The sequence below is a fragment of the Gopherus evgoodei genome, chromosome 8 (assembly GCF_007399415.2).
Source record: "Gopherus evgoodei ecotype Sinaloan lineage chromosome 8, rGopEvg1_v1.p, whole genome shotgun sequence".
NCBI lineage: Eukaryota > Metazoa > Chordata > Testudines > Testudinidae > Gopherus > Gopherus evgoodei.
In genome coordinates, this window is record NC_044329.1 from 73,507,320 (window position 1) to 73,579,408 (window position 72,089).

The window sequence follows — 72,089 nt, forward strand, 5'->3', positions numbered from 1 at the left end:
CTCCATTTTGTTTTTGTTCTCCTCCTGTGGCCGCCCCTCCCTGGCTGTTAAGTTGTTTACCAGGGCCACTGCCCTTCTCAAAGGGAGGGCCCCTTAAGTTGTTTACCAAGAGCCATTGCCCTTCTCAAAGGGATGGCCACTTGTGCTGCATGCTAAGTGAGATCACTGCCCTGTTCGAAGGGTTAGTCCTGTTATCATCTTGTTGAACCTGGGCTTGGTGTAGGGCAGGCAATGTCCAGAGCTGCAAGACCTAATGTGTTTTAAGATCCTGGGCATGAGTCATAGGCCTCATGTGCTTTTGAGTCACCTATTGCACAGGACTCTGCCCAGGCATGTCTCTGTGCTCACCTGTAGTTTTTCCCTGTGCCTCCTCCGCTGTGACAGAGGGAACCTATTAGGATCACTGGCGGGAAACTGCCTAAGTTTGCCTTTAAAAACAGACATTTTTGAAACAAACATAAGAAAGGTTTCTGCATTGCTGCCTGGTCTGATCAGCCAGGGGTTTTGGGGGGTCCTTTCTCCGCTCTCATTTTATTTTTGAGTGTACCCCCAGTTTTCAACCCCCCCCCACGAAGAACGAATTGCTGCCTGAGAGATCTCCTGATTATCGAGACCTTACCGAGCCCTCCTTGCTTCTTCTGATGTTGCTGCTGCTGCTGCTGCTGCTGCCTTGGGGACTGGTAAGAATCCCTCTGTGAAACTTTCCATACTTTTATTTTATTACTTTAGCTGCTGGCTCTGTTTCCCTAGCACACAGACTCAAGCTAAACCTTGGTCTGTGTCTTAAAATTTCTCTTAAACTCTGCGGCGCTTTGCTGCTAAAAATAAGCTTGTGCTGCTGCTAAGCTCTGCTCCCTGCTTTCAGCTGTATCTACTGCTGCAGCCACCATCCCTTGGCTTCCTTGGGAGCTGTATCCTGGGCACATACCACTCTGCCCTCTGTAACTTCCCCATAGCATAAGGTGCACCGTAGGTTTTGCTTTTTAGTTTAATAAGTCATAGTTTGCTAAGATTGTAGAGCTTGTAAGTTTCACCCGCCTTGTTATAGTTTGCTGTTTTGTTGCTCTGTATAGTTGCTTGTTATAGTTTGCTTAGAATTGTAATATTTGTTGTTTTGCCTAGTCATTGATTAAGATAGATTTAAAAAAGCCATTGCCTGGTTGTATTCTGTATCTGTTTTATTACTTTGTATAAGCTGCTTGTAATTTATATAAGTTTGATTAAGTTAGAGGATAGATAAGATTTTTACTGCTTGAATTCATCTTCCCGCTGTCCCAATATCTCCCTGAACTTTCCCGTGTCTGTTTTTCCCCTGCTCCAATCTCCCCCTCTGTGTATTTCTCCGTGTCTCCTTGTTGTAACCCCTTGCTGCTTTCCGCCCCACCCCCATGTAACTTCCCAAACCCTTTGCCGCTTCTCTCCTTTTTTTTGGGTGACCCTCTAGCCCTTCTTTACACCTCTCTGCTGCCTCTCCCTGTATCCCCTGTGTTCGTGCCCCCGCTCCTCCGCTGCCCCTCCCCTACCGAAGATCACCATCACACTGCTCCGTTTGTCTTCACCCCGCTGCTCCGCAACTTCCCTGAAGTGCTCTCCGCTGCTGCAGCCTGTTTCTTCCCTCAGCCGTCTCCCCCATTCTCCACGTGCCTTCCCATCGCTTACACGTTCAGCACCCTCCTCTCTTGCTGCTCCCAGATTCCCCTTAAGTGCGCTCCAGCTGCTCTTGTCTCCCGTACCTCTAGCCCGCAGGCTCCTGAAGACTGCTGCTCTGGGCTTCAGAGCCTCTCGCTGCTTGCAGCTGCACTCTCCTCTCGTCAGATACCACTAATCACTCACTCCCCTCCTCCCTCCTGTTTCTTGACCCAGCTTTTAGTCACAGCCTCACAAATTAAGTCAGTAATTTTCTACATTGCATAATTTCACTTATCACCCATATTCTATTATTGCACTGTGACTCACATTTTACTTGTGGTTATAACACCCCATTAGTTGCCTCCATTTTTCTAATATACTTTGTATACCATTTTTATATAGAAGCTACCATTTTATTTTGCATTTTCTTTTGGGTACGTTTTGCATTCCACACTGTATCTAGAGTTGTTCCTATATAAGGTTAAGTTGCTTATTGACTGTACTGTATCCCATTGTGCTGAACCCCACTTACTGTACCCCACTGTTAAAACTCCCTACACTGTTCAGTAAGAAGAACCCCCCCATCATTGTCTATTGTAAAGACCTTATACACCCCATTGCATTTCATTGTTAAATTCCCACCACTTCCTTTTCCCTTTAATAAAGAAATTAATTGGCACCCCACCTGTGTGATAATTGCTCCCGAAGATCCCATATACCTGCAGGCAGGGACAGTGTTTTGCCCGCCAGTCCTATTATTATAGGTTACAACCAGAGAAGGCAGAGTATCTTTCATTCTTGAAAGTTGCATGCAGTGTTGTTGTAGCTGTATTGGTTACAGAATATTAGATAGACGTGGGTGAAATATCTTTTATTGGACCAACTTCTGTTGGTGAGAGAGACATACTTCAAAGAGACGTCTCTCTCACCAACAGAAGTTGGTCCAATAAAAGATATTGCCTCATCCACCGTTTCATTCTTAGAAGTTTACTTTCTTGGATTTAAGTATCTACACATGCAAATCACCCTCCAAACACTGATACTGCTTCGTGCCAACTGAGGAAAACATTTAAGCATGTGTTAAAATCCATTTAAGTTTAGGACTGGACTTAAGCATGTTTAACTTTAAGCATGCCCTTTAATCACATTGATTTCAATATTAACAGCATTTCTACACTAAGTTATTTATTAGAGCTAGTTCAAATTTCCAGAAATTTCCATTTACAATGATTTTTTTTTGACCAGCTCAATTATTTATGTTTAACAAACCAAGGGTATCTGCACATTTTAGTTCCCTTATAGTGCTCAGGATTTCTGTTGCTATACTGAGAAAGATCTAGATTAGTTTCATTTGTGGTTTTTGTACTTTCTTTATCACAAACCAAGTGGGGAATGGCAGTGACAATTAAACAGTCAGTTGTCCATATTGTAACCACCTATTCATGCTTACATTAATCTATGCAGTCATATGTAGATTATGAGCATGCTTTCACTAATCTACACATGGAGGGATCAAAATACAAGATTGGAAACCTGAAAATCTGACCCGAAAGGAGAATTTTGCTCCAACTAAAACAGAAAATTCTAGAGTGAAGTTTTCAAAGCCACTTGTGTGATGTAAGAGTTCAAATCTAACTTTTAACAGTTACTTGGGCACGGGGTGACCAGACAGCAACTGTGAAAAAATGGGATTGGGGGGGAATAAGCACCTATATAAGAAGAAGTCCCCAAAAATGTGACTGTCCCTTTAAAAATGGGACATCTGGTCACCCTGCTTGGGCACTTGGAGCCTAAGTTTCATACAATTTCAATGGGGATCAGGGTGCATTTCTCAAAAGCGCTCATCTAGACCGTTTTCAGTATAACAACTGAAATCCTGCTCAAGTGCTGTCCTAAAGGTTTCCTTCCCACAGCAAAGGCAGCAGTTGCAATGAAGCTGAGGTCCTAACATACAGTGGAATAGACAGCAACTGCAGAAGCCAAAGGAACGCAAAATTAAAACTGCACCTGCAGCCACTGGGACTGTGAGTAACTTGCTTATATAGAAAGAGAGTTAAAAATGTCTGTCTGGAAAAAAATTGACTTGTTTAATAGCTCAGTAGAGGACTGGGCCCTCTATATTGAGAGACTGTAATAACTAATAAGATCAGTGATAAGGAAAAGGTGGCAGTTTTACTGAGTGTATTGAAGGCTAAATCTAAAACTCGCTTTACAATCTACCAGCTTCTTCTAAACCAGGAGTCAAAATATTTCCTGAGTTTGTGGAAATTCTAAAATCATCATTCCTGAAACTACTGGTGATTGCACTACATTACACTTTTACAGACGGAATGGAAAAGAAAAATCGAAACAATTCCTTCACATGTAACTGGATTAAAGAAATTAATGGGACATAATCAGTTTGGATATTATGCAAAATGAAGCTACCCACAATTAGCTAATCAACTGAAGTACATTTGACCTTAAATATGCACTAGCAAATGCTGCTTCAATAGGGACTGCTAACTAAAGATGTCAAAGAGTAGCAATCTGTGCACCAAATAAATTGGGGGTTAAGCAGAACGTACAACATGCAGAACACTCAAAGACTGTGTGCTTTCATAGTGGGAAATAGTTTCACAACACAAATTATTGTTGGCAAATGAGTGATCTACTGAGAGCCAGTAGCCCACTAATCATCACAATCACTGAAATATCTGTACAAATAATATTTAAGGAGTTATGTGTCTGTACTGAAAATTCTGTTTTTATGGCAGGCAGGCAAAGATGAAGTCTTGACCTAAATATATTTAAAAGTTACTGAGGCTTTTGTCAATATGATACAGGAGGTGCCGTGGTCTCAGATAGGTTCCTTTCAAGCAAGAGATAACAGATGCTTCTCTCTCTCTGCTCCTGAGTGTACTGGGCATTGTATGTCTCCCAGAGGATGCCTGTTTACATACTGATGCACATGCTTATCAAGACATTGTAAAGTCTTCAAGACTGGAAATTCACAGGAAGAAAAACAGCAGAAGGGTTTATGAATAACGACAATGTGTAGAAAGCAACATTAACAATTTTTATGTATTGCACCCCCTGATATCATTCCTTAGTGCCCAATTCCCATGAAGAGCAAGTTAGTGGAGCAAAGTCACAAACTCAGCCCTGGGAAAGGGAGTGGGTGATCTTGTTAGTGCAGTGCCTAGTATACTTCCCTCTCAAGGTGTGGGGCAGCTTCAGCTGTTCCAAATCCATCAGTTCACAGACCTCATGAGCAGCAAAGAATCCTGTGGCACCTTATAGACTAACAGACGTTTTGGAGCATGAGCTTTCGTGGGTGAATACCCACTTCTTCAGATGCATGTGGTGGAAATTTCCAGGGGCAGGTATATATATGCTAGCAAGCAAGCTAGAGATAACGAGGTCAGTTCAATCAGGGAGGATGAGGCCCTGTTCTAGCAGTTGAGGTGTGAAAACCAAGAGAGGAGAAACTGGTTCTGTAGTTGCAAGCCATTCACAGTCTTTGTTCAATCCTGAGCTGATGGTGTCAAATTTGAACAAAGACTGTGAATGGCTTGCCAACTACAGAACCAGTTTCTCCTCTCTTGGTTTTCACACCTCAACTGCTAGAACAGGGCCTCATCCTCCCTGATTGAACTGACCTCGTTATCTCTAGCTTGCTTGCTAGCATATATATATACCTGCCCTTGGAAATTTCCACCACATGCATCTGAGGAAGTGGGTATTCACCCAAGAAAGCTCATGCTCCAAAACGTCTGTTAGTCTATAAGGTGCCACAGGATTCTTTGCTGCTTTTACAGATCCAGACTAACACGGCTACCCCTCTGATACTAGACCTCATGAGAACTCTGTGCTACAGAAGGTGCTCTTCTGTCACCTAATACAGAGAAATATATAGTTTAGCTTTGCTGAGATATTGAGCTCAGTAGTGTTAGCGCAGCAATAGGATCCATTACTAGAAAGTATTAGCACTGCTCGTGAAGAGCAATGCTATCAAGTTTCTTCCTAATGTAGAGGAAGAAGAGGCACCATATACACTTTCAAAGTGACTAATGTATTTTGTATTGTTTTTAAAATGGAATAAAAGCTCAACATCTTGGGTGCATTTGAAAGACAGATGTTTGCGTGTGAATTATTTTGTTTTCTCATAGTAGTTTAGAAACAAACTCTTCATGCAGCTGTAACTCCTCCTTCTCTCTTTGTTTGCTACATTTATGAAGTAATGTCTTCTACAGCTAACTGAAATAAACATAAGCTTACTGACATCAAGGATATTTCATTCAACTGTCTGGAGTTTCAGAAGATGAGAGCATGCTACACTTTCCATAATTTCTATAAAAATATTATGCCCATGATTGCCACCTGTTGTATTCTATGCAGATCTGTTAATAGGCATAAATAACAGATTTTAAATAATTTCATTTTGATTCTCTGGCATAAGAGTAAAATAATTGGCAAGAGACACTATGGTTTATCTCCCCCCACCCCTCCCAAGAGTGTAACAAATTGCAATGGATTTGCATACCCAATAATTAGCCCATTCTGGTCACAGAGAGGTAATATTACATGGTTGCATCTATAATTCCACTGAAAAATTACAAGTAATTTCTATGGACTTCTTTATGGATTATTTTATTGTTTTAACACTATTAAATCCTGAGCTACTGGACCCCTGCAGAGTTATCTGTAGATCAGTTTTTGAATAAATATGAAAAAAATTGCTTCAGAAAATGAAGGGAAACTACACAGAGTGGAAAAAAATTGTGCCTTTGCTATGGGCTAGTGGATGCTGGTCCTTGTGTAAATGAGGTGAGATGACAAGGGCAAAGGGAGCTTCTCCTGGCATGTAGACAGACAATTGTGGCATCAACACATCTGGCTACATGTTGCTTCAAAGAGGCTTAGAGCAGACTGACCACATATAGGCAGACAAGTTTATCCTTCCCCCCAAATAAGCACTAAGAGCTTGTGGAGACTCAGTAGGTAGGATTTTGAAAAGTAGCTAAGTGACTTAGGAAAAAAGTCACAACCACATTGACTTTCAATGTGACTTCTAAGTCATGCAGGCATTTTAGAAAGCTCCACTGAATCTTTCCCTGAACTCTTTATGTGTTGTATGGATCTACACTACTCTCTTGTCACCAAGCTATTGCCTGGTGGGCCAAGATGACCTGACCACCTCAGAAACAATAGGGCTGAGGAGAAAAATATAGCCAGAGAGAACCTAAGTATGTATAAAAGGTGTATCATCTACACTCAAAGTCTTTAGTCCCATTTCCCCCAGAAGTTCTCTTACCTCTCAGTCAAGCCCCAAGTTTGCTATCAAGGCAGCCCCACACTCCCAAAACACAGTATCCTTTCCCTAAGGCAATTACCTCACCTCCTGCCTCTTTCAGGAGGTATTGTTACTTAGCTACTCCTTCAGTCTTCCTAAGAATTATCTCCTCTCCCAACAGGATGGGCTGGCATTGGCTTATATTGACCCAGACCTCTCCCACTCTCAGCAGACTGAGAGAATTGGTTAATTGAAGTCAGATGTTTGGAGGTTTTTCTTTTTTATTCCCCTCCTCCATGTGACAGTTAACTCAGTCACCCCTGTCTGGGCTGGCCAGAGTCAAGCCCTAAATAATGTATTGAATAATACAAACTATTTGTTTTCATGGAATAAAACAGTGATCATATTCCTTTATACAGATTAACTGGGCTAGTTTCTGTCATGGTGTTTCATACCATCATGCACTAGTAACCATGAATGAGGTCACATTTTCTCCCTCAGCTCTACCTCCCCAAAAACCTTGCAGAAAGGTCAGTCTTCAGCTTTCTATAACAGAAGTCATAAGGGCAGGATCTTGGAGTCAAGTGAAATGTCATCTGTTCTCCTTGCTGTTGCATGGATTTTTCTATGGAGTCAGTTTTAAAAAGATTTTCATACAGAAAGCAAATTTGATGTAAGAAAATTGTCTTATTTTTATTTTCTTTGATAAGATGGTGCAATGTTGGCGGATTAGCCATTGGGCCAACAGGGCCCACGACCAGGGGCCCAGCCAAATGGGGGGCCAAGGAAAAATGGGCACCACTGTGCCCCAGTCCCTTTCCTCCCAGTGCTCCTGCCTGGGAGCGAGGCTGAGGTGCGGGGGCTTGCCTCACTCCACTCCACCTACCTAGCACTCCTGCCAGGAAGTAGGGTTGGGGCATGGGGACTTGCCTTTGTCTGCCTGCCTGATGCTCCTGCCAGAGAGCAGGAGAAGCCTGCAGAAGTGCCGGGCTGGCATGGCAAGGCCCCTGTGACCCGACCCCATTTCCCCAGCAGGAGTGCTGGAATGGGGGGAGTAGGGACTGCAGACAGAAGGGGTGGGGAGGAGTCCCCACTTGCTCTGGCCCAGGGCCCCACAATTTGCCTTTGTGTTTAGCCTGTAAGAATTTAAAGGCAAACAAAGGAAAAAGATACTTGAGTTACACTGATTGCACTGGGGAGGTAAGAGAATACATTACAGTGGCAAAGATGAAGTTTTGACCTAAATATATTTAAAAGTTACTGAGGCTTTTGTCAATGTGACACAGGCAATCTAGAAAAGATCCATGGTTTAGAGAAGCAGAGTTAATCCAGCTTTGAGGTTTATTTGTTTTTTAAAAATACTGTAGCATCCATGCTTTCAATTTATGGCCTTTTGATTTTGTCCAAAAGCACTATGCATGGAGAATCTAATTTTAAATTAAATTTTCAATCCCAATCTGTAGTAAGCACCTGCAAATGCAATTCAATTGTCCAGCCAGAGTTACTACTGAGTCGTGTGAGAAAACGAAATCTGTACAAGTCTCTGGCAGTCACAGGCTTTCCAGCTCAAAAGCCAAAGTCTAGTGTCTGCTGAAAAGTGCATCAGGAAATAAATGTCATTATATTTTTAAAATAATCTGTTTGCAGGAAAATGTTTTGAATGAAATATAATTCAAAGAGGACATAAGAAGTTATTTGGTTATCAAATATTAGTAAAAGAAAATACGCTAACTGATCATTTAAAAATATTATTCCAATATTTACAGATTTGCATGATTGGTCTTTCAATTGAAGCCAAATATAGTGTTTTTATTCTGATTTTTTGAGTTATTAATTTTTAATTGTTAAATATTATTGGAATAGTCAGAGATCACACATCAATATTGTATTTATCAGTCAGAGCATGCCATCTATTTTTTAAGCAGAACACCCCTCTGATTTCAAATAGGGGCATCCCCAATAATTTTTCATATGGTATGCGCAACTGAACCACTCATTTTAGGGGTGGAAGCGTCACCCTCTGTCAGGAGTGAGGGGTCACTGGGCCAGATTTCAGTGTGTGGCACTGTGATGCCATGTGCCAGGTTGCAACATCACTTGCAAATAGAGGGCCCATAGCAAAGTGATTCCTCTGCCCTATCTCTTCCCTTGGCAGCCCCATCCCTGCTTACAGTATGCACCATCTGTAATGTTTTATGGCTGCAGGCTCCACTGCTTTGAAGCTAAACATGGATGCCACAAAGTGAACACAGATGCCAAAGATACTTAAAATCCTGGCACTATTTCTGAAATAACCTAAGTATTGGAATTTTTGTATATTTCCTCTACTTTTAATCATAATTGAAGTGGTACCTCTGTAGGTGAACAGTCCTAGCATTCACAATTTTAGGACCGAGTAATTTGTTTTCTACAATCTGCAGACACTGCTACACGAATAGGAAAAATAACAAGAGTTATCATTCCTGCTGGTTGCTTGAGAAAGTAGAATAAAAGTGATTTTTCAATTAGTCTTTAAGTTCAAATTTGTATTATATCTAGTGGTTTCTTCTGATATTGAATGACTTTTTTTAAGGCATTTCTAGAATACAGATAAATGCCTTAACATGATAGCTAGCTTCAGTCTCCTGTCTTCCCCTCTCACGCCTTCCCCTCTCACGCCAACCTAAACAATTAGTACTAATAATGCTACTGTCAATAGAAAAAGGTAAAATATGCTGCAGAATACAAATCTTAGTCCCTTTTAATAAAATGGTATAGACCCCTTATGTTTAAGAATTTTTGTTTAAAAATCTAGTCATTTGCTTACTAAAGAGAATGCTGAACCTTAACATTTACAGAGAACCTATATACAGTATCTGCTTATATATCATACTTATATGGCTTGCACAATCTTTTATGTATTTGTCCTAACAACACCCCTGTGAGGCAGGGAAGTATTACCATTCCCATTTTACAGATGGACATTTGAGGTGCAGAGAGACTACGTGATTTTTCCAAAGTCACACAGGAAGTTTGGGGTAAAGCTGGGAACTGAACCCAGGCTAGTGCCGCCCTAACCACTGTTCCATCCTTCCTCTCATAAAAAGATACAACTAAGCACCTGGAATATTTCAGAAATCCTTATAAATTTTATTGGAACCTACAAACGAACCCTGTACTTCCAGCCTCTTTGCCTAGGCAACATCAGCAGAAATATTTATATATTAATGAGAAAAAAAGAGAATTACAATGTGAAAAGAAGCAGGAAACTACCTCTTAGTTTTGCCTTTGTTCTGCCTAGATAGGGAGCTGCTTTCACTGAGAAACTATGCTGGATTCAAAATAGCTTATTTATTTTAAAAAAGAGGTTAGCATTGTATTCCCTGCTGTTGAAACATCCAGCCTCATTACACAACCGATAAGGGAATGCATCTTCTTTATTCAAAGGCACTAAGAGTTGATATGAAAGCCCGTTGCTACAACTCTTACTTGTCAATGAGTGGTCAACATTAATATGGCTGTAGTAAGACAAAATGGTCTGTAAAAGGCAAGTGTTTCCTCCTTCAAGACATATGGTAGATGGAAATGTGCAGTAAATTCCTAGCAAAGACACACCTCCCCTAATAACCATGGTACAGCACTATAGCTATGACTTACCTCCGTGTTTTAACCTCATGGTACATATTGAGAAAGTACAAATACATGGAACAATGATAAACAAACAGGACTATCTTCTTGTCATGTACTCTCTCACATCACCAATATCTTACCAGAAAACCTGTGCAATGGAAAATATGTTAAGTTGGCACGCAAAGTCTGCTGCCAATTTAGCCACACTTTGTGAAGGATAAAAAAGTTTTGTATAAGGTACTGCAGGCCAGCAGTTTGCCAAAATATCAGTTGAAACAGCAGATTTCAAGTAATTAAATCTCAGCTTATGCTATACTCCACAGATCCATGAAATAGCAAAATGGTATGCATGAGTATGTAGGCAAAGTAAGAAAGACAGATGTTGTAGTGACTTCCTCTCATTGGAAACTGGTCCACTATCGTAATAGTGACATTAAAGTGGCTCCAAAGCTTTACTTTGGACTCCAAAATAACTGAAATGACAGAATAATATTTATGATGGTAATATTATCTGATACATATTTTGCCAGAAGCTGAGAATGGGTGACAGGGAATGGATCACTTGATTACCTGCTCTGTTCATTCTCTCTGGGGCACTTGGCATTGGCCACTATTGGAAGATAGGATGCTGGGCTAGATGGACCTTTGGTCTGGCCCAGTATGGCCATTCTTATGTTACATGTTTCAAAGAGAAAATTAATGTCATAATTCCACTGATATCAGACATTTGTCACTGGGAACATTTTCATGGAAACCAATAAATATTGATCAAACCACTTTCCTGTACAACCAAATGATTCCTAAGCATTCCTAAAAGTGGGGCATTGGTATTCTCAGCCAGAAATTCATATGTTATCTCAAACATATGTATTATCTCAAAAATACATATGTTATCTCAAACAAGGAAGTAGCTACAATAGTGAGAGAGTTCAAGCAACATCAGAAATGGGTGGCTCCTCTGTTCCTATTAATATAAGCAAGAAAAAGTGATGTACAATTAACACAATTTGAAACTTGTAGTATCTGAAAAACTTGGAGGAGTTGCAGCAGAAATGTGGATTACTTTGGAATGGTTCATATTACATTCTCCAAGAATTACTTGGACATATTTTTAAACACTGATTTTTTAACTGAATTAAACCTTCAGAAAGTATTGTGTAGGAAAAAAAAACATGAACTGCCACATCTGTCCACAATTTATTGGAATAAAGCAGTTAGTGCTCTTTATTGAGAACTGTTTATAACATCTTGTCAATCACCTCCTCTAAATTTTATTTCATTTTAAATGAACTTTCCATGTCTCCTGCTTTTTGTTCTTCCTTCTCTCACCCCTCACTCTCCCCACATTTTGTCTCTTTTTTTCCCACCACATTAATTCATGGCACATTTATCTTTATGTTCTCTGTCTCTTCCCCTATATATAATGTTTTCTGTACTTTTATTTTTCTAACTTATCCTATCAGTTACCTTCTCTCTCCCTCCCATGTGCTCTCTTAGGTCCACATAACCCCAAATCAATATTTCCATCTCAACTCCACTACACAGAGGACTGTCTGATAAAGTCACAACAGTTTCCAAAACTCTGTCTGGGTTCTGAAAGAGGGAAGGAGAATTCTACTATTTTTGTAGTGCACTCTCACTCTACAGCATCTTCACTGCTGCAAGGAGGGTGTTGGGGTTTTCCTCTGCTCTACCCTTTCATCAGCCTCCTACCTGCTGTGATCTCTGTGTATGTGTGTGTCTGCGTCTCTGCACCTCCCAGCAGCTTTCTGGCTGATGCAAGAAGATGAGTGTCTCTGCTAGTCTAATGCCAGTTCTTGTTTTAGAATTATCCTCTCCATTGCCTCTACTGCTGCTCAGAACTCCCCACCCCCTGCCAAGCAGTAACAGAGATGACCTGCTGCTGTTACCCCAAAATCTCTGTGTGGAATAATAAGAAGATGACATATACAACAGTTTTGACTCCTACCAGCATCTGTCAACTGGGAGAATTAGAAATCTATGTGCCTCCCACCCATGTTGCATTGAAATAAAGGATAGAGAGAATATAACATTGAACAGAAAGAAGATTCATTAAGGTATAGATACAACCGGGGAAGACTTAATATGGGGAACACTACAAATGCCCATGAATAGATTCCAGCAAGGGGCATAACGCCCAGACCCTGAAACTGTCCCTTGGTTAAACTATTAAGTGCCTGAAAAATAATTACTCTCTCTCTTCTACTGCAGATGGAGGTCACTGATAACTGATCATCTGTCTCAGGATCTCTGGAACATCAAAGGATCTGGCTCTCTACTGCCAAAGCAGGAGATAACAGATCTGGGCTGATAGCAAAGCCTTTTCTGGATCCCTTGGTGGAACACAGGAGTCAGGTAAGTATCAGAGTCCTTGGCAGAGTGTTAGTAGCCAAAATCTTGATCTGATGATCTTGATCCGAAGCCGCACAAAGAAACTGGATGTGGCTGCCTCAATGATGGACAGCAGCAGCAGCGTCACCAGTGACAGTACCTTATATGCTCTCTGTGGTGCGAATTCATGAGGCACACACTGACAGGCACTGCCCCCAAACAGTTTCAACCAGTTTTCAGTCCCTCACATTCTGGTGGGAAACAGCGTTTTGGTGGGAAAATGCCATGAAGAAAGGGTACCAAGATGGAGTTCAAACCCTTCCTATCATATGCGCCATCTTGAATTTCTAAACTCCATTTTGAATTGCAGCAACATTCATTACAATACATAACAGAATATCACCATGTACCAAAAACACCTTATACTGTCCTCAAAGTTCTGATCATCATCAGTTAAAACTGAGAAGACTTGGGTCAGTTTATCTCTACTACAGAGTGATGAAAATTCTGAGCAACAGCAGAGGCACAGAAACTACCTGCTGACTCAGGAAGGTGACATTGCATCTGTTTATGTGCATTTGGGAAGTTTTCTTCACACCATAAAGGGTAGAAATTTACCTTTAAAAAAAAACATGAAAATTGAAATTCTGCAGAAGCTGATAGCACTTGCCCTGAAAGATTCCGACTCACCACAGCAAAGCAGATTATAAAGTCTTATTAGCCTTCTCATTTTCCTTTAATAATCTATCACTATTTCTAATACCAGGTTAGCTCCCTTTAAGAACAAAATTGGGAGCATTCATATTAGTGACATGCTAGTGCTGTGGGAGCCTTTTCTACACCAGAGCTCCTGCTGATGCTTTCAGAACTCCACCGATAGCAATAGTGGGAAATTAAAGATGAAAAGGCTAGCCACTGAGACAACAGAGATCAGATACAAAAAAGTATTGAGAGACTCCCAAGTGGAAGTGTTCTGAGCATGAATCCCAATCTAGACTTTCACAAAGTTTGGGCATGTTAAGATCCAGAATTCTGGCTTGGGACCATCTATATAAAATGTGTAGACCACAGGACCAAATATTCCTTTTCCACCATTATTGCCAAAAAATAAATGTTGTTTTTATAGAGTAGGGATGAATTTTTGTATTCAGCTTAAATGTCAGAATATGAAGCACTTATTTTGTATATCCTACATGGATTTTTTGCATGATATGACAGTGACTTAGTAACTTTATAATAAACGCTAACTCATCTGAGCTTTAGAGATGCCTAAACTTTTATTTTTCATTCCCTTTGCATTTGGATGGAAATAATTTATTTTAAGCAGTTGAGGTTTCAATGAAAAATTCAGCAGAGTGAAAAATTTCTTGTGGTGGTGAGCTCTTAGTGCCATTTTCTCTGCACTTATTCATGAAAAAATAAGGATTTTCTTTTTTAAAAAATCAGCATCTTATTCAATATCTTCTATACAGGGTGTAAATTTTCACTAAATCTTGCACTTTAGACTATACGTTTTTGCAATAAATTAAACTGACTTCATCTAAGTAACAATTGTGTTTGGTGTCATCAGTGGAAACATTGAGTAACCAAAGATGCTTGAACTTTGGGTTCTCCTGTTGATGTTATTGCTACTTTGTAATGAGTCTCCAATTACTTTTAGTACTTTTGTGTGTTATGTTCTTTGCACATATAGATTTGGTTCAAATTTCCATATTAATGTAGTCCAGAACAGTAGACGTGGGTCTTTGAAAGGTTTTCTTTCATGAGGCCCTGAAAAATCTGCTATAGATTAAGCAGTCCAAGACCCCAGTTCAGTGAGGTTAAGAGCATGTGCTTAAAGTTACTTATGTGCTTATCTTGCTATTCAGAACCTCAGTACCCTGCTACTTCTGTAAGGAAAGCCAGAAAAGTTGTTATAAAATTTATTTTTAAACCAGTATTATTATAGTCAACATTGGTTCTGATGAGGGATGGTCTATAATTCCAAGGCTGCCTCTGATATTTCAGTCTAGATCAAGTATCTATCACTGTGGTTGTACTGTCTGAGGAACACCATCTGGAGTACATAGTCTGCAATGGTAGATGATCATTAGCCTTCACTGAACCAATTTTACCTACTTCACAGGGATGTTATGAATGATAAATTATAGTAGCAATGTGGGTTGCTTGAGTATACAGTATACATAGGCTCCCTCATGGGATGTGCAAGGCATTTTGGGAGTTCCTCAGATGAGAGGTGCTCCGACAAGGCGAAGTAATAGCTGTATGCCAACATTGCCTTTGTCTTCTCATCTTTCCCCCTTTCTCTCCTGTTCTTTTCATCTCTCAGTTTCTGTATAACGATAATTTACAAAACCCACGATAAGTCTGTGTATACTGCATATGCAAACAAAAGCACAATTATAAATATAGAGTTCACTGTGAATGGGCGTCTGCTAACACTGAAACAAACATAAATAAGAAGAAAACAAAGAAAGAAGAAGTGGGGCCGCTATACACTGAGGATGGAATGGAGATCAAGGATAACCTAGGCATGGCCCAACATCTAAACAAGTACTTTGCTTCAGTTTTTAATAAGACTAGTGAACCTTGGGATGATGGAGGGATGATAAACGGGAATGTGGATATGGAAGTGGATATTACCGCAACTGAGGTAGAGGCCGTACTTGAACAGCTCGATGGGACGAAGTCGGAGGGCCCGGACAATCTCCATCCGAGGATATTAAAGGAACTGGCGCGTGAAATTGCGAGCCCATTAGCGAAAATTTTTAAGCAGTCGGTAAACTCGGGGGTTGTGCCGTATGATTGGAGGATTGCTAATGTAGTTCCTATTTTTAAGAAAGGGAATAAAAGTGATCCGGGTAATTATAGGCCTGTTAGCTTGACGTCTGTAGTATGCAAGGTCTTGGAAAAAATTTTAAGGGAGAAAGTAGTCAAGGACATAGAGGTCAATGGTAATTGGGACGAATTGCAACACGGATTTACTAAAGGTAGATCGTGCCAAACCAATCTGATCTCCTTCTTTGAGAAGGTGACGGATTACTTAGATAAAGGAAATGCGGTAGATATAATTTACCTAGATTTCAGTAAGGCGTTCGACACGGTTCCGCACGGGGAACTGTTAGTCAAATTGCAAAAGATGGGAATGAATACGAAAGTTGTTAGTTGGATAAGGAACTGGTTAAAGGGGAGACTCCAGAGGGTCGTATTGAAAGGTGAATTGTCAGGCTGGAAGGAGGTCACTAGTGGAGTCCCTCAAGGATCGGTTTTGGGACCGATCTTATTTAACCTTTTTATTACTGACCTTGGCACAAAGAGCGGGAATGTGCTAATAAAGTTTGCGGATGACACGAAGCTGGGGGGTATTGCTAACACGGAGAAGGACAGGGATACTATTCAGGAAGATCTGAACCACCTTGTTAACTGGAGTAATAGGAACAGGATGAAATACAATAGTGAAAAGTGCAAGGTTATTCATTTAGGAACTAATAATAAGAATTTTGGATATACGTTGGGGGCGCATCAGTTGGAAGCGACGGAGGAGGAGAAGGACCTTGGGGTGCTGGTTGATAGCAGGATGACTATGAGTCGCCAATGTGATACGGCTGTTAAAAAAGCGAATGCGATTTTGGGATGCATTAGGCGGGGTATTTCCTGCAAGGATAAGGAGGTGTTAGTACCGTTATACAAGGCGTTGGTGAGACCCCATCTGGAATACTGTGTGCAGTTCTGGTGTCCCATGTACAAGAAGGATGAATTCAAACTGGAACAGGTTCAGAGACGGGCTACAAGGATGATCCGAGGAATGGAAAAACTGCCTTATGAAAGGAGACTCAAAGAGCTTGGCTTGTTTAGCCTGGCCAAAAGAAGGCTGCGGGGGGATATGCTTGCTCTATATAAATATATCAGGGGGGTTAACGTTAGGGAGGGAGAGGAATTATTTAAGTTTAGTACTAATGTAGGCACGAGGACGAATGGGTATAAACTGGACATTAGGAAGTTTAGACTTGAAATTAGACGAAGGTTTCTAACCATTAGGGGAGTGAAGTTCTGGAACAGCCTTCCGAGGGAAGTAGTCGGGGCAAAAGACTTTTCTGGCTTTAAGACAAAGCTTGATAAGTATATGGAGGGGATGTTATGATAGGATTGTTAATTTGGGCAATTGATCTTGGATTACCACCAGATAGGTCTGCTCAATGATCTGCGGGGAGATGTTGGATGACATGGGAACTGAGTTACTGCAGAGAATTCCTTCTTGGGCGCTGGCTGGTGAGTCTTGCCCACATGCTCAGGGTTTAGCTGATCGCCATATTTGGGGTCGGGAAGGAATTTTCCTCCAGGGCGGATTGGCAGGGGCCCTGGAGGTTTTTCGCCTTCCCCTGCAGCGTGGGGCACGGGTTGCTGCTAGTGGTTTCTCTGCAGCTTGAGGTCTTCAAACCAGTTTTGAAGATTTCAATAACTCGATCCTGGGATAGGGGTTGTTATAAAATTGGATGGGTGGGGTTCTGTGGCCTGCCTTGTGCAGGGGGTCGGACTGGATGATCAGATTGGTCCCTTCTGACCTATTAGTCTATGAGTCTATGAGTCTATAAACACACACTGGGGCCTTCAAACAACGTAACAGGAAAGCATAAAGTATTTAAAATCCAGCTACTTACAGATTAATTGCCAACGGCTATAAATTAACATAAGGAAAAAGGGTAAAATGAGGCTATACAAAATCATTTGAATTGTTTATAACTTGTATGAACGAGATTTCCTATAAACCAGATTGAAAGTGACAAAAAATGAATATGTAACTGGAGTCAGATTTAACCATCTGATATCAACAGATTATGTTTCACTTATTTGAGAAAACCTAGAAGCACTGATGCCTAATGGAAAAAGTCTAAAGGGGGGTGGAGGTGGGGAGCATGTAGATTGTTGACAAGCCTAAAGAAGGTAAAACTGAAATATCCCATAACTGATCCACATGGGAGGAAAGTAAAAGATGCAGCATGTGCAGATATGTATTCAGGGATGCTAGTGAAATGATTAAAAGCCACAGGAAATAAATCATAGAATAAAAATATGGTGCAGAACATCTGGTAAATCTAAAATATCATCTATGTCTCAATTTTTTCTCCCAACAGTTATCTATGGAGCAAAGGTCTGACTGCCTACAAAGATAAGTTAACAGAAGCTATCAAATGCATAAAGAAATATGAATGCTCAATGTCCAGTATTTCAAGGAAATACAAGACAAAAGGATTTATATAATCAAAATGAATCACAGATGTTGAGATTATAAGAGCTAACTTACACTGGGTAAAATATGAGACTAGAAAACCAGACTCTTAATAGATAATGATGACTGCTATTCAGTGAATAGGCTTTATGAGGAGGGGCTGGAAGAGAAGAATATGAAAATTCTAAAGAGAGGGAGGATGCTAAGTATCAGTGTGACATAGATTATGAATTTTGTGCAAGACAATGAGAGGCAAAAAATTCCAAAGGCATTTGTTTAGTGTTAAGCAGGCTATCATTGCTAAATATATTTTTTAAATTAAGGGCTGAATTCTCCCTGGCATCTATGGTCTCAGTTACAGCTCTCTGATTCAGCACCAGCCCAATCCCAATATTAATTAGAGCAGTTGAAGAGTCCGGGTGGGACCTTTATGCCAGAAGAGAATTAATATACCAGCCTATCCCCACCTTGCAACATCCCTGGGCTGTACCAAAGAAGCCAGACTGAAATTCTAACTTAAGTTAATTTTCCAAAGGCTTTCACCTTTTTTATTTGTTAATAAATCATGCAACACATGTTTTCCCAATTCTTTTTCTCTGATTTCTGTTAGTTGGCTTCATTCTCTGAAATCTTTGAGATCATGAAAGGGAAGCTGCTATAAGTTCTCTAAGCTGCTTTTGACAATAAAACACAGAACACGTGTTTATAAACAACACCTTATCTGAAGCAGTAATTTCCCCAAGATATATAATTTCATCATACAATTCTTACTCACAAAAAAAAAATCCCTTTGCTGACAAGACACGATGAAAAGGAGAAAATATAGCTAGGATTATCAGATGTTGGCTCCATTTGTCTAAGGTACTATGGCTCAGAACAGCCTGTATTTTGAGGATGGCTATCTGATTCTGATTGACTGTTTCTGAGCTTCAAATGTATACTGAAGTTTAATGGATATTGATTGCACAAAAGAAAAGAGCATCTCCTAATAATGTTATCCACATTTTTGGAGGGCAAATATGCAAGGTGCTGTAGGTCTAGTCAAAGAATTTAAAACCCTGGCCAATTATTTTCCTGCATTATTTTTATTTCATTTTAGTATTTGCGGTTTTTTACCCTTGCCACAGTTGTTCATTACATGGTGCAATCTAGCATGTCTAAGATTTAGACTTCAAACAAGGCAGCTCAACTGAACTTGAAGAGAAAAGAGAAGTGGTTTCCGTGGCAATGGTTACCACGTGAAACAGCTGCTAGATCATTGCTCAGGCTCTCCTTTCCTTTAGCATTGAACAAACATTACTGAGACCTGATTCAGTGATGTCTTAATTATCATCTAAGCAGTCATTTTTACATTGCCTTTTTATTCTTTACAAAAAAAAATTCTTTCACTTTTGACTTGCTAATATGTGATTATACTTAGCCTGAAAGCATAATACACCTGCTGCAAACATAACAATTTAATCATTCATTTCTTTGCTTCTTTGTATGAACAACCTCTCAAAAACCATGTGACCATTCAAACAAGCACATTAAAAACCCTGAGGAAACAATAGTGCCCATCCACTAGAAGCTGTGCAAAGCATTTCAACTTGAACATAAAATGCAGTCACTCAAAACAAACTTGGTTGAAGTTTCATCTGGGTTTGTGAACAAGCAAGAATTTGATTGAATATTGTCAAAGCTGGATGTGAATGTTTTTGCTGGATATTTGTAAACATTTTAAGGCTGCCTCTTGGCTAGTGAATTTCAGAGTCATAGCCGGGAAAGGTCATGTTGTATTTTCAAATACAGCAACTGTCTGGCAAACTTGTGTAAACATGCATGAACTTCAACCTTGCCTACGGGTTCACAATATGTTTAACAATGGGAAAACCAGAATCATTAGGAGTCAAACATCTCCAATTTCAGGTTTTGTGAACCCATGTATGTAACTTCTGAGCCAGGGCCGGCTCTAGCCATTTCGCCTCTCCAAGCACGGCGGCATGCCGCGGGGGGCGCTCTGCCGCTCGCCGGTCCAGCGGCTCCTGTGGATCTCCCACAGACTTGGCTGTGGAGGGTCCGCTGGTCCCGCCGCTCCAGTGCGGATGCTCCACCGAAGCCACGGGACCAGCGGACCCTCTGTAGGGATGCCTGTAGGAGATCCACCGGAACCACCTGTCACCCTCCCGGCAACCGGCAGAGCGCTCCCCGCAACGTGCCGCCCCAAGCACACGCTTGGCCTGCTGGGGCCTGGAGCCAGCCCTGTTCTGAGCACAAGAAAATATTTTCAAACATTTATTAAACCAAACTCGGAAGGGTTTGAACTCAAGGTGTACACTGCTTGCATTTCTCTTTTAAACACTATACTCAGACAATTTAAATATTTTTTCTTTGCTTATTTTCATATAGCCAATCCTCTGGAATCCAAAATTTACATTTACTTAGTGCCCAAATCCTATTCAGAAGCAGCACATGAAAACTATTTATTACTTTGGTTTGGAATTAAATTTAACGTATTCAAAGAAGGCCTCCAATTTTCAAAGAGGCACATTGTTCTACATTAATCAAAGCTTTTGTTAGTTGATAATATAAAGTTAATATACAGTGATCATGCCATGTACTAATAAAAATATACCATCATTCATAATATCCTAAATACATCCATGTTAACATTTAATATTTATGAAGTCATATATATGCAGCAAATATTCATTACACAAGAGATATATAACTTGTCCCCAAAAAGCTTACAGTCCAATTCAGACAAATATAATCTAATTTAGATAAAACAGGATAGCAATTCTACCACAGTAAGATGAGGGGACAAGGTCAGCATAAAAATCAGTTTTGGAAGGCTACAGGAAAGAAGTGGGCTAGTGTAATATTCTGTGGAACTCAGTGGATATACAGACCAATTCCCAATGGATCAGTGGTCATTGAAAGAGTTGTGTATAACAAATATATCTAAATAGAAGTGGAGTATTTTCTATTGTATATACACATCTCTATATTTGTGTCTATCTAATGCTTTATAGTCAAATTTTCTGAGTGAAATCCTGGCCCATTAAAGTCATTGGGCATTTTACCACTGAATTTGCTGAAGCCAGGATTTCACTTTCCCTACATGGAAAGTTAATACAAAATACTCATTAAAACTAACACCTAAATAATAGATTCAGATCTATTCTCTCATCATATGACATAACCTGAAACATTGCAACAAACATAAGGCATGCACAGGAGGATTGTAAGGGGTGAAATGACAGTTCTGTGTCCACAGTCCCATTCTAAGGTGCATATATACAGGACACAATACTATGCACTCGACTTGTTTTTAGCACTGGCTTTTGAAACATTTAAAGCAGGCTTATCTATTAAGATGCTAATAAGAGTACCATTAGCTAAGGTCTCTGAGAGGCAACAGTACAACAAAGCTACTGAAATTTGTTTACTAAAAGTAAAAGAGGTGAATCATCTCGGAGTATCGGATGAAAGCCTCTAGCACCAGATATGATCAGTTTCAACTCGGAGAGTATTGGCTTGTACAGATTTCAGAATTCAAAGGATTTTGCTTTCCCATCTGAGATTTAATACCTCCAAATGGGAAAGCTAACACATCACTGCTACGTATAAATATGTCCTGGCTGATTATTGTTGATTATTGTTCCACCAGAAGTAGAAGTAACACAACAACTCCATTGCAAGAAAGAATGGTAAGTGAAAAATTTACTCACAGAATCCTCAAAAGTTATATTTCTAGCAGTTACATCAATTGATCAGCCAGTTTTGAATTGTACAAGCACTTTGATAAAAATGACATTTTGTCACCACATTACTCTATGAATGGCATTAAAATATGGATATCCTAGAATGGAGAATAACAACATAGCTACTTTGAATATGAGGTCATTTAGCTGTGTCAGTTATTGGCATTTTAGTTCATTTGTAATTGATATGCTTAAAATGTGAATTCCATCCCCCAGTCTTGTCACCCTTTATGGGAAAACTGAAGTAAAAATGGTAATCCCTACAAGAACAGTATTCATACCATTATTTGATCATCATTATTAGGAAGTGTATGGGTATTTTGGCACTCATTGCATGCAATATGCCAGAGAATTTGAAAGCCTTAAGTTAATTGCTAGCTCTATAATTTCATATTGAAATTCTGTATCATCAGATATTGCACACATCTGGCTGAATTGTAAGAAAAAGAGTAGTTGGCTTTAGTCATTTTTATGTCTTATTTTAAAGAGGAGTCCTGTACAATATATATTGCTACATATGTTACAAACCTTTAAAGAGGACCAATTCTCTTTGTAACTGTTCATAACCTAAAATCAAACACCCACAAAAGCAAGAACTATTTTTTCAGATACTAATGGTCGGATCAATGCAGACTGTTTCCTGGAATACAAGAATCTGCACAACCACATTAAGCATCAGCATAGAGTTAAGGTGTTTTTAAGGCAGTATGCAAATGTTAATATTTCTATTTTGCATATGCAATTAAGGTGATCAGGCAGCAAGTGTGAAAAATCGGGACCTGGGGGTGGGGAGTACATAGGAGCCTATATAAGAAAAAGACCCAAAATCGGGACTGTCCCTATAAAATCAGGACATCTGGTCACTCTATCCACAATGCTATAAAAAGTGTGGAAGAGGATTAGAACTTCTTTTTGTTCAGAATAAAATGTTGGCACAAGTGAAGGAGAACAGCCGTCTGGCCTCCAAATACACTCTTGCAGCTCTCTTCCTACTTCCACAGCAAAATCTTGGTCCCATGCAATACAAGGAGAGCTTTGCCATTCACTTCAGTGGAACTAAGATTTCACCCTGGTGTATTTCTTTCCTTCTTCTATTCACTGGTTCTACCTTCTAGGGAATCAGGTTCTTGCTGATAATTGTCATGTTGTGATGCAGGCAGGAGCAAGCAGCACAGAGAGGCTCACTAGAGAGAAGTGCTTTATTAGAAACTACTGGAAAGTAACAGAGAGAGTCAACAATGCTTCCAGGTATACTGAATGTCACAACACTAGCTCTAAGTGCTTTCAGCAAATCTCCCCTATTTCAGCATCTAACACTTAATCATACTAAAAGTCCAACAAAACCTAACTTTAACAGGAGGACAGGGTAGACTACCTGAACCTCCAGATCAGCTGTGTGAGTTATTTTGTCTTGTATTACTAGAAAGTCAGCTTAATATATGTGCCTCTCTCTTCTCTTTGACTTTAGGCTTGCCTTTTTTCTTCACATTGACCTTATGACATTTGGCCTCTCTCTTCTTTTTGGTTTTAGGTTTTACTTTTTCCCTTTCAGCTCTAACCTGTGCCCCCTCCCCTTTTTTTTTTTTTTTTTTGCTTCCTTTACCTTCACTTCCGCTAGCTGAAGGAATAAGTCACAATTCTTAGTTTATTCACCAATGTGACCAGGCAGAGCATCCTCTTCCCTCACAAGATTTGTCAGTGGAAACTCTAAAGCTCTCTTGACAGCCTGGCCCAGGCACCATATGAGCCAAGGCTTTTTGGAAAAAGGAAGCTCATGGGTCTTGACTTTTAAAACAGCAGTCTGCAACCTCTCCAGTGAGGTGAACTTATTTAAATCCCCAAAAGGACCAAAATATTTGGTGGAAAACTTCAATTTTCTCACTCAAGGAGCTGACGTCTCAACTTTCCTCTGCTACAAATTCCATGCTCTTTGAAGCTTTCAGATCCAGTTTGTGTATCTATGTGTATTTATCTGCTGATCTGTTACATTTGCTGTTGAATCTGCTATTGAGCTGCGATTACAAGTTTCCATAAATTTCTTCTTGCTACTGTAGGGTAGGAGAAGAAATGGCACTTCTTTCTAAGCACTCTCTCACTCATATATTAGCAGTCCCATTAGTAATTTCTATTGCTGTGGCCATCTCCTCTTTCTCTGGGTCTTTTTTTACCACCTTCACCTCCTTCTGCATTGAAATCTGCATAACGCCATTTAGCATCCACTTTATGACATTTGTAGCATTCTGTTTCTCAAGCTAGGTACATTTTCCAGGAGATTTTCTACCACATCTTCAAACACTTAGTTTTCTCTTCTTTCTTACTTATTTCCACACACTGTTTGAATTGATCAGATTTTTTTCTTTGTGTTTCTCAGTAAACTTTTCTATTGTACCTCACTACTCTGAAATCTGCATCTTCTAATCCTGCCTTCAGTATTTTATAGATCTTCCTCAAGCTTCTGTGTTCATAAAGTCACAGATTTTAAGGCAACAAGCAGCCACCAGATTACCTAGTTTTACCTCCTGTGTATCACAGATCACCACCCAGCACTCACACACTAAACCCAAAGACCAAAATTAGACCAAAGTATTAACAGCCCACAGGCTGTTAGACAATGTGCCAAAGGCAGAGAATGGGAGGAATTGAGGTACACTAGTGCTAATAATTGTCATAATTATTCCTCCCACAATAGCAGGGAAATGATTGAGATATACCCAGGCAATCCTGGCAAGTGACCCATACACTGCAGAGGAAGGTGTAAACCCCCACCAATTTCCCAGCCAATCTGACCTGGGGGAAATTCCTTCCCAGCCCAACACATGGTGAATATTTACACCCTGAACAAAAGCCAGTCAATCAAGCACCAGAGAGAGAAAACGCTCAGAGCCCTGATCTACCCCATCCAGTGTCCCATCTCTAGCTGTGGCCATCCTGGATGCTTCAGAGGAAGGAGATGGTGGAGGAGGGGAAGACACTAGTGCGGAAGGATTGAGGGTGAGGGTGGGGGTGAGAAATCCATTCCTGACCCCTGCAGCTGAATGTGAGCTTTTAGGAACACAATACATACAAGTGAGCCCCATGGCTGCTGAGTCCTGTCCCCTAGCATCACATAATTAGAACTTGTACACTTTTCAAAAATGTGACCAAAAAACAACTTTTTTTTTAATGAAAATCAATCACCAACCCTGCCTTAACATTAAAAGTGTTTTCACTTTTTCATACACATCATTCCGATGAGGAGTTAGACCTGAAGTCATGAGTATGACCATGATGTATTTGAGGGAATTTACTTTTAGGTTGCATGCAGCATGACACTGCTCAGAATGAGGCCCAAATGGAATAAACAATGACTTTATCAGCAATATGAGAACTTTTTGGAGGAATAATGGGAAATATGAACTCCACTATGCTGGTTTTGAGTTGGGGAGGGTGGACTTTGGTTCTTTTACAAACATTGTTTTATTGTTTCCCCTTCAATTGCTCCTACAGAAATGGCCTCCTTCCTTTGTGTTGCTCTGGGCTCATGGCCTCCTTGCTGAAGCTGCTGTGTTTTGGGCCTGCTGCCCAGTTTTTCAGCAAAGCCTCCTCTTCACTTTCCTCTCTGAAGAATGGAGTTTATTGTTCTCTGTCCTGCTTTTTTCCTTTGTCTTTCCTGCTACCACAGCCCTTCTAAGAGCATTTAGCACTCTCATTTTCCCTTTCAGTTTTGTCCAGGCAGCACATCCTGTTCTGGGGGCATGTTCCCAAGTCAGGAAAAGCCCTCCCTTCACTGCCAAGGAGTTTTATTTACTCTCCTATTTTCTTCTTCTCCCTGTGTGTCTGGAGGTGGAATCCAGCCAGTTCTGATGCTGTGGACCTTGTTTTTTCCCCTCAGATCTTGATTTCAGTGATGTTAGTTCTCATTGGAGCAAGTCAGGGGAGGTTCAAGCCCCAGGTGGTGTTATGGTGCAGGCAGGAGCAGAGCGACAGGAGTGTTTACAACAGAGGTACAGTAAATGCTTAATTTATGATAACCTGGAAGTGACAATGGAGAATCAACACTACATTCCAGGTATACTGAGACCTGCTGTACTAGCCTGTAAATACTCTCCACAACAGTAATTAGAAGTGAGAGCAGGAGTTTGGGGAAAATGTTGGCAAGCCTAATTTGTGGCAATAGTTGTAGGGGTTCTAGCTGGGGCAGAATATTAACCTCCAGTGCACCACAATCTGTCTAACATTCATCTCTTCTGTTACCATCCTTCTGAATTTTGCAGCACCAAATGCATTGTAAAGTAGTCATATAATACATGCAAATGTTTATAAGTTGTCTGTCTCAATTGATCCAAAGGGATAAGAACACCATATCCAATAAGTGCTGGAGTTTGGGGTTATGCAATTTAAGTTTCTGTAACAGCAATACCCTAGGTGTTTTGTTATTGTTGTTCTTGCTACTGAGAGACAAAACTATGTTCTTATAAAACCTATCTTGCAAGCAGATTATTTTCAAATTGCAGAAATGTGCCCTGCTAGATCATTTCACATACAATTAGATGAGTAACAAAAAGTTTGATATGTATCACTGTGGAAGAGCATCTACCAGAGCAAAATATTAACAATAAAACACCATTTACAAAATTGTCAATCTTTTCTTTTCTCCTCTATTTACTTTCTCCTCATGTTCTCTATTTGCTTTTTATTTCTCCTTTCTTTTCCCACTGCACCCACATAGTTCCCAAGACTACAATCTTGCAAACCAGGCACCATCTGTAGAAAGGTGGCTGACCAGAATCAAATAATTCAGGATGAAAGATAGATACCCAGGGTAGTTAGGTGAAAGCATGAAATACAATCACTGAATACAATAGGCCATGAAGCTCCAAATGTAAATCCATAGAAAACAACAAGAAATTAAATCTGAGGTTTCTGAGATTCCCAGATTACATATTTCTGCTAAAATGATTTGGGATTGACCCCACATAAAATCTGTTGACTCCAGTAGATGTATGAAATGTATGTTAACACTTTAGATTAAAAGCTAACAAAGAGGTGGCATAGGCTCTGAAGTGCATGATATATCCACCATGAGTATTTATATCATTGATACCTGGTTAATGGCTAGATAACGTCTACAATGAAGACAATTAGAGACCCAATCCCGCAATGTTTAACTCACTATTTACAAGCATAGGCAAGCTCAGAAAGACAGCACTAAGAAAGTAATTTTTTAAGGGCTAAAGGCATGTTTATTTACAGAATTGGCCAGAGCTATTTGCCTACATACATGTGATAGAAATAGCTGCAGTGAGGAGGGTGATGGATTCCATTCTATAGGCTGACAAACAGAGTCCAAATCAATGTATTTTTAAAATGTTCAGGACGCAGCACACAGTATGCAGAGAACATTATAAAGTACAAATTTCCTGCACAGCAGATAACTTGTGTTCTACTTTCAGATTAATTTGCACTTACTAATTTTCATGAAGATCATCCCATGGAACTAGAAGTATCTAAATAATTCATGTAAATGAAATACGGCTTCTTTTACAAATCAGAGAAATTGCCAAATATAATCAACAGTCATTTTTTGGAGTTTTACAGCAGTGTTTCAGAGATAGCGGAGGAGTGTCTTTCAGATGATCATGGTCTGTCTAGTCCACCAGAGAATGTGCAAGTTATGGAAAATGCTAACTAAAAAGTTGTAAAATATATAGACATATTGTCAAAAATTGTTAGTGTTTTTTTATTAAAATATGAATTTTTCAGAAAAAAATTGGCCATTCCGTAACCTGGTTGAAAAATACTGAACAATTTTCCTGAAAGTTATCCTCCCAGATTGCATAATTTGAAAACTTTCAATAATTTCTTACCAATTTATCCAAGAATTCATAAATTCATTGAATTAGATTTATGAGGAGGATTATATCACATGGACACTACTCTTTTCATGCTGAAGAATTATAAAGAATGTATTAACTAAGCAAACCAGTAAATCAAAGCAATAGAAAAGTTCCTTTCCACATCTACCACCACCCACTCATCCATACTCACACCACCTTTAGCCCCAAACTTTCCCCAAAATCCAATTTTTCAATTTTCTGACCAAAATTTCAGGGTTGCAGATAAGCACCAAAGAATTTGTGGAAAAATTATTCAGATTCTCTGAACCTAATAAATTCAGCTGCAAATCTTCTGACTGTACAGCAACATGTCATAGGGCCTTGGCAGGTAGTAAGAAGTGAACAAAAATGGAATAAAATCCTTGAGACTCCTATTGAATTCAATGTGAATTTCCCCTGAATAAAAGGCCAAGCTTTGGACACTTAAAAGAAGGTTAATTGAACTTTTTCTGCCTTCCTAATGGTTTGTTTTTACCTCAAGAAAAATAATTAGAGCATAGCACAAAAGATATTTGTGTGACAATAGATGCAGATGGGCACCTAATAGTATTTTCAGAAGTGCCTATGTGCCTAACTCCCATTGATTTAAATGGAACAGTTGTGAAATTCAACTTATCTTCTTTATTCACCTAATACCTTTGAAGATCTAACCCCAAGGTTGACTATTTTAATGCAATCCTCTTTTGCCCATTTCCAGTAGATGTAGCAATTTATTATAAAAGGGATAATATAAATCACCATTTCTTCTAGTAATTTTGAAATTCATATATTATAGTTATCTCAGATGGGAAGCAGTTCCCTTGCTTTGCACTGTAAAAGGCAATGACAATATGACTCATTCTGCATTTGTGAGTTAATATCACACCAAGCATTTGGTTTTCACACTAAAAGCTTTGTAGGTAATGAGATAGGAAAGTCAGTGGTTACATGCATTTATTCCTAGAATGGTATAAAGAGTTTACTGTGCTGGAGAACATACCACTTTATGGTATGAAAAAAAAACACAATAAAAATGAAAATTATTTTAAAGCTGAGGCAGCGAACAGAACAAGAGAACTCAAACTTGTGGGTTTCTTTTTAAACACACTTATTTACATTCTTTCTAGCTTCCCCCACTCCTCCCCCCCACAAAAAAATTGGTTGTCCCTGGTGTTAACACTAATGAGTTCATGAATTTTTCAACAAAAACTGCAATTATAAAATTTCAAAGTTTTTGTTTTAGTGCTTCTAGTATTTGTTCTTTTCATTTGTCCTCATATTCATGGAGGAGCCCAACAAATGCATTTCCCATCTGCTAGGTATTCTTTGATCTTTTGGAACTGTAGTTATAAGATTTTTTTTCCTTTGGGAACCACTCCAGACTACTGTACACCTTTCAAGAGTCTGATTTGTCTTGTGTACTCCGAAGTTTCACCTCACTTAAAAACTTACAAAATCAATCATAAAAATACAAAAGAGTCACAGTACACTATTATTGAAAAATTGCTTATGTTTAATTTTTACCATATAATTATAAAGTAAATCAATTGGAATATAAATACTGTACTTATATTTCAATGCTGCATAGTACATAGAGCAGCATAAACAAATCATTGTCTATGAAAATTTAGTTTGTACTGACTTCACTAGTGCTTTTTATCTAGCCTGTTTTAAAACTAGGCAAATATCTAGATGAGTTGATGTACTCCCTTGGAAGACCTCTGAGTATCCCCAACAGTACACTCGCCACTGGTTGAGAACCATTATGCTATAGGCAGGTGCCATTACCTAGTCATTGCTAATAAAACCTTCTCCCTGATATCACTAACCCCTCCATTGCTGTGTTACATTTTCATTTCCTTGTGCCAGTTAAATTAATAGCAGTTAAGAAAATCTCTTAAAGGCATTTAACAAAAATAATTTTAGCTCATATTTTTCACTTGCTTTTTGAGTTGCCATTTATACTCTGATCTAAGAGTTGCTCCTGTTTTTATGAAAGGCAATTGAGCATTTTTAAACAAACATTTAAACATACACTTTAGCAGGAGTCAAAGGTGCTTGAAAACTCCCAGGATCAGGCCCTTGTAAGCACGAATACCCTCACTCGATGCTGATTTTGTCCTTTTGTATTTGGAAATCACTAAGGTCTTTCCATGTTTTGACTGGAATTGAAATTGATGTGGCTCTTCTTGGTTCCCAACAAAATAAACCCTTTCACCTTACATATAGCAATCTATCATGTCAAAAGCACTGCTGCACACAAGTATCATCAATTGATGTCACCAGAGCTCCAGGAACAGCGTTTGTTAGTTAACTACAGCTGCAGAGTCAACAAAAGGAACATAACACATTTTTATCTACCTCAACAATGTACCAAATCTGTACAAGTTTTCTTGCTCTTCTGAAATAAAAGGAGGATGGGCCCATTTAAACTACAATTATTGTAAATTTTACAAGGTCTCTGAAAAGATGTTGCACCCACATTATTTCCGAGGCTCACGGTCCAGTCACGCAGTGTAGGAAACAAACAAGAAATCATTTAAAAAATGCAAGTTCCGGAGAAGAGGAGAGAATATGACAGAGTCTTGCAGAAGAGAAAACAAACAGGGAAGAAGAGACATGTGGCCTGATATTATTTATTTATATTGTAGTAGCACATAGGGGCCCCAAAGAGACCAAGGCCCCACTGTACAAGTTTAGGCACATAATACAAAGTTAGTTCCTGCCCTGAGGAGCTTACAATCTAAGTCGTATTAGTGATCAATTCATAGCTTTTCACACTTATCTTATTTAAAAACAAACTACGTAGTCTCTAAATTGTAAACTAAGCTAATAAGAATAATAATATGCAACCCTGAGACAGATTTTCTAACATGCTCCTACTGAAGTTGATGGGAGTTTTACTACTGACTTCAGCAGAAATAGAGTTAAGCCAATACTGAGCACTTTGGAAATCCCATCCTTTTTGTTTCTGTTACTCTCACCCTCAATTATTTCCAAATTTTTGAAGTAGTTCATGAAAAAATATTTACTATTTTTCAACCATCTCTACTATTTGACTATACACATGATGTATACAAATAAGCTGCTGTGGAAGTAAGCTTTTGAGAGAAAGCTAATTTGTAGGGTGGAGGAAAGTTTGGTGTTGGGTGGGTGGTTTAATTTTGGGTTTTTTTTTAAAATAATTTATGGCAGGGGGCTTTAGACCCCTGGATAGGTACCTTTTTTAATTCTTTGTATAAACCTAAATAAGTACATACTAATCTATTATGGGAGTTTTACAACCACTCTGTAGCATCTGATGCTAGCCACAACAAAACACAGAATGTTAGACTATGTATTTATCTTGCTATCTTAAGTATTTCTAGGGTTGGGGAGAGGAAGGGGACATCATCAGTCGATTCAATAGCAGTATCTGCTTTTAGACCATTGGCTAATCTGGAATGGCCATGCCTATGCTGTTCAGAGACATATAGAGTAATGTATTTTGGTATTAGCCATGCATCTTTCAGCTATATTGTTTTTACCAGCAGTACGAAATATTGTGCTTTTGTCTATCAAATTACAGTATCTATGTTAAAATTAATTTTAAACAATTTCTATAACTATATATAGATTTGTATGTGAAAAATAATAGTGGTGCTATTGCAACTGCGCTCCTTGAGAGCTTAATAGAGACAGAATATTAATTTTGCCTTTAAATCCATGAACAAAACCTTCTAGCTAGTGATATTGTTCCAGCAGAATTAATTATCTACTCAGCAGAATTACTTATTTTTTTTCTGAATTTCATTTTAACAACAAAACCCCACAATTGTTAATTCTTTCAAATGACTTGTAAAATAGAAAGAGCAATATATTAACTGCAAGGAGAAAGTTATCTATTAGACTGTGTGATCTGGCATGAATAATTACCACTAGCACAATGAATATTGCAATTACAGAACATCACGTGCATCCTTTCTCCTGTTCTAGTTATTTCTTTCATTTATATTGAGGCTTTAAAAATAAACATCCGAAAAGACAAGCCAGGAATACATAAAAGAGAATCAAAAGTAAACAGAAAGCTTTTGTAAGAATGAACCATGCCAAGAATAGCACATAGGTGCTTTGCATAAAGAGAAGACATCACTTACCTGTGTCTGCCAAACAAGATTAGTCCAAAGACACACAACATTTCTGGGGGAGAGGACAGTTAACCTAAAATGTGCAGAATTTCTTCAGTAGATGATGACTGGGTGGAGGATTAGTTTTGTTTTCAATTAAATGGGAGAACTAAATATTTATATTGTAATACAGTAGGGGATGGGGCACACGGCCCCCGCCAAGCCAAGACGCTGCAGGCCCCCACTGCAGCCCCTGGTGGAAGCCGCAGGGCTGAAGCTGCAGGATCCTGGTACCAACCAGTCCCAGTTGCAGAGCAGGGGCGCACAGTCCCTCCCCCATCCTCCTGAAGCCCTAGAAGTCACAGAGGTCTGGCAAAGTCATAGAGTCAATGACTGTCATGACCTTTGTGACTAAATCGTAGCCTTACTTATGGTCTAGAGTGGACTATTATGAGTTCTAATAATGTGAGGCGCAAACACACTACTTACAGGAGACCTCATGCCTTGAGACTGAGGTAAGGAAAGAGGCTGTTATGTAGTGGGGAAAATATGCCACATACCTGCTTTCACTCTTTGAATATCCCTTTGAAGAATGAGCGCTGCTCTGTTCCCCTCTGCATTCAATACACAGAATAAAGAATATAGCTCATAGTATTTTAGTGAACGTTATTTCTCAGCTTCAAAATAATCCGCAAACTCTAAGGAAAAAACATCGGGGAATTATTTTGATTATAAATATTTAAGTTTTCACATTATTATTATTATAATATATGTGAATATGATGTACATGAAAGTCGAAGTAGAGCTGTCTGGAACCACGAAACATTGTGTCAGAATTTAAAATTGCCATAGTGATTTTCGACAAAAGAGAATTCATCATCATGCTGTACTATTGTAAAGTGTGAAAAAATACTGACTTGGTTGTTGTAAATCAGCTATTATGATGAGTTTGTCCCATGACCATCAAGATGACAATACCTGATAGGCAGATCTCCAGGATGTTAGACTGTTTGGACATTCCATTGTTTTTATTCTCAGTTAATTACATGCCCCGAATGATGGGAAAAAAAGTCACCTTGGTCATGGAACAAATTGCAGTTCAATCTAAACTGGCAAATCCATTTACTATTACATTCAGAAAATGAAGAGTGAGGAACATCCTGTTGAAAAATGTGCTACACTGATTCATCTTAAGGTCAGAATTGCTGTACTAAGAATTCAACCTTCAGAAGAGGTAAGTAAGTATAATAATAATAATAATAATAAATATGTGTAATGGAAGTAATAAGCAGTTGAACACCAGCCTTAAACAAAAATTCAGTGTATTATCAATTAGAAACTAGGAAGCAGATTGTGAAACTGAATAATAAAGTGGTGGAAGTGATTATGACATTTGTAATTATCTGCCACCATGTTAAAAGGGAAGATCCTAAGGGGAAACATTTTGCAAGGTTTTCTTTACAGTTTCAGTGTCAAATTCATGGTTGCCGCAAATTATCTTAAATAGAGTTTCTCTGGGCATGAGTTTGGTCCTTAAGTCAGTGGGAAATATAACGTAGAATAAAGCTGTTATGAGATTCATTTATCTTTCTTAACTTCACAAGAAATGAAGCTCCAAAACAGAAACATACTAATACCGTCTGTGTGCAATATATTGTATATATGGTAGAGGTGTGTTTCCTCAAAAAATGTTCCCATTGAAAGAAATCCTACAGAAAAGTGACCTAGAGAAGCCATTTCTAGAGTGTACTTTTGATGTAACCAGTAATTAGTATATTGTCAAACAAACAGCTATTAGACAATTCAGGATAATTCTGAGCATAAGCAGAACCAAAATTTTTGCTGTAGAATTAGTGTTAAACCACTGTAAGCTGTTCAACTAATTCACATTATTCAGGTTCTAGTCTAATGCACAACTATGACTGTTTAGGGGACTAGGCTAATGTATTTTACAGAGTTCTAACCCACCAAGCTGCAAACTGATGCTAATATTATTTAAAAACTAGAAGGGAGGAGGGATTGGGTTTTTTGTTTTGGTTTGACTTGGTTATTAAAGATACTGTGTCATTCTCAAAGCTAGTAAATTTAGGGTTGAAACTGCAGTTCAATCTGTTATGCATTGATATTGCAGGGTTCTCAAAGAGATAGATAATGTGACACAATGTGGGCCAAAATCAATTCTGTAGGTGTAACTCCACTGAGGTCACCAGGAAATTAACCTCTTGATATAGGGGCAGAATTTGGGCCTTTATGTGTCATAAGAGATGATTCAGGATTAAAATGATTACTAGAATTTTCACTTTTAAACTGAATTTTTGGGTTTTTTTTTTCGGAGTATAAATGACAAAATATTTAAGTTACTTTTCAGTGTATAAAATAATCTGAAATGGCTCAGTCATTGGTTATTGCCACTTCAATTGTCAATAAAAATCAAAGGCCCAAGTTATGAATTACATAGCTTTTATATAAAGCTTGACCTTCTCTCATCTCATCCCATCCTAACATAAGAGAAGGAACTTGTACCAGAAATGTAGTTATGCTGTTCATTTGCACGTCTAAAGCCTAGCTAACAGTGATATCAAAGGAAGACAATAGAGCACAGAGCAACAGTGAGCAATGTCTTATTCTTCAACTAAAGCTTCAGATCTTAAATATCTAAAATCTTTACTCTGATAGGACCAGAGCTGATGCATACCCAAAAGAAAACTCTTTGAAAATATTATTCACCTACTTAAGGACTATAGTGCTTTCCAGAGCAAGTAAAATTCTATGTGAAGCACCTGAGACAACAAAACACACCCACTGAAAAATTAGTCATGGATCAGAATCTCGCTCCTCCAACTGAGGGAAATACCAGTGTCTTTAATCTTTTTATTATATATATTCTCTCATAAAATAGTAAAAAGACTGGATGGGAAAAGATCCAACACCCCATTAACATCTATTCTCAATTAAATCAGCTTCACAAAAATGGAACATATAAACACAATATCAGAAGAAAAGAGGAAAACAAGATAAACTAAAAACCCATGTTTGTGAAGCAAAGCTTTTAGGGTCAAAATCTTGAGCCCTGTGCATTCAAGTATAGTTGTTGATTTCAGTGTTTGACCATTATTTCATTAATATATATAGGAAAGATGTTTAGATCATAAGTTTGTTGGGGCAGGAATGTAATTTATGTGTTTGTTCATTATTTAGCACAATGAGACTCAATTTGGTCGTGGACTTTAGGCAGTACTACAATATAAATAATCACACACACACACACACACACACACACACACACACACACACACACACACACACACACACACACACAAAATGAACACCCCCCCGCAATATTACAATAATATTAAGTTGCAGAGTCAAACACTCAAAAATTAGGCAATAAAATTAGGATTCCAAGGCTAGACGGGACCATTTGATTTCCCGTATAACACAGACCATAGAGCTTTCCCAAAGGATGCCCAGGCAACCTTAATTTGGCCCTCTTGTGCGTATGCATTATAATACAGTCTTCAATTACATATTCACATACTGACTTTTTTCCCCATCTCACTGTAATTTGTGTTGTAATTTATATCTTATGCTGTACTTCGGATAAATGTGTTAGTTTTAAAATTAGCATAATACAAAAAAAAACCCTGCTAAATTGCTACAAAGCTGCAAAAATAAACAATCTTGAGAATGTTAGTGTATCATGCATTACCAAGTGGTGGCATTGAGTGGAGTGGCCCCACTCAGCACTGTTGATGGATTTAAGTTTCAAATTAAAGGGGACATACGCTTGTATTAGAACTGATTCTCCTGAAAGATACTGAAAAGTAGGTCAGAGCATGAGACCTTTTTGATTTGTGGCTATACAAACCTGCTGTCTGAACTCTTGTTTTTGTTTGGGGTGGGCAGGGAAAGAAGAAAGTTCCTTTCTTAGATAACATCATTGGATCTTCAGCAAGGACTGACAAGGACTGCAAGTTTGCCTTGTGACAGTAAGCTTTTAACGGGTCACCAAAGCTGTTGAGAGAGAGAGAGATGTGAGAGGGAGACAGTTTATTAAGGAAAGAAAAAACCTTTAACATTATATGGTATGTTGTTAAAAGAGTGCATATCATGCCAAGACGGTCTCTAAAAATGCTGCAGACTGATATGAACATCATGTATTAATAGTAGCATAACATATTTTGCAGTGACCCTGGATAGTCACAAGACAACACTGAAGAAATCAGAAAATGATAACAAAAGCTGAGATAAAATGTTATGTCTTTCAGACAAAGCATATTTACCTAATAGAAGGATACTCAGTTCCCTTCTGGGCATTCAAATAACAGTATTTGAAGAGCTAGTTGGTCTAAACTGTGAGTCATAAGTCAGAAAACAATTATATCTGACCCAAGCAACTGCCTCCATGGAAGGTGTTACAGAGCCACTGAAAAATGCTGGTGTCCTTTGAGTGTATCAATACTATACATGTGACAGGTTTGGAGAGATAAGCCAGAAAACATAGTATGTAATCTGTTTCTTTTTAGACATTCCTTTTTCTGCTGCATGCTCTAGAGATGCACATTATGACAGACTTGTTTTGATCATTTTTGTTACTCCTTATATGAGATCAAACAGATCATTCAAATGATAACTTCAAGAATGAAACTAGCAAGCGAATTGAAAGATAATCCTATGTAAATGTTTTTGCTTCATTGGATGCTGCTTGTAACACTCCAGATTGTTTTAAAAGGTCAGCACACACCCCTCCACTTTCTCCCTCCTTCACATAGCAACAGGATTCTTTCCTGGCATATGCTTTATATATTGTATCTCCTAATAAAGTTATTAAAACATTATTTGAAAGAAAAACTTAAAATCTATTGAAACAACAGAAGAAGGTGCCCACCATTATCTTTGATGACAGAGGAATTACAGCTGTGTGTTTTGATTTTCTGCGACCCAGCTGCTAATCCTGGCTGGGCTGGGGAGGATAGGAATTCCTCTTCCCCTGCAGGGCACCTGAGACCACCTCAGACCCACCTCCAAATTTCTCCCCCAACTGTAGGAAGCTCTGCAAACTCTCTCACACTTCCTGCACCCATTGCTCCTCTGCTGTAGGGGGAAGGGTCACTGTACCGGGAGCTGCTTCCCCATCCACCCAATCCCTGTGTCCAACCTTCATACCCAGACCCTCCCACCAAACCTCCACCCTCCCCCACACTCAGAACTCCTGATAAGCCCCACTCTCCCTGCACTTGTACCACTCCGATGAGTCATCTGCACCCGGATCCCAACCTTACCGAGATCCAACCAACTGCACCTGGATCCCCACACCACTAAGCCTCACTTTCCCAGCATCCGAGCCCCACACACCCAGACCCCCCCAGCTGAGCCCCAACTATGTTCACCTGGAGAGTCCCGTTACCATTGCACCCAGAACCCCCCCCCTACAAGCCCCTGTGCATCCAGATCCCCCACTGATCCCCCACTGAACTGCCCACACCCTCATTGCCCCACACAGAACCCTCTCAATCCACACCTGGATCCCCCCACACTAAGCCCCTCCACCCTTGGATCCTCCTTGCTGAGCCTGCCTGCCCACACCTTTTGTGCCTGACATAGAGGGGCAGGCCTCATCCTTGCGCTGTGTCAGGGTTGGGTGCAGCCCCTCACCACTGAGTCTGTGTCCTAGGTGGGAGCTGCACAGTGCTCTCCCACCTCTGTGCTCCCCAATGCCATGGTGGAGTCTCCAAATTTATTTGAATAATAAAATTTGCAGAATTTTGTAGAATATTAAAATATTATGCACAGATTTTTTTTTCCACAGAATTCCCTCAGGAGTAAATCTTCTTGAAAACATTCACACTGGAAACCTGATTCTATGACTTATGCTTCTCCAGTGAGAGAACAAAAACATCCACATGAACTAGATGATCAGTCATACAGCTTCAGTTTTAAATCTTGTAACTAATGTCTCATAAATGAGCTACAGGTCTAGACCTATTTGCACAAAGCATTCAGCTAATAATTTCAAACTATGATTGTATTTGAAAAAGAAACCCTTGATCTATTTGCAGATAGGTAGCAAACAGAAAAGCAATGCAATGTTATACCATTTTGTGGTATTTCAATCCTCCACTTTTAGCCCCAGTGAGAATTATGAAGTATACAGGAGGGTGAAAATAAAATCAGATGTAAAAATAAGTTGTACATTTAAAAATAAATATTTGATTAAAGAAAGCTTTGTGTGGGTTCTTATTTTATCCCAACCAGGGATGGCTATTCCTAATTCCCCTTTCCATAATTTTCTAGAAAATGTGTGTATGTTCTATGTGAAACAAGAAAACATTATTGATCCAACTAGCACTCTTCACCATGGTTGCTGGACTAGCATTATGTTGATCTGGGTTGGGAACATATCCCTCCCTTTCACTAAAATCATTGATTTTCATCTCTCATAAACAAAACAAAATCACAAGTCGATCCTTCTGCTACTCTTTCTTAGACCTGCTTTTGCTGTTTCATCTGAAACTTTGATCACCTTAATTTAGGAGAGATTGAAAGACACTTTAATGAGGAATTTTGCCATGGCTGCTTGCCAAGAAATCAGTCAACTGATCTCCTTCAAAGTCTAGTACTAACCTCATTAAGCGAGTGAGAAATGGAACTGTGACTCTCTCACCCTCATTCCTAACAGGCTTCTGACATAATGAAGGGCTAATTGCGGAAAATATTAACTGAATCTCTCAGGCCATTAACAACAGGCTACTGGCTGGGGTCAGAGGTATCGTGGAACTGATGAAGCCACAAATACGCAAATAACCTAAGGGTAGTACCCCTTCCAAGATTCCAGTTAGTTCCATGTGGTCTGCCATGGAGTTAGTTTGGGGAAAAGCCTTCTGCTTTCTGGCCAGTTACTGCCATCGTGATTCATCCCAATGACTGGCAAGAGACACTGCTAGTAGAGGTTTTGAATCAGTATAGGAAGAGGCAAAGGGAGGGGCACGATCCTTTGTATAAGGCACAAGCACTCCAGTGGATAAGATGGAGCACAAAGCAAGGGCTACAAAAAAAAACTGTATATATCTGATTCATTGTAAAGATAACCTTTTGGCCCAGTTGCCATAAGTGGTTATAGATAATACATGCTTACTAAATTCTCTTCTGCTTGACATACCATTGTTTATTCCCCTCCTCCACTCTCCAAGGTGATCACATAGATGCCACTTCTCATTATAGCTTCACATACAGTGTTACAATACATACTGTAAATACAAAAATATATTTTATAATCGATAGTAAAAATGTAGACTAAAAATGAATAAAATATTAGTCATAATAGCTGCAAGATTTTAAAGATTTACTTTCGCAAAGTCAAAATCACTATAGCATTGCATTATTGATAAAACAATCATTAGCAGCCCTTTGATTTAGAAAGAATATTTTTCAGTATGTATTATATTAAACATTTTTTAACCCACAAACCTACACATTTCCAGAAAAGTTCTCCAGCTTCAGAAGCCATTCGTAATTTATTTTCTATTAAGTGAAGCAACAATAAATTATGATTTAGTAATTTGGCTGAAGACTTCATGAAATGAAAAGGGGTTTTCTCTTTTTCTTTTTGAATATCATTTTTATGTTCATTCAGTGTGAAATTCATTCCTGTGCGAAGGTCCAGCACAAGCCTATGCTCCACTTAATCCCTTCGAGCTCTGTTAGCACAGCGCAGCTTCTTCTCTACATGATGCAGCACTGGATCCTGAGTAAACTTTCACTAAGAATTGGACTGAGACAACTAATTCATTTCACGTAGGCAACAGGATAGCAGTCAGATGGTGAAAAGGGATGTTACTGATCTGAGCCTGATCTAGATTATGACTGAGGTGACTGGTCCATATCCTTTAAGTCAGTCGGGCCCTGGAAAATTTAAAAGTGTTTCAAATACTGTAGAAGTAGTCAAAGCCATGAGCTCCTAGCTTTGCTCTTATCCTGAAATAAATGTGCTGGTTGCAGTGGATATAGAGAAACATAGCTCATATACACCTCTACAGAGATCCAACATCAAGCATATGCCCCACTTAAGGATGTAATTAAATGGCTTTTGCTATAATAAGGAGTTGCTGAAATGGGCCTTGCTCACAGTTATCACCAATAACTAGAGTTGGTCAAAAATGGGGGAGGAGGGTGGGAAGGAAGAGTGTGTAATTCATGAAAATTTTCAAAGTAATTCTAATTCCATTTGTTTTGCAAAGAAATACATTTTGTTGTGAACATTTTTATTGAAAATGTTCAGTTTATGAACATTTTCATTTGTTTTTCTTATTTTCCCCCTTTTTTCCCCCTCTCCCTTTTCTTCTTACCTTTCCTTTTTTCCATTTTGTCATGGAACTGTTGGGTTGGTGGGTTGAAGATGGGAAATACAGGGGAAATGAAAGCTGAAAACATAGCTACAAATTTTAATTTTTCCAATTTTGTCAAAAAAACACAATTTTGGAAAAACAAAAAATGGAAAAAATTCTAATTTTGAAAAAAAAGTGTTAAAAAATGTCAACCAGCTGTAGCGTAGACTCGCATATTTATTGACAGTCTCACTAGACAGGACAAAGATTGACTGGACATGAAGAATGGAATACATTGCTTTACTGCCTTGTGTCCTTGCTGACCTCAGCCACAGAGTTTGCAACCAGCCAACAGGAGTGAAAGTGACATACACAATAATTTATAAATCAAGCCAAAGGCCACTGAGGCCATCAGGAACATATTTCCAAGCATGACACACCAGGCAAAGATGAAGCAAGCTCATTTTTAACTTAGAATACTATACAGGCTCATTTTTTCTTACTATGGTGCAAATGAGTCCTGAAAGGTGATAATAAATAATCTGATCTCTCCATAGGAATAGTTCCTTTTTAGGAGATTTTTATTAAAGTGAGTGGAATGTATAAAAGTTCTTTTCATCCACATTCAGAGATGCAAACAGGACATACTACATAAGAGATTTTTTAGTGTTTGTACAATGCATGAACATTCAAATACTAAATATTAATATTAATAGCTTTAACAAAAAACCCTATACAATAGAAGAGACACTCACTTCCCTATCATTCCCTATCTACCATTGGATCAATTGATGAGGGCATAGCTTTTCACTTTCAGGTTGTGATGCTCCACACCAGGAGAGGAGGGTGTGAACATCAGTGTCAGGGGAGGAGGGGCCACCTTACCCTTCCTGTGTTACTGGGTAGCTGGGATGGAGGGGACATCAGAGAGAGGTTCTGGAGTGGTAGTGGGAGGGAAGCAGTATGGAAAAGGGCTGGAAGTGTTGGCCAGAAAAAGGATGAGAACCACTGTATTAAGTTATGGATCTAGCATAAATACAGTAAGTTATTAGTAGACATTACTATTCCCAACTTTCCCATTGACAATGTTAGCATTGTATTTGCTGACCCCATGTATACCAAGTAAACGTTGATGAGTGACTTAAAATAGGTATAGGGCTTGCATTTTAAATGTCAGTGATCTTGAAATTCTCTCTTTCATTTCTGTCAATTAGTTAATAAATAACCAGCATGCTTTGTTGTCTTAATCAAAAGCCAATACCACAATACTATTAGCATTATTCTTTATCAGCTCATTGTTGAGGTTTTAAAAAATAAAAATAAAAGGAGTGATTTAAGGGAGGAAAGTGATAACTTCTAATTCTAACTAATGTTCACATAAACACCAAGCACACAGCAATGACAAAATAAGAATGATATATGTACATCACACCTGCAGAGATTATTGAAATGTACGTGTCTCTAAAATAGCTGTAGTAAGTGTTTTTGTGCTTTTTTCTGTCCCCACTGAAGTTAAAGGCAAAACTCTGATTTCAGTGGCATCAAGATCAAGTCCTACATGTTGTTTTGAATATCATAGGAACATATTGCCCCCAATATTTTTGTTGTTGTTGTTGACGTTGATGATAGCATCCATGAGCCCCAGTCACAGATTGTACTAGGAGTTGTACAAACACAAAACCAAAAAGACAATCCCTGACTCAGAGAGCTTACAATCTACATCTAGTATGAGAAATGACAGCTGGAAACTGACAGAAGGGGGAGTGCCAGGAAACAAAGAGACAATATTGTCAACACACTAAGACAATAGTTTCTGCACACCAGCTGTCTAGCCATTGTCACATTTTTTTTAGGCATCACAACAAAGGAAAATTTTAACCTGTGACAGAACTCACAATAACATCAGCTGGTGGTGTATACACAGACAGGGGGAATCTATCTGCCCTTAATGTATTAAAATATTTATCAAATAATTTAAAAGATTAGCATGTAAAGGTATTTGACATCAGACAAAACCTCTACTTTTTTTAAAGACAGTCTTTTTAAGTCAATTAAAGGTCTAGCTCAACATAACTATGTTATTACCTTTCCTCATGTTGTACATGATTGTATGTATTCTTGTTCATTTGTCTGTATGTCCTAAACACTTACAGATACTGAGAATCTTTCATATGATTTCAGATTACTTCCTTTCTGACATAAGCTTTATTTCCTAAAATAAACACAGCTCGACTGACAGGTGGTTTAGGAAAACAAATCAGAGCCAGTGCAATTACTGCAGGACTGGACTTGCCTTAGGATTTCTCTGAACTATCTGCAAAACAGATTCTAATTTAAATCCTAGAGGGAAACTGAGAATTAGAAATGGTTATCACTGACATGCTGGTAGTGTCTGTTATTTCATTTGGAATTGGACAATGCTCAGCTTTAGGGGATAAGCAAGCATGAGAATATAAAAGCATTTGCACCATGCCTACATTTTCATACCTCGATCTTGCAAGCACTTATGCATGTGCTTAGTTTTATTCATGTGAATAAATTGAAATCCATGGGACTACTCATTTGATTAAAGTTAACCAAACGCTTAAGTGATTTGCTGAACTGAGATCTTAAAAAGAAGAAAGCTTCACTTCAGAATGGAATAAAAGCAGTAGTCCCTAACTTCTCTCTCTCTCTCAGTTCTTTCTTTTTCATCTATGTATGTATCAACCTATATTGTATGTACTGCATACTACTAGGACTAACTGCTATAAAAATACCCATTCTGAAAAAAACTACTGTTAAAATTAGGCCAGTATAATTGTGCACAGACATTTGTATGTGCCTAACTTACGTATATGTGCAAATCAGCAATTAGTGCATAGTTCCTCTTATGGTTAGCAGGCATCTGACTGGTCATGTCATGTGCACATTTCTAATTTGCACAGGCACATTGGTTATTTATATATATTAGGCACTCACAATTGCATATGTATAATCATTGAAAAAATCAAGTCCTGTGCAGGAGGCCTTTGCACCACATAAGTCCCACTTAAGCACTGTTTTGATAGAACTTAAGTGGTGCAGAGGCCTCCTGCTAGCCCTCTGAAGAAGTGTGAATTTAAGGTGCACCTAACTTTGAACGTGCACGACTAAATACTTTTAAAAGCCACTAAATGTTTTCTGCTGAAGCCCATTTTTATGAAACTTTTACTTTGTAAAAAGTAACAAAATAAGCTTCTGTTTTGGATACAGAATTATATTCTATGACAGAGAAAATGAAATTCTCTTTCAGCTCCATCTCGGCTCCTTAGAGGCACACAAAATGTTGACAAATTGCTCTGCCACTTCCAAAGGAAAAAAAAATAGCAAGGTATGTCTACATTTTCTTTCAGTTCATTTTCTTTGTAAGAAAATACACAGTTGCACTCAGGGGGCATGCAGGACTTAGTATTTGCTAGACTATCTCTGACAGGCGTTTGTCTAACCTGCTCTTAAAAATATCAAATGATGGAGATTCCACAGCCTCTCTAGGCAATTTATTCCAGTACGTAACTCTTCTGATAGAACGTTTTTCCTAATGTCCAACCTAAACTGTCCTTGCTGCAATTTAAGCCCATAGTTTCTTTTCCTATCCTCAGGGGTTAAGGAGAACAATTTTCCTCTAGTCCTTGTACCAGCCTTTTACATATTTGAAAACCATTATGTCCCCTCTCAGCCTTCTCTATTCCAGACAAAACAAACCCATTTTTTTCCAACCTTCCCACACAGGTCACGTTTTCTAGACCTTTAATCATTTTGTTGCTTTTTTTTTTTTTTGGACTTTCTCCAATTTGTCCTTATCTTTTCTGAAATGTGGTGCCCAGAACTGGACACAATACTCCAGTTGAGGCCTAATCAACATGGAATGTAGTGGAAGAATTATTTCTTGTGTCTCGCTTACAACACTTCTGCTAATACATCCCAGAATGATGTTTGGTTTTTTTGCAACAGTGTTACGCTGCTGACTCATATTTAGCTTGTGATCCACTTATGACTCCCAGATCGTTTTCTGCAGTTCTCCTTCCTGGGAAGTCATTTCCCATTTTCTATGTGTGTGTACTTGCATTTGTCCTTATTGAATTTCATCTTATTTACTTCAGACCATTTCAAAAATTAATCTTATGCTCCAAAGCCGTTGCAACTCCTCCTAGCTTGGTATTATCTGCAAACTTTAGAAGTATACTCTCTGAGTCATTATCTAAATAACTGATTATATTGAACAGAACCAGACCCAGAATAGATCCCTGAAGGACCCCACTCAATATATCCTTCCAGCTTGATGACTACTCTCTGGGAATGGTTCCCAGCCAGTTATGCACCCCCTTTACAGTAGTTCTAGGTTGTATTTCCCTAGTTTGTTTATAAGAAAGTCATGCGAGACAGTATCAAAAGCTTTACTAAAGTCAAGATGTACCACATCTAGCAGTTCCCCTCATCTACAAAGCTTGTTACCCTGTCAAAGAAAGCTATTAGGTTGGTTTGACTTGATTTGTTATTGACAAATCCATGCTGACTGTTATTTATTACCTTATTATCTCCTAGGTGTTTGCAAATTGATTGCTTAAGTATTTGCTCCATTATCTTTCTGGGTATTGAAATTAAGTTGACTGGTCTGTAATTCCCCAGATTGTCCTTATTTCCCTTTTTATAGATTGGCCCTATATTTGCCCCTTTCTAGTTGCCTGGAGTGTCTCTCCCATCTTTCATAACTTTTTGAAGATAATAGCTAATGGGTCAGATATATCCTTAATCAGCTACTTGAATATTCTAGGATGTATTTCATCAGGCCTTGGTGACTTGAAGACATCCACATTGTCTAAGAAAATTTTTAACTTGTTCTTTCCCTATTTTAGCCTCTGATCATACTTCATTTTCACTGGCTTTCACTATGTTAGATGTCCAATTGCTACTAACCTTTTTTCTGAAAACCAAAACAAAAAAGTCATTTAGCACTTCTTCCATTCCTACATTTTTAGTTATTGTCACCTCCTCACTTGAGTAACTGGCCTACACTGTCCTTGGTTTTCATCCTGCTTCTAATGTAGTTGTAGAGTGTTTTCCTGTTGCCCTTAATGTCTCTAGGTAGTTTAATCTCATTTTGTGCCTTGGCCTTTCTAATTTTGTCACTATATTCTTGCATTATTTGTTCATATTAATCCTTTATCATTTGACCTAGTTTCCACATTTTGTAAGACTCTTTTTTGAGGTTCAGATCTCCTTGTTAAACCAGGGTGGTCTCCTGCCATACTTTCTAGCTTTCCTATGCAGGGGGATAGCTTACTCTTGTGCCCTTAATAATGGCTCTTTGAAAAACTGCCAGCTCTCTTAAACTGTTTTTCTTCTTAGATCTGCTTCCCAGGCACCTTACCTACCAACTCCCTGAGCTTGTTAAAGTCTGCATTCTTGAAATGCATTGTCTTTACTCTGCTGTTTTCTCTCCTACCATTCCTTAGAATTATGAACTTTACCATTTCATGATCTCATTCACCTAAGCTGCCTTCCACTTCCAAATTCTCAACTAGTTCCTCCCTATTTTTCAAAATCAAATCTAGAACAGCCTCTCCCCTAGTAGCTTTCTCCAGTTTCTGAAATAAAAAAAAATAGTATTTACATTTACAACAAGAATTTGTTGGATATCTGTGCCCTTCTGTATTATTTTCCCAGCAGATGTCTGGGTAGTTGAAGTCCCCATCATCATGTACTGTGCTTGGATGATTTTGTTAGTTATTTAAAAAAAACCCTCTTCCTGGTTAAGTAGTCTGTGCTACACCCTTACCATGACATCATTTTTTTTTTTTTCACCCTGGAATGGCAGCCAGCACATCCCCTGGCCCATGCCACTTACTGCAGCCCCCCTTGGCCTAGAGCGGTGAACCACGGCCAGTGGGAGCCGCGATCGGCCAAACCCGCAGACGCAGCTGGTAAACAAACTGGCCTGGCCTGCCAGGAGCTTTCCCTGAACAAGTGGTGGCCCCAGTTTGAGAATCACATCATGAGAATAATCATGAGAATCAACAAAGAGCCAGGGACTCCCCTTCTTTCTATTCACATCTCTCCCACTAACATTATCTGGCTTTAACCAAGTTAATCATCCTTTCTGCATTAGTTTCCCTACGTGTAAAATGGAAATAAAAATAGATCTTTATCTGTTATTTGTTGAGGCGGTTAATTTTTAAAGAATCAGAAGAGTGCTAAGTATGGGACTCATGCTGCAAATGTTTTGTCACACATACAGTAAGGAGATGGAGTAATAGTTTTCAAGACTGGGCCAGGCTGCAACTTTACTGCATTAGTCATCATGTCAGCAATAAAGACAGGGGTCCATCATGGGAGATATAGTCTAACTAGGGAGCCTAGCCTGTAGTGAAGAATGGAATCATGAGATACCCAAACTAAAACTCGTATGACGCACCAGCATTTCAGACTTAAACAAAATATTTTGGCCAAACAACTAAATACTTTTTCACCAAAAGCTCTAATTTTTGTCATGGAAAAAGTCTCCATTTTCTGACAAACTAATAATAACACACTTGAACTATGTGGGGAAGGGTTTGTGGGAAGGGAAGTTCTTTGCTAGCTAAAGGAGGAAAGAGGAAGGTCTCATACATATACATTCAGCAGCCTTTATGGGTAGCGAGTTCTTAAGTCAGCAAATTATGTGGCCTGATGTAAACAACTCCCTTTGACCAATGGAACTCCATTTTCAGGAAAGGAGAGAGTTATTGACTGGCAGCACAATAGAGAAGTGAAGGTATGCAAATATTGCAGTTCTGATAATGTTATCATTAATTTAAAGGAATTTGATCTATATTCACACAAAGAAATATGGTTTACAATGTTATGACTTCATGATTCATCACATAGAACATAACATAGAAAACATTTCAAAAATAAGGATTTAAAATACATTTGTAACTATGAGTATAACCTGCATGATCTATACACTAGGCTAAAACCTCAGGCTGTTACACAAAGCTTTATGCAAAATATAATTTAATAATGTTTGGTGCTAAGACACATAACTGATAAGCAAAGCATAAAATGAAATGAGTTAAAATGAAATTCTCTTATAGAGTATTTATGTCTTTTCTGATTAATATGTTATAAAATGTGAAGATTTTGACTAGACAGTGCTTTCAGAATGTCAAACTCTGAATTATAAATGACCCTATTATATATATATATATATTCATGTAAACATAAGGACAGCAGGTCTGAGATTTTTCAGCTCCAGATATTCTCAAGTATGCTTCAGAGTCAGAATAAATGCAAACTCAGAGGCTTCTTGAACCTTAAGATCAAGGTCATTAACAATTCACTAGGAAGTTACATTCAATGCCTAATACACATTCACTGTTGTCATCTCAGCACATTTTTGATGAGGCTGTGGAATTGCCTGCTATAAATGACATTTCTGCTTGCTCTCTAAAGGCTTGTCTGTCTCTATTAATAGTCTATCAAATTTCAGAGTATAACAGAGTCTGAAATGAAACCATCGCAGTAAAAAATAAGTTTTGTTCTCATACACTTAATTTCAAATACTAAGTAGAAGTATTTGTTTTACATTTTAAAATGGCTAGACAAGCTCTTTTGAATGTGTTAATTTCAAATGACATAATTTTATTTGATCAGGAATGGAATTACATCATCCTAGTCGCTGTGCAGTTTGTTTGCACACCTTTAGGCACTTCTGAAAATTCCAACCTAAGCCCTTATTCAGGGTCCTAAATAAAAGGTCTGTTTTTCAAAAATGCTAGGCCATGGTGGTGGAAGTTGCTGGGTACTCCATACTTTCAACAGTCCACTTATTTAGGGACTTAACTTCAGTTTACGTTCTTGAAAATCTTGGATTTATGGCCCAATTCTCTCAGAAGCCCCAAACTGGCTTCCATTTGTGTGAACAAAACTTTGTCCAGTTGGGTTTTGCATGTGTAAATTCTATTATCACTTACATGTGAAAGAGAAATGCCATCACCTCTAAACACTGACCGTGCCATGAAGCTCAAGAAAATGTATGTACAATTGGCTTCTCCAAATGGAGGCTGTGTTTGGAAAATGTGGTCCTCTCTTTGCATCATCTGTGAGATAGGCATAGTAATAATACTTACAGGGCTGCTGTGAAACTTAAAGTAGTGTTTTAAAAGTTCATTGGGACACTGGGCAGAAGACACTATTTAGAGCAGCGTGAACATATGTTCATTTGAACTCAAGTCTGCAGAGAGGCATAACAACAAGGTCCTCCCTACTTTTTTTGATCTATAACTGTACCATAATTCATTTTTGGAAACAAACTCCTTTTCCTGATCACTTTTAATCTCTAGTTATTAAGTTCCTACAGTGATATTTACTCCACATAAATGGGTCACAGAATTTTCCATGCTTTGTTGACCTATCCAGATGAAGGTTGGTCTTGATGTTTGTTTGAAACTTATTTCAAGAATTAATCAAGAGGTAGTAGTCTGAAACAGGCGCAGACTGCCTTATGACGTCTTGATTGACTCACTTTAAGGTAGAACTAACATATTTCCAAGAGTAACTATGGAAGCTATTTTCCCCTTTAAAAATAGACCTCTAGTTGATTATTAAAATGTTAAATATGGCATTCAACAGGAGCAGTACTAAAATCATATACAGAGTGGTATAAATGACAACATTGAAACATTGTTCTCCCATACAAAAATCTTTTCTGTTTGTGGCTGGAAAGAGGAAGAAAATATGGAGAACACCAGGAGGTCTGTCACCATCTCTGTAATTTGGCTTTGCTGTAACATGACAAAATTATATACAAAAAGTCCTAGAAAAGGACACTAATTTGAAGCATATAGATATATGCAATACATTAAAATACAAAAATAAAGTATGATCCCTAATTCTTCAGTGAGCTCAATTTCAGTGGGGCTCCGCATGAGCGCAGCGATCTGCCTGTACTGATTTCTTTGCAGGAGCATGATCTATGCAATTATTGTGACATCACATCTGACTTGGCTTGGTTTAGGAATCTAATACATTGCTAATAGTCCTAAAACTCATTTCCGGAAACATTTTTCCAAGTAAACTAAACATGAATCCTAAAGACCCTCTCAGGAGGGTTCCCACAAGTAACATCCAAATCATATCACAGTTCTGAATTACATTCTAAATGTTAATAAAGTACAATCAGGCTTATTCTCTCATCATAAACAGAAACTCAGGGCAGATAGCTTACCTATTTCTCACTGAAAATTGTGTCTCTATCAAATGTAGTTAATATCCATACTTTACAAGGTCTCTCAGCTCTCAGTAATCATGTCCATCTGTTAGCTGGCAATATGTTCAGTAAAAAGTTGCTTGAACCTATGCGCACCAGTGCCAAGCAAATATGAAGACCTCTTGATCAGTTAATTTGAATGTATTAGAAAAGTACTGGTTACAAACATTCTGTGTGCAAACATCATGACATCAGGGGGAAATGATCTACAGAGGAATGAATTCAATAAAGCATGATAAATGTCATGCATTTACTTGCAGCAAACACTGCAAGGGGCATAATTAGTCAACAATGGAGTGTTTAATGCCACATCTCATGGGACAAATTATTGGAGTAATGATGCTACTTTATATTTATATAACATCTCTTTCTGGAAAGCTTCCAAATCATTATTGACTATGCATATATATTATAGATAGATGGTTACACAAGATCACTTTATGGTGCAAATAAAGCAGTTATTCTCAACCAACAACACTATACAATAAGGTAAACAAATACTTTTTGCACACATTGGTTCAGCATGAGGAAACAATGTTGCTTATGCAGTTCTGTATAGTCATAGGTGAAGACAGAAGTACACAAAAAATCTGGCTGTGTAATGGAGTCTACAAACCCTATACTGAACACAAAGTGATGGAGGGGGGAGAGTCTCTCTTGTTTACAAGCGAGCAGCTTGATCACAATCCCACGTAGCCGCCAAAGCTGCCAATCATGGAGGCAAGCACTCACAGTTGCAACCAACAGAGTAAACAAGGGCTGCTCTAAAGGGGAGAATGCAAGGGAGGAAAGGGAGGTTGAAGAGCCTGGGCTAACAAGGTGGCAACAGGCCTGCATTAAGCTTCCTCCAAGAAAACAGCCAGCAGACTGAAAGAGACGGCAAACCCAAAACACGAAGGGCTGATGGGCTTCATTAAAGGTGAGGGTCCAGGAACTGATCTAAGAGCAAACTAAGGAGGGTCAGTCATGAGAAGCCAAGGCCTTTGAGACACTACCTCAAGAGGCAGTGACAGGCTCCTAGTCACAACAAAGGCATGAAGACAAATTCTATAGGTTATTTATCTTAAATACAATAGGAAGCAGTTAGAACAGCTCTTTATTTGGGAAGGATCAGCTGAAGGTCTTTAGCTACCTGCAAATTTTCCAGCCACCATTGTCCAAAGCTTGGAAATGCCTGCTGGGTAGACAATGCATCTCTACTATGTGGTTACTGATAGCCTGCCTTTAATATTCCTTCTTCCTTTGTGCTCACGGTGTACTGGCAGTCCACTTTCATTTGTACTCTCAGTATATTAAAGTGGGTCAGTGCAGACCTCCTTGCATAGCTGGGAATGTAGATGTAGTCAGTACCTTTCTCTGTGGCACACAGGGTAATTTGCCAAAGACCTAAAACTAAGCCATGTGTGGGCCATACCATGAATGTAGAAATTGCATCAGATTTAGATTCCATGAAAACCAAGACAACGTGTGACCAAACTACAGGAATATGTACATTTGCCTTAACAGAGAAAAAAAATCAAAATAGCTTTAGTCAATAAAGATCTTTGGTCTGATGGTTTTCTTTTTAGCTTAACTTTCTCTTAGATGTGCAGGTGAGTTTTTCCTTATAAACACTTTATTCACTGTAAGGAGATTGCTTTTAATCCATTTTCTCCTTTGAAACTGTGTTAATAATCTGTCCATGTGAATGTGTCTAGGTGTATATTGGACTGGTCAGAAATTGCTGCCACATCATATCACAATTTCTTTCCTACTATCTATATGCATACTATTTCAGAATGATTAAACCAGGGAACCTTCACTGGCCTTTGTATTCTTTCTATGCAACTATCAATACAACCAATAAGGTATTATATCAGTTATAAAATCTATTATCAGGCATGTTGAATAATTCTTCAGATGAATGCATTTCCCTTTATTCCAATAAACAAACTCAACCTACTTACTAGCTGAAATTTGCCCGAACAAAGTCTTTGTCCAGGTAATATATTAGGCTACCTTTTCACCCATGTCCATTAATTAATAAATATAATCTACAGAATTGTTATTGTAGAGCATACAAGAACTAAAAGTTTTACTTAGAACTGTCAGAGTGGGAATATGATATAAAAGATCTAGCATGATCCAGCCATCACATTTAATTGGTGAACTGACAGCCATCAAACTACAGATATAATAGGATTATTTTTTTCCTATTCAAAGTGTTTTAGTGTGATCTTTAAGTAAAGAAGAGAATATTATCAGACAGTAAGGCCTGGTCTACACTACAAAGTTATGTCGACATAGATCACCTTAGGTTGAGGTAATAATGCATGTGTCCACACTACTGAGTCCCTTCCACCAACCTAAAAGGCCTGTAAAGATGACTTCCACGAGAGACATAATGTTTAAGTTGACATCCACATGTTGACATGGAGATAGTGTAGAGGCTGTGCTGTGTAATTCGAATGAATTGGACTCCATGAGATGTCCACAGTTCTCCACTGTGAGCGCTTTGGAGAGCACTTTCAACTTCAGTGCACTTCATCCAGGTACACAGGAAGCAGTTGCCCCCCCTGTTAAAGCCCCAGGAACTTTTGAATTTTCATTTCCTGTTTGATCGGCTTGGAGGGCTTGTCAGCACACCTGACCATGGGTGTTCAAGACAGCAAACACTCTCCAGCATGAGCCACACAGGAGGTGGATCTTACTGTTGCGTGGGGAGAAGAGTCTGTGCAGGTGCACCTCTGAACCGCAGAAGAAACACTAGTATCTATGCCAAAATCACGTGGGGTATGGGGGAGAAGGGACACACAGCAGTACGGCATGAAAATAAAGGACTTTTGGAAAGCATACCAGAAGACAAGGGAGGTGAACAATCACTCTGGTTCTGAGCCACAGATGTGCCACTTCTATGAGGAGCTGCATGCAATTCTAGGAGGCAACCCCACCACTATCTCAAAATGCTCTGTGGATACCTCCCAGGAGCCCCAGACTACCTCAGGCAACAATGAGCAGGACACTGCTGATGAGGAGGAGGAGGAGAATCTGCATCAGGTAAGTGGAGGATCCATTCTCCGCAACAGCCAAGAACTTTTCTTTTTTTTTTAAACTCTAGAACCCATCTGCTCACAGGACTAATTGTTGGCAGAGCGTGATGCCAGGGAAGGCACCACATTTTCAATCAAACTGTACAGGTTACATGCTATTATTTTTAATGTTGAATCTGAATTAAAAAATTGGGATAGTGGTTAATGGCGGCTACTCTAGCTACGCAGAGGGTGCTCTCTGAAAAAGACTGTTTATGTGCATGGGGATGGCCCTGGAATCCTTCATGGAGATGTCTAGGAAACTTTCATGGAGGTATTCTGCAATCCTTTGCAGAATATTTCTGGGAAGGGCTGCCTTATTTTGTTCACCATGATAGAATACTTTCCCATGCCACTCTAGTATTAACTCTTCTGGCATCATTGTGGCACACCTCATTGCAGCATAAGGACCAGGTCTGTACCGAGATGCTTGCAGCATCTGCTCCCTTTCTGCTTCTGTTACCCTCAGGAAAATGATACCATCTATGGTCACCTAGGGGAAACGGGGGAAGTTTTAAATGCTAGCCCTTAAACCGCAAACAAGTTGATAAGTAATTCGCCCCTGTTTGGTGAATTCTGGGTCACACAACCTAGCTTTCCTGAGCGTGCCCTCGTTGTGGTTGGAAGGGATCATCCCATATTGCAGCCAGTATTTAAAAGGGGAGGGAGCATGTTATGGAGTTTGGGAGAGACAAGGCCCTGCACCCCCGGCTTCCTGTGATTCATCATGACTCTCAGCCAGCCAGCCAGTAAAACAGAAGGTTTATTTAGATGACAGGAACACAATCCAAGACAGGTCTTGCAGGTACAGACAACAGGACCCCCTCAGTCAGGTCCATTTGAGGGGGAGGGAGCAGGGAGGCCAGAGCCCTGTCTGGGCTCCCCTCCATTTTCCCATCCAGCTCCAAACTGAAAACTCTCCAGCCCCTCCTCTCTCTTTGTCTCTTTCTCGGGCCAGGAGGTCACCTAATCTCTTTGTTCTTCAACATCTTCAGTTAGCACCTTTGCAGAGGAGGGGTCCAGGCCACCAGTTGCCAGGAGACAGGGTGTCAGGCATTCTCTGTGCAGACACCATCACGCTGGCCCGATAGGGCCCTGCAACAATCACACACCCCTAAACACCCGAGAAATGCATGGAGGAAACTGAGGCATCCATACAGCACTCAGAGAAAACATTAAGAACATTCCCACTTTGTCACATCAGGCACAACACTTCCTGTTTGTCTCCCTTCCAGCTCAACCCGTTGCCACTTTTGTAACAGTCAAACTATTTGTGGGGCTGTATGCTGCTGCCTGTCCTCAAGCACCATCCAGGTTGCTATGAGAAAGGGGACTATTCTGAGGTTTGAACCATTGATCTCAAGTACATCTTAACAAAAGCTGCAGCACAAGACCTCTTGCCAATGTCTCATGGGGTCAAGCATTATGGCTGTAGCAGCAAACCGACTCTTGCAGTAGCCAGTAGTTGTGATTACGTTGTGGCTTACAGGGGAGTGCATTGAAGCGTGTTTCTTTTATAAAAAGATTTAACCTTGCACAAGAAACCATGTATGCACTGTCAATGCTATTCTTATGCTTTGTATTCTTTGCAGCTGACATCTTTTCTATAGGTGCTTCCTTCACACTGGGACGGACACTTTTCCAGATTAGAAAGCAGAAAAAGACAACTTGGGAGGACATGTTCAATGAGTTAATGCATGTCTCTGAGAGTGATAAGACGGAGCTCAGCACATGGAGGATTGCACTGTCCGATAGCCTGCACACTGACCGCAAGGACAGAAGAGCAGGCAGGAAACATGAGCGTGACACACAGGACGAGATGGTGCAGATTATGAGGGAGCAAACAGACATGCTGAGGTATCTGGTTGAGGTTCAAGAAAGGAAACTGGACACTAGAGTCCCCTGCAGCCTGTGCTGAACCTTTGATTGATACTGCAGTGCAACTGTAAGCAAGCTGTCCTTGTTTCCCCCTTCACTGTGTTATCAGCCCTTTTGCCCCAGGTTATCTTACTTTTCTTTGTTGTCTCTCGGTGTTTGTGAACATAATAAAACTTAATGGATTGAGGAGAAAAGGCTCTTTATTTACGCAGCACACTAGTTAGCAGGGGTGTAGTTTACAGGGGAATATGTTCAATGAAGGGGACAGCTTGGTAAGGAACAACACACAAGTGTCACATTACTGTGGGTCACTGATGAAACTAGTTTTCAAAGCCCGCAGCGTGCCTCAATGTGCTTTTCTTATTGCCTGGGTGTCTGGCTCCTCAAAATTGGCTGCCAAGTGATCCGTCTCAATCCCCCACCCAGCTGGAAACTTTTCTCCCTTTGTTTCACAGATACTATGAAGCACACAGCAACAACAATGGGGATATTGCTTTCACTGAGGTCTAACCTAGTAAGCAAACTATGCCAGCGGGCTTTTAAACACCCAAAGGCACATTCCACCACCATTCTGCACCTGTTCAGTTTATGGTTGAACTGCTCCTTATTGCTGTCCTTCATGAGCCATAGGAGCAAGGGGTAGGCTAGGTCTCTCAGGATCACAATTGGCATTTCAACATCAACAACATTTATTTTGCAGTCTAGAAAGAAAGTTCCTGCTCGCAGCTTTCTGAATAGACTGAGTTCCTAAAGATGCCTGCGTCATGCACCTTCCCCAACCTTCCCACATTGATGTCGGTGAAATGGCCCCTGTGATCCATCAGTGCTTGCCACACCATTGAGAAGTATTCCTTTCAGTTTATGTACTCTTTGGCAAAGTGGTCTGGTGCCAAGATAGGGATACGCATTCCATCTCTCGCCCCACTGCAGTTAGGGAACCCCATCGTGGCAAAACCATCCACTATGTCCTGCATATTTCCCAGAGTCACTACCCTTCTTAGCAGAAGTCTATCGATTGTCCTGGCAACTTGGATCACAGCAGACCCCGCAGTATATTTATCCACTCTGAATTGATTCCCCACTGACAGGTAGCAGTCTGGCATTGCAAGCTTCCACAGAGATCTCACCACTTGCCTCTCAACTGTCAGAGCAGCTCTCATTTTAGTATTGCTACTCTTCAGGGCTAAGGAAAGCTCTTAGCACAGTTCCATTAAAGTGGCCTTATTCATTTGAAAGCTTTGCAGTCACTGCTTGTCATCCCATAACTGCATAATTACACAGTCCCACTAGTCACTGCTTGTTTCCTGGACCCAGAAGCGGCACTCCACCAACTCAAGGTGATGTGCAACTGTCCCCAGCATCTGCAAATTGCTCTGCTCCATGGCTTCCACCAGGGCTGCTTGTGTGGCATCACATTGTTCCATGCAGCGGCTACTGCTTCAGTTGAGCAAATCCTGCAGGATAAGGTGTGAGGTGTTTGTAATGCCCACAACAACAGCGTACAGGTGAGTGGACTCCATGCTTGCCATGCTATGACATCTCTGTGGGTATGGGAAAATTGAAAAGGGTGACATCTCCATTAACAAGTGGAAAAGTCCTACCAGCTAGAGGAGGTGACATAATATTCCAAATACACGCATTTACTGACTGTCATTGCATGCATAAAAGTTGCACATTTAAATGAAAAGAGTTAATGCAGTTAATGCAGCTGAGAACAAAAGAATCCTAATGGACTGGTACCACTCAGGATTAAGATTATATGGTCACTTTAGATGTTAAAGTCTTATTAAACATATCTTTCTCCACACAAAGCTTGCCAATATCATAAACTGTTCTACATAACTATATTGTTGCTAGTAGTAATGTTTCTGTGTATTCTATTTCTGTTATCTATGATTTTAGCAGTGTTAATAAATATGGTCATTAGCTTTTTGTTTGTTTGTTTTGTTTTTTGAGTGCATTGCCTTTAAGGTTGTATCTTCTTAAAGCATCTCTTGGGCCACAATTCAGAGACTAGAGTGCTATTCATATTCTGGACAACAAGCATGTGCTCTCCTGAATCAGAGATTTGGAGTGGAGGTATGTAACTGAAGAGTGATTCAGTCAACTAAGTACAGAGATATTTTAACATTGACTTCAGTGAGAGCTGGATCATGCTCCTAGAGAATCATGTTCCTGAGAGCATAGGTCTGAATTACTTCACTGAATGGACACAGAATTTGGGAGGCACTCAATAGACACAGGACTTAGGCATCCAAGAAAAGAATCTGTGACAGAGAGTAAATATTTTTTTCTGAAAGGGAGCTGAATATTTTATATGCTGACTATCCCTAAGCATTCAGCACACATATGCGTGGTTAATTTCATTTTCCTTTGCACATCAGCTTAAGAGTTGCATTCTGACTTACAAAGACTAAATCATGTCTCTAGTCATTTCATTATCTAAATTAAAAATATTTCACTGGTCCAAAACATTTAAAAAATCAAATGTACCTTCCATTATTGTTAATATTTATATCACTCCAAATATAGGTTAATTGTTTTACAGGCAAATATAAGGACAAATTCCATGCTCCAAAGAGTTTATATGCTAAAAGTCACTCTAAGACCACCCCCAAAATGACAAAATATGTAGGACCAGAAAGTGATAGTACATTGCACCACAAATACTCATCTTGATGTTAATGTCTTCTTATGAAGTAAGGACTACTCAGTATATGCAGGAGTATCACGGTACGATCTATAATTATCATTTTAGGAAAAAAAAATAAGTTCTGTGTCATAAATAAAAGTGTTGCCCAATCTATGAAGGTTGATAAAACTGGAAAATCTTCTGTGCACTAAATGTAGTTCCTTTGCTAAATTAATGAAATATTAACAAATATTTCAGTTTTGCAATAAAATTTTTGCAAGATGAAACTCCTGAATCTTCATGCAGCTCCAGAAACCCTTTTTCTACAGGACTGAAAGGATCTGCCACACAAATCTACAGTCGGTAGAAGGAGCTAACCATCTAAAAATCTGGATTTTTTCACTAAAAAATAGTTCTTAATCTATAATTCACTTTGCTCCTTTATTACTGTCTTTGTGATCTTTTATAGAATTAAAATGATATGTTCTTTTATAAGCCTGGAGGAAGATAGAAAGATAAGGCAATTCACCTTTCAAATAAACTCATGAATTTTGAATATATAAAATATGCATAAAATCTTCAAATACTTATAAGAAGTTACATATTACATCAAAATTCAGTTTTGAATACGACTTTCACAATTTAAACACTATTTTCCATCAATGAAATTATTGTATCATAAAGTTTAACATTCATTTCTGTGTATTGATATAGAATTAGACCCTATAATTCTGAAAAGTGAAGAGTTATAGACTCCTGCAATATAATAGGACTGAATACAATCCATATTTACTGTAACTGATAGTGACATCTAATTTTTGGAGACTTTAGACATTTCATCCATGACTAGGAAAAACAATTAATTGTTTTTCTTCCTTAAATAAAACAAGGATGAACTCTTCACAAGCCACCAAAATAAATTTCAATTAAGCAAGCTGGATCCAAACCTCACTTTCCAGTAGTAGTGAATAATAGTAGCTGTTAGATTGATTCATAAAAATAGTAGCCGCAATAGTCTGTAAGTAGAGAACAATTTCAGTTTTAGGAGATGGGCTTAAAGAGAGGAAGAGTTTGGCCCTGACTGGAAGGTTCAATAGTTTGGTGAGAAGGAAACAAGAGAACATTTGTTCCCCTCCTATCTCAGGATAAAAGAAGAGACAATGAATCTGGGGGTGGGGGTGGCCATATAAGATGTGCACGTTAGACAATCTACCCTGGTGAATCTTGTAGGGCCTGGGTAAGCACTGATGTGCAGAAGACAGTGGTCTCATCAGGCCACGTCCAGACTAGGGTATTAAAATCGATTTTAGATACACAACTTCAGCTACGTGAATAACGTAGCTGAAGTCGAATGTCTAAAATCGAGGTACTCACCAGTCTGGACGGCGCGGCATCGATGTCCGCGGCTCTCCGTTTCGATTCCGGAACTCCGTTCGGGTTGATGGAGTTCCGGAATCGATGTAAGCGCACTCGGGGATCGATACATCGCGTCCAGACTAGACGCGATATATCGATCCCCGAGCAATCGATTTTAACACGCCGATGCCGCGGGTTAGTCTGGACGTGGGCTATGTCAGTGCATGGCAGAATGTATACAGCACAACAGATCATTTAAATGTATAGAATTTTATTGGTGGGCGAGGAAGGGAGGAGACAGTAACATTTCCTTGCCTATAGGAAATGAAATTAGACCCTGAATATTTTGCAATCATGGCTCATATGCTCCCCCTCTACTAATGTGAGCAGGGAGGAGCAAAACACAGTAAGAAACTCGGAGGGCCATCAAAGAGATTAATAATATCTACATCATGCCTCTCTCTCCTCCTGATCCCAGGAAAACTCTTGCATTCATGTATTCTGAAGGACGGGGATTTTACAGAGATCATGCTAGGGAAGCAGGTAGACTCAAAGTGAAGAGCAGCTGCTCTCTGTAGTATACCTTCCTATTAACTGTGTGGAAATATATGTGGGAGATTACACTACTTGGAGCAGCATTAACTCCCACACTGTGCCTGCACCCTCCTTGGAAAAGGCAGTTAATTGAAGGCTTGGAAAACAATGGGAGCATGACTACTAAAGAAGCTTTGATACCATGGAGGAGAAGAAGGCGGCAGCACTATAAAAAGGCAACTCCTCCACAGGACCTTAGGGCTTTGTAGAGTCTGGAGAGGCTCCCATGCCTCTCTATGGTCCACTAAACTCCTCCTCTAGAGAGGAACTTGTAAGAAAACTCCAAACGGTGTTTCCTGTACCCTCTAATCACCTTTCATGGGTTTTTCCATAAGAAAGTTTTATACATCAGTCAGATTAATTTTGTGTTTTTAAAACTCAAGTAATGAACTGGAGTAGGGGCCACTCTAGACATTTTGCCGCCCCAAGCACAGCTGCATGCCATGGGACCAGCGGACTCTCCGCAGGCATGCCGCTGAAGCCAGCCTGCCTGCTGCCCTCCCGGCGACCGGCAGAGCGCCCCCTGCAGCATGCTGCTCCAAGCACGCGCTTGGCGTGCTGAGGCCTGGAGCCACACCTGACTGGAGTATATATATATATAGGATCCAATGAGTGTGGGTCTTGTTGATTAACAATATGAATTTATACAGAATTATTCATATATTCCTAGGCCAGAAGGGACCATTGTGACCATCCTATTCTGATCTGCAGCATGACACAGGCCATTAAACTTCCCCAAAGTAATTTTGGAAAAAAAATCAGAACTTGATTTTAAAATTATCAGTAATAGAAAATCCACCACCATTCGTGGTAAACTGTTCCAGTGGTTAATTACCCTCACAGTTTTACACCTTATTTCTAGCTTCAACTTCCAGCCACTGGATTGTGTTATACCTTTCTCTTCTAAATTGAAGATCCCAGTATTAAATATTTGTTCCCCATTTAGGGACTTATAGACTGTAATCAAGTTCCTTCACCTTTTCTTTGTTAAATTAGATTGAGCTCCTTGAGTCTATTACTATAAGGCAGGTTTTCTAATCCTTTAATCATTTTTGTGGCTCTTCTCTGAAACCTCTACAATTTATCAACATCCTTCTTGGATTGTGGACAACAGAACTAGACACAGTATTCCAGCAGTGGTCATACTAGTGCTAAACACAGAGGTAAAATAACTTCTCCGCTTCTAGTTAAGATTCCCCAAGGATCACATTAGCCATTTTTACCACACCATTGCACTGGGAGCTCTTGTTCAGCTGATTATGTATCACATCTCCCAAATCTTTTTCACCATCACTACTTTTCAGAATAGAGCTGCCCATCATGTAAGAATGACTTACATTCTTTGTTCCTAGATCAATACATTTACATTTTGCCATTTTAAAAATCAAATTATTTGCTAACTCCCAGTTTATCAAGCAATCCTGAATACTCCATGTCAGAGTTCCCTCTCCACTCTGGACTTTAGGGTACAGACGTGGGGACCCACATGAAGACCCCCTAAGCTTATTTCTACTTGCTTAGGTTAAAAACTCCCCTATTCCTTGGATTAAGTAATGCTGCCACTACCAAGTGATTTAAACAAACATTTAAGGAGGGCCACTCGGAGCCCTACCTTCCCCAAATATCCTCCCAAGCCCCTACATCCCTTTTCCTGGGGAGCCTTGAGAATAATATCCTCACAAATTGGTACAGGTGAACACAGACCCAAACCCTTGGATCTTAAAATGATGAAAAATCAATCAGGTTCTTACAAGAAGAATTTTAATTAAAGAAAAGGTAAAAGAATTACCTTTGTAAAATCAGGATGGTAAGTACTTTATAGAATAACAAAAGACTCAAGAACACAGAGGATCTCCCCTCTAGGCAAAACCTTAAAGTTACAAATCCAAAGATAAAACCTCCTTCTAGACAAGGAAAAATCACAAGCCAAAATAAAAGTAAGCTAACACATTTCCTTATCATTACTTACTAATTCCAACTGAGTTGGATTGCTTGACTTCTTGATCTGTCTCCGGCAAGCACACAGCACAGACAGACAAAGAACAGACAAAACAAAGCCTTCTCCCCCTCCCCAGATTTGAAAGTATCTTATCCTCTTATTGGTCCTTTTGGTCAGATGCCAGCTAGGTTTTCTGAGCTTCTTAACCCTTTACAGGTAAAAGGATTTTGTGCCTCTGGCCAGGAGGGATTGTATAGTACTATACACAGAAAGGTAGTGACCCTTCCCTTTATATTTATGACACTCCATATCAATGATCTGTGCTCTTCATTATTTAACCCTCTCCCAATTTTGGGATCATCTGCAAACTTTGTCAGTGATGATTTCATGTTTTCTTCCAGTTCATTCATAAAAATGTTAAATAGCATAAAGCTAAGAACTGATCCCCAAGGGACCCTACTATAAACACACGCATCTGATGATGATTCCCTGTTCACAGTTGCAATTTCAGACCCATCAGTTAGCCAGCTTTATAATCCATTTAATGTGTCCCATGTTTAATCTCATATCTGTCTAGTTTTTTAATCAAAATGTCACATGGTATCAAGTCAAATGTCTTACAGAAGTCTAAGGATGTTACATCTACACAATTACCTTTATCAACCAAACTTGTAATCTTATAAAAAAGGTATAATGTTGATTGGCAATATATTACCCTCCTTTAATTCTTTATTAATTGAGTCCCATAGCAGCCGCACCATTATCTTGCCTGGAATCAATGCCAAACTGACAGACTTATAATTACTCAGGTCATCTCATTTACCTTTTTTTAATACTGGCCCAACATTAGCTTTCTTTAGTCTTCTGGAAGTCTCCCAGTGTTCAAAAACTTATTGAAAATCATCATTAATGGTCCAGCAAGATCCTCAGCCAACTCTTTTAAAACTCTTTGATGCAAGTTATGGGGAACTGCTGATTTTAAAACAGCTCACTTTAGTCACATCTGTTCAACAATCTCCAGAGATACTAGTGGAATGGAAAAAAGTGTTGTTATATGATATAAATGCATCATTTCCCCCCTCCCAAATACAGAAGTATTTATTGAACACTTCTGCCTTTTACATTATTATTTGATAATTCTACCATTTCCATCTAGTAATGCCCCAGTACCATTGGTATGATTCTTCGTATTTATATATTACTTCACTTCACTTCCTCTCTAAATCAGTTTTTTTAACTAATGTGGCCTTCTTCCTCGATTGTGGCTTTTGGAGAATCTAGTAAAATGTTCTTAAACAATTCCCAATTATAATTTATAGTTTTTCTGATTACATTCTTCATCCTAGCTGATTTGGCTCATAACTATTTTCAGATTTGTGAAACTGGCCCTTTTAAAGCACCAAGTAGGTGTACAGGTGTGTGCGTGTGTGTATCTATCTGTCATCACTGGTTTGGACTTTATTCTGTTCCCTATATAAATTAGATCAAATCTTGTCACTGGTATTTAAGTTAACATTAATTTTTAGTTCTGTGATCAGTTACTCTTTTTCTGTTAAGATGAGATTTAATACAAAAATCCTCTGTGCAGGATGCAACACTTTTGGAATTAGGAAATTGACATGTATAATATTTGGAAATTCCAAAAGATATTTTAGTACTGGCTCCTTTTTGTGTCATTCAAATTGAAGTTCCCCCATGATCATCCTACATCTAATAGGACAGGTGCATATGAAGCCAGTTATCATATTCCCTAATGAGGGATATGGTAGTCGGTAGCAGACACCAACTAATATCTCATCCTGTGCTTTATCTCTGAGGACATTGATCCACAAGCCTTCAAGATCATTTTCTTCTAAGTTATTGACTTAGAAACAGGTAATGTAATTTTTGACAGAGTGCCACTCCTCCTCCCCTTTTGCCCATTTGATCCTTCCTAAATAGGGTATAACAATTGATTTAAACATTCTAATCATGAGAATCATCCCATCAAGTTTCAGTAAAACACCAAGTAGATCAAATTTATGCTAATAAATGAGCAATTCCAGTTCCTCTTTTTTTGTTGCCCAGGCTCCTAGCACCGGTATATAGGCAATTTATGAATTTCTTTTCTTTATGTCCTTTGGTTTCCTGCTTAATTTTGTACTTAACATCTCGATTTTGTGCTGAGTGTGCACATCATCTCTCTTTTTATCCTCATTTTTTGTTACTAGTTTAATGCCCTCCTGACTCCTCTAGCCAGCCTGTCCCTGAGAAAATTGGTTCCCCTTTCCTTCAGAGGTGGAGGCAATCCAAATGATATAGCCCCCTCTCCTCATGAATATGTTATATACACACAAAAATTGGTGTATTATTATACATTGTCTCTAGAAAGAATAAAAGGTAAGAAGGACTACACATCTGTCAAATATAATAAACAATATTTGTCAAGTTATTTTCTAAACAAAAATCAGTACACTTTCTATAATGGATAAAGGCCAAAAGGATCAGAGAAATAGAAAGACCAATAAATCTGATATTAGTTTTCTCCATTTTCTAGCAATCATATGCTGTAAATAGGAAGGAAATGAAACAAGAATGCTAGCTTGCCAAGCAAAGAATATATTTTATGATGTACTTCTTATGATCATGATCTTCCTTAAAATGTACTTTTTGATTTTATATTATTAAATATATGGTCTGCAAACTCAATTCAACTAGAGTTTTAGAGGAAAATAGATGAAAAAAACAATCGTGTCTTGGATTATGGAAGTTTTATGGATTAAATTTGGCTGTAATTGTTCTGAGCTGTTTTCCAACAATTTTGGAGGGAAAAGATTGTAAAATTGAAATTGGACAATCATTCTTCTGTCACCAGAGTCCTTGTCTTTCAAAAGGAAGAGAGCATTTTGCAGGCTATTGAAACATAATTGAAAACAAAGAAGGGACAATGACACTAAAAGCTAAATTTTGTTTGTCTCTCCCCGTTTATAATACAGATTCCTCAAGTCCCATTACAATGTCTCTAAGTCATCATTTCTAACCTGGCTGAGGTCAATAGAAACTAAACAATAATATTAATAGGATGGATGTTCAGTGCTCTGTGTGAAATAAACTAGCATTTCAGTCCAATTCTCAGTGCATGCATGTTCGCATCAGAAAAATGCATTCACAATTAGCGCTAGCTGACACCCCTTTTTGCTTTGAGTCCAGGCCCTATTTTATCCAACCCTATCCAAATGCCAAAGTCATAGTGAGTCTGTCAAGTATAATTCCCAAATCTGGACCTTAGCGTCCAGGATATGGGTACTAGCATAAAGTCCTCTAAGCTTAATTACCAGCTTAGATTCTGTAGCGCTGCCACCAATCAGGAATTTTTAGGGCCTGATACCCTCTGGTCCCCCCAAACCTTCCCAGGGGACCCCAAGACCCAGATTCCTTGAGTCTCACAACAAAGGGGAATAAACCATTCCCTTCCCTCTCCCTTCTTCCTCCCAGCTCCTTCCCACCCTGGGAACACTAGGAGATTGCCTGATTCAACTTCTTGAATCACCACACCGAGAGGAGTGTTACCTTCCCTCTCACCCAGAGGCAATACAAGCTGCGTGAATATAACACAAAGAGAAAATTTATCCTTCCCTTCTCCCCACCAATTCCCTTGAACCTTAACTAGGAGAAAAAAAATCAAACAGGTCTTAAAAAGCAAAACTTTTAATAAAAAAGAAAGAAAAAAGTAAAAGGTTTATCTCTGCACTTTAGATGGTATACAGTTACAGGGTCTTTCAACTTATAAAAAATAGAAAGAAACTTTCTCCAGAAGAAACACAATTTAAGCTACTTCCAGCAAGTACACATATGCAAATGGAAAAAAAACAAATTAAAAGACTATGACCGCCTTTTCTTACTTACAATTCTGAATAGATAAGAGACTGAAGCAGGGAGATTGGCAGAAACCTGGTTGCACCTCTAGCCCCATCCAGGACCCAGAGAGAACAAAGCCAAACCCAAAACCCACAAACAAAGGCTTCCCTCCACGAGATTTGAAAGTATCTTTTCTCCTGATTGGTCCTCTGGTCAGGTGTTTGCAGGTCACTGTTTGTTAACCCTTTATAGGTGAAAGAGACATTAACCCTTAGCTATCTGTTTATGACAGAGTCTATGCAAACCATGCCACTTTTGGCCACCTCAAAACAGTGTAGTGATGGTCTATAAAGTTAAGCATTAAAATTATGATATTATACTTGATCGGCCCTCCTATCTCAATAATGATGTACACTCAAACAAATGTTCTCTTGATACCAGAAAACCTGTCTGATTCCTCTAATTAAGTTTCTATCTATGCTGCTGTCTGACACCACAATAACTAACCTAGCAATCTGGTTTTCTTCCAGATCGCAGACACTGCTTCTGCAATTTGCATGTAGAGTTGCACTTGACTTTACCTGTCTGCTTTGAGAAAGTTTGTACATTTCAAAACACTGTCTGCTCACAACTATTTTAATAGACAGGCAGAGTGTGACATGCCACATAACTGACAAATAAACCTCCCCTACAAAATGGGCATTTTTTAAAGGTTCTCAGAGGGGCCTAATGATGACTGTTGTATGAAATATGTGCACTTTTTCTTGAGAGCTCAGGTTTCTGAACACCTAAACCAATCCCAAAGCCTCAGTGCTTTTCCAGTCTGAAGCATGTGGGTTATACTGTGTGTCCTCCATCATTCTGGCATGCCAATATAGTGTCTGAGCAAAGATAGACCATAGCAAAAATATATCTTTTAGGCAACTACACAGCACATTTTGTCCAGAAACAAATCTCCCCCTCAAGTGTTTCCTTCCTGTAATCCTGTCAAGAGCGATACACAGAATTATCAAACACAGTGGACAAATACATCCCTAGGATAACGTCACTGATGTCAGTGGTGTTCCAAATTGATAACTAATGCAATTAAATCAACTTTGATGGAGTTACACAGTGGATGCCTTGCCCCAATATTTTTCATGAAGCTCCTTATGTGCCTCAGACAAATTAACTCTCCTTGTAGAAATGAGTCAATTTCTAATTTTCCCATAAAGCACCATTTAAAATTTCCTTTTCATGCTGGATCTCTTTCTGCCTTCTTCATGCTGTCATCTTGAAAGAGAGAACCAGTGGCTGTGATGACATATTTTGATGGATGGCACTCTCTGTCAGTTTTGTGGACATATTCCTTCTTTCTTACATACACACATTACACAAAATTGCTGCTATAGAGTCCCCAATTACCTTAGGGGTAGGTTTAGCCCATTCAGTGATCCTGATACCATACTAACCCAGCTAAAAACTTGAAAATGCATGATAAAAAATCACTTTGGAAAAGACACAAATATCAACAGAAGTTTCACTGCATGAACATTTTCATAAGAAATACCCAATTTTCTTAAAAAAGGAGTAAGTACCAGTTGTTTTAAAATTGCCTATGAATATATTGCATAGCTGTGGCTTTTGAAGGTAAATACATTTGTAATACATTCTGTTAATTGCTAACATGGTACATTTTTTTCTGCAGGTTAAACTAGCTCATGTATCTTTCAAATAATTATAGTAATGATTATGAACGGACTGTTTCCCAGCAATATATCTAATCATCTACTATGTTAATTTCTAATCACATGGAGTCTTAAAGATTCATGATGACAGATAATCTTGTAACACTATTAGGGTTAATATACATTTCAGCTCTATTGCAAGTGCATATTACAATTTTATTCCACTCCTTAGTGAACAAGAGCAATGATCTGGGTTTAACTTAAAACTAAAACAAGAACTGATTTAGCTACAAGAGAAGCAAGCCTGGTTATGTAAGACCTTGGATGAAATTGCACTACAAATCAGATGTCTCAGATGAAAATCAGCCAGTTGTATTTGCCTTATTCCTAGCCTGGAAGCAATACAGTAGTAGCTCATGCACTCATTTGCTTCTGATTTCTAATGCTTTTACCAGAGGGATCTATATGAAGGATCTGCATGTATTTTACTTCAAACAGGCAAAGTATATGCATTAATAGAACTGACTTAGGATCTTATGAATAAAAATAATTACAGAAATCATTTTCACTGTCATGTGAAGAACCCAGAATAAAATGAACTGTCACAAAGCATTCAGTCATTTAGCCTTCCCTCCCTCCCCCCACTGTCTCTTCTGTAGGGATACAGTCTAAGGTGGCAGTTTTCATCAGGGGATACACTGTCATCAAGATTTCGTAGTTGTGTCTTTTTTTTAATGGAGGGAGAGTTGTTCTCCTCCAGAGGGAGGTTGCTGGACTTCCTGAAAGTATGTTAGGTTCCAGCAGGATGAAGGTCATGCCAACAATTTGCCTTTTTGTGTTTGGAGAAGGAGAGAAGGGAAATGGATGGATGGATGGCAGAGGAAGGTGCTATAACATAATGTTGCATAATCTAATGCTCGCTTTTCCACTTTGCCGGAACTCTCGGGATTTGGTCTGTTGTTGTTATTCCATTTTTTAAGATGTTGAGTGATGTAACTAGTTCCTACTCACAGATCCATTGCTGGAATTTAACTGACTAGACTGATATTTTATGAGCAGGACTAGGGCTCCTTCTTGAACTACCACAGCCTAGTCTTGCAGTCTCCTGGTATCCTTCCAACCTGGTGAAGAGCCAATGCTGACTCTTCAGCCTCCAATGGACAGTAGTTTCATCAAAATAACATGGAGCTGGTTCAACAGAAAGCTTAAATGGAAAGCAAAAGGAACAGTTAAATTTAATTTGTGTGGGAAGACAAAGGGGGTGCCTCTTGAATCATGACAGAGGGTTGTATATCTGGGTAAAGTTAGAGAGATAAGGTCAATGAAGTAATATCTTTTATTGGACCAACTTCTCTTGGGGAAGGAGATAAGCTTTCAAGCTTGCACAGAGTTCTTCTGCAGATCACTTGAAGTAATATATTTTATTGGACCAACTTCTATCCAATAAAAGATTAACTCACCTGCTTTATCTCACTAACGTCCTGGGACCGACACAGCTACCACAACATTGGCACTCTCAATCAGGAGGTGATATAAATGGGATTTAAACTTTTTCAACTCCTGATGATATGACCAGCATCAGGGAAGATTCTCAGAGAACAATTCTAGCTTGTCATGAGGGTATATTCTTCTTCAGCACTGCAAATGTGTTTCTGGGTTTATGGTTGCACCAGAAAGTTATTCCAGTCTCATGAACCAATCATCAGATATGTTCAAAAGGAAAAGTCACCACAATCAAACTATTATTTGCCTACAGTCAGCAAAATCCTTTAAAGAGAGTGCAAATGAGGAGAAAACAGCTCCTTTAATGGTTGCTGAGATGACTGGAGCCAAACAGTAAATAAGGAATTTTGTTTCTTTTTTCTTTCACTGTTTCTTGGGGGACTTGGGCTCTAAAACTGATAGAGTACTTGATGAGACACATACTTTTGAACCTACAGTCTGTAGGCTCTGGTGCACAAACATATACTGCGTATATTCTACTAGTAAGACCCCATCTCACACGACCCCAATCCTAAAGTACTTACTCAGAAATCAATGGGAGTTTGCCTGAATAAGGAGTGAGAGACACATACAACCCTCCACTGAATGATGTGAATGGGAGCAAAATCATGGGAACTTATGTTATTTGATTATGGGGTAGGGAATGTATTAAAGATAAAGAGCTATGCTATAGAATTCTCCCACATCACATAGCTTCCTATACCTATAATGCAAAATCTCATTTCCACAGGGGTGGAGATGGTGGTAGGAGTGTGAGTGTGTGTGTCATGAGGAGGAAGAAGCAAATATTTTAGGCAACATTCTTCTGTTTCAAGGCACTGTGACTTACAACACCATGTGCATTAAAATTGACTGCTGCCCCGAGCAGCACACCATGGAGTATGCACTGGCAGGCACTTGGTGGGGTCCAACAAGTGGCAGTTTACTGTCATGCTGCACAGAATGTAAGAATTAGGGCAGGCAGGAAGCAGACATTCCTACCACCAATGTGGATTAGTTAGCTGTGGATTAGGTAAATCCTCTTGCACTAAATCCTTTCCTTTAAACCCCAATTCAGCAAGGTAGTTAAAAGCATGCCTAATTTCACACACCTGAGAAATCCTACTCAAGTCACAGAGGAACTCCCCATTTCCAGCAAGGAAGTTAATGTTCCCATTCACATATGCTTAAAGTTAGGCATGTGCTTAAGTAGTTTGCAAATTGGGGCATAATACATGAAGGGCATGCTGGGTAAGGACTTCAAAAATAGTTCCTTACTAAACATATGCTATCCCTGCATGACTGTTATCAGTTCTACTGCAATAATAGCAAATTATTATTAAGCAAAGTTATAAATCAGGGTGAACTGTAGGCTGAAATCATTAGAAGGTTGTTACCTCTCTGTTTCACAGATCTAAATTAGTCAGTTAGTTATTCTTTTCTTTCAACAGCTGCTCCATAATAGCCCACAGGAAGCAAACAACAAGGGTAATAGCAAGAGTGATTGTTGTTGAATAGAAACATTCTGAACTATCCCAAAGAAGAGTAACTGAGAATTTTAAGTAGTGCAGAGGGCTTCTCTCATTTTACTTCTAGTCTGTGCAGTTGAGAGTCCTCATCGCACAATGTGCAACAAACAGCAAAAATTAAAGTAGCACCGTTAATCTAATTGAAGCATAAAAATTCAGAAAGCAGATTCAAAATCTAATTTCAGACTAGTGTTTTTGAGAACCATGGGTCTGATGTTTGTTTCACACATCAGCGTAACTCCACTGACCTCACTAGAGTCACTCCCAATTTACACCACTGTAAGTGAGAGGAGATTCAGAGCTCTTGACTTTGAAAATAGTTAATTGAACTTAGGACCAGAGTAATGATACTAGCATTATTGTTATAGTATCACACCAAATGTAGCTATACAAAACACCTGAAAATGACTGCATATCTTGTCCGACTTCTATTGGATATATATTTAATATAAGCACACCAATAAATCCAAAACCCTGGCATTTACAGGCTAGACTGTATTGCTAGTAAGCGTATTAGTTTAATATATTATCCTGTAATCCTGTTTTACCTACCAAAATGAACCATTCACATAACATACACAAAAAAGCTTTTAGTGCTGTCCTTTGATTTTTCATTGGTGACAGTATCTATCCCCTGATGCAAACTGACATACCATACACACTCTGTAAGTCCTTTTAGAGTAACAAGAACTTCTGAGTTCATTTTATGGTTCACATGGAATGCAAGGGAAAAAATTCTAGCCCTTGAACACTCACAACTTTTCCATACTTTGTTCTGTCATAAATATTTTATGTTTCTTTTTTCAGATCAATATGCTCCTTCAAGTAATAAAATTTTTTAGGGGACTATCAATCAATCTCTTCAATATTTCCTTTCATATTAATTCTTTTGGCATCTGTATTTCTACTGATCCAATAATTCATAGTTATATAAAGCAGGACACATTAGTAAGGTTGATAACTTCTTATTCTAATTAAACAACCTTTATTTTTAATGAAGAATGCAGTATATATGTGAAATTTATGCAAGACTTCTTGGTCTTAAAAATTAGGATGAAATATTATATATCAATATATATATATCTATAGATAAATTGATCGATAGATCAATAGATAGATATCTCCAGTCATTTTGGATAAAGTGCCAGAAACATTGGGAAGTAGATGTTGAGTTTAATAAATATGGATTCCAAAAATATGTATTAGTACTGTCTTTCTGAGACAGTATAAAAACAAACAGTATATCCTACAGGATAAGAGCTCTGTGAATAATTCATTGTTTTGTTTGCTGGCCAAACTAACCTCCACCTGCCCTCCCAAAAAATGGGTCAAACAAAACAATTTTGTTTAACTCAAACCAAAACATTTCATGTTTGATGTTCTGTTTTTTTAAAAAAAAAACTGAAGTAAATATCTAAATGAAACATCATTTTGAATTAAAAAATATCTGAAAATGTCAAAATGAAACATCTTGATTTCTTTCAGAATTTTGTTTTGTTTTCTGATCAAAGCCATCTGACATGAATTCACAGTTGATTCAAATTTTCATTTTTCAAAAAAAGTTTAATCTAAAACATTTAATCTAGATCAATATAGAATACCATATCCTATATAGGCATGAAGGACCAGGTTTTAAAAAGTATTTAGGCCCCTAAAGATGCAGACAGGCACTTAGTGAGATTTTTAAAAGTGCCTAGGTGCCTAACTCCCATTGATTACAATGGGCACTAGATGGCTACTCACATCCGTAAAATTCCATTGAGACACCAATCTGCAGCTTTAAGGGCCTAAATACTTTTTAAAAATTGGTGCAAAGTGCCAAATCCAGCAACCCTTTACTCCTGTGCGTAATTTTTTCCCATGCAAGTTATCTTAATGACTTTGGTGGGATTGCTGACATAAGTAAGAAGTGCAGGAATGACACCTACCTGTCTGAATAACAAATGTGATTCTCCCTCTTTCTCTCCCCACCTCACACCCATGTGGTTATCTGTACTGGATTTCTATATATATATATTTCTTCAATTGATGTAACTTTGTATAATTATCCTACATAATAGGCTATATCTTTGGATTTACTTAGGAAGACCTTTGAGTTTATTTCACATTTCTTTAATAGCTGCAGACAGAGACACGACCTATACCTGCTGATATTGATGGGGGCAGAGTGAGGGCAGTGGCTCTGGCAGATGTTATTGAGCAGGCTCAGTCTGTCTGAACATGCTCAGTACAAGCCAAGCAGCCAATCTGGGAGGCATGTAACCCCTCTGGCTGCAGAGGTGAGTACATTTGTTACTTTTATCCTATGCTTCCACTGAAGACCTCTAGGAGATTTTTAGCCTACTCTGTATTTGATATAAAGTATTTTTCAAAAAATACTCATAAAAGTATCAGCTAATTAAACTATTTTTACTTAAGGAGTTAATAGGTTAGATTCTTCCCCTGTGTACATCAATAGAGTTACAGCAGCTCTGAATATGGTCCACTGTCTGAAGAATTTGTAAGGTTCTGTATAAAGGCAAAGGGTTCGATTCTGAGCTGTGTCTGAACTCTTTAAGGAGTGTTGCAGCACTTGAATATCACCAGAGCTCAGTGCTCTCCTTCCATGCCCCTCCCCAGTATACCACAGGTAATTTCTCCCACCCCAGGAGATGAAAAGGAGGTGATGTAGATCTAGCTATGCTGACTCTATACTACCTCGGAAATCCCCGTAGGA

The 72,089-nt window shown here is 38.9% G+C and overlaps 1 long non-coding RNA gene across 3 annotated transcripts; it reads left to right on the forward strand.

The window, feature by feature from the left end:
• The first annotated feature begins 25,667 nt into the window (after positions 1-25,667).
• On the forward strand, positions 25,668-43,433 carry LOC115656679. Of its 3 annotated transcripts, none has more exons than XR_004001726.1 (3): positions 25,668-25,821; positions 32,938-33,033; positions 43,398-43,433. It is a non-coding gene; the product is annotated as an uncharacterized LOC115656679 (long non-coding RNA). The 3 variants fall into 3 exon arrangements; XR_004001725.1 differs by lacking the exon at positions 43,398-43,433 and adding an exon at positions 37,609-37,954; XR_004001724.1 differs by lacking the exon at positions 43,398-43,433 and adding an exon at positions 35,987-37,461.
• Positions 43,434-72,089: the final 28,656 nt, after the last annotated feature.